The sequence below is a fragment of the Ranitomeya imitator genome, chromosome 6 (assembly GCF_032444005.1).
Source record: "Ranitomeya imitator isolate aRanImi1 chromosome 6, aRanImi1.pri, whole genome shotgun sequence".
NCBI classification, from domain to species: Eukaryota; Metazoa; Chordata; class Amphibia; order Anura; family Dendrobatidae; genus Ranitomeya; species Ranitomeya imitator.
The window spans coordinates 60,224,122-60,296,210 of record NC_091287.1 but is presented as its reverse complement, the minus strand read 5'-3'; the positions used below and the strand labels follow the sequence as shown (position 1 = coordinate 60,296,210).

The window sequence follows — 72,089 nt, the reverse complement described above, 5'->3', positions numbered from 1 at the left end:
CCTTTAATAAAAAGTTTACATATATTTCTGTTTGGCTATTCAAATATTGGATATTCATGTTTTCCTCTTTATTTTGTGATATATTGAGCCTAATTTTTATCATTTTTATGTTTGTATTTTTTCTATCTATTTTAATAGAAAAAAGGAAATAGCTGTATATACTCAAGTATAAGCCGACACGAGTATAAGCCGAGACCCCAAACTTTGCCACAAAAAACTGGGCAAACTTAATGACTCGAACATAAGCCTAGGGTGGAAAATGCAGCAGCTCCGGTAAATTTCAAAAATAAAAATAGGTACCAATAAAAGTAAAATTAATTGAGATACCTGTAGGTTAAGTGTTTTTGAATATCCATATTGAATCAGGTGCCCCATGTAATGCTCCATACAGTTCATGATGGGCCCCATAAGATGCTTCATACAAAATACGCCCCAAATAATGCTCCATAAAGTTTATGATGGGCCCCATAAGATGCTCCATATTAAAATATGCCCTATATAATGCTGCACAAAGTTTAATAATGGTCCCCTAAGATGCTCCAGAGATACAGTATTTGCCCCATATAATGCTGCACAAATGTTGATTATGGCCCCATAAGATGCTCCATAGAGATATTTGCCCCATATAATGCTGCACAAATGTTCATTATGACCCCATAAGATGCTCCATAGAGATATTTGCCCCATATGATGCTGCACAAATGTTGATTATGGCCCCATAAGATGCTCCATTGAGATATTTGCCCCATATGCTGTTGCTGCGATTAAAAAAAAAATGGCATACTCATCTCTCATCGCTCAGGCCCCCAGCACTTGCAATATTCACCTCTCCTCGTTCCACCGCCGGGCGCCGCTGTGTCTTCCACATCCTCTGCACTGACGTTGAGGCAGAGGGCGCGCACTAACCATGTCACCGCGCCCTCTGACCTGAGCGTCACAGTAGAGGATGTGGGAGATGGAGCGCCGCCCAGCAGTGGAATGGGGACAGGTGAATATCACGCAATGCTGCTCACCCTCCCCGTTATACTCACCTGCTTCTGGCGCGGTCCCTGGCAGCTTCCCTGATGGTCTTCTCCGGCGCCAGCAGCTTCTTCCAGCATTGAGCGGTCACTGGTACCACTCATTACAGTAATGAATATGCGGCTCCACCCCTATGGGAGGGGAGACGCGTCCATATTCATTACTGTAATGAGCGGTACCATGTGACCGCTCAACGCTGGAAGAAGCTGCCGGCGCCGGAGACCATCAGAGATGCAGGGACCACGCCAGGAGCAGGTGAGTATGTCACAGCCGCCGCTCCCCCTCCCGTGCCGACCCCCCCTAGGACAATGACTCAAGTATAAGCCGAGAGGGGCACTTTCAGCCTAAAAAAATCGGCTGAAAATCTCGGCTTATACTTGAGTATATACGGTACTTTCCTATTTTTCATACTTTTTTATGATCACAAAGAACCACTAATATGAATTTTAAATTGTGTTTCTGTCACTGGTTTCCCCTACTCCTGCATTGATTAGAAGCACTTTACCTTCATGTTAAATGGTGCTGGTTTCTTTTAGCATTGCAGGGTTTAATCTGCTCAGTTGAGAGCTCCTGGAAGCTTTCCTACTTTAAGCCTCTCAGCTGTGCACTGTTAGCCACTCCCATCTTCTATTAATCTGGGCCCTGGCTAGCACTCATTGTCAGAGTTAGCTTTTGCTGCATGGCTGGAAGTTGTTGTTGGTTGTTATTTGAGAAGGTGTTTGGTGGATTTATTTGTGAACGTTGCTAGGTTTTGGGTGTGTGATAATGCCCTAAGCTAGGTGCCGCTAGTCTTAGGGACAGGGAAGGAGCCCCTGTACCTGGAACACCCGACAACAGAGTCGTGACAGTTTCCCTTTCAACAACATATACTTTTTGGTATCTGAGATTAGAATAGCGATTTATACTGGAAGTGGGTTTTTTCTTCCATTTTTCTCCCTTTTTTATGTCTTTATTATTTTCATTTGTTTCACACATTCTGTCCCCATAGGGTCATAAAAGACTTTTAGGGGACATTTCAACATTTAAAGAGAACCTGTCACCAGGTTTGGCTGATATGAGATACGGCCACCACCTAAAACATAATGATACCTCCTGAATTCCCCCATCAAAAACAAAAATTCCTCCTTTGTTAAAAACATCTTACAAAATAATTACTCTCATTTCACATTGTGTTCTTGCCAACGTTCAGTAATCCCATCGGGGCTTGCATCCTAACTCACCTCCAAAACATGATTTGGACGTATGTGCTGTTAAGTAGTTACCAAAGACGTAGTTGATGGGAGGTGTGTATCACAGAGATGTAAACCTGGAGTACTGCTCTCATGCACATAGCACTTAAGAGGCTTGTTTTGTGCATCTGGGCCAGGTTTAAAGGCAGCCTGGGAGATGGGTGGGGCTGGCGGCCCATATACCCACCCATGGGTGTGGCTCACAAGGTAAAATGGAGTCTGTTTGTTTGACACATGGTCTGTATCTGGAGGTGAGAAGATCTCCTATGTGATGTATCCAGACTGAACTGGTAAACTAGACCCTGTCCAGCCTGTCTGTCCTGGACTGATTCTCATGGGACTTTGTTAAGAACTGTTTACTTAGTTTTGTCTGCACTGAAGGCCATTTATTTTCCTTTGCTTCTGGCATTGTTTATGAAGCAGCAATAAAACAGCATGGACGTTTAGATGGAAATGATTCCTGTATTACCTCACCATGCACCCAAGTGAGAAGCATTCCCACAGTGCCATTGACTATAATGGTGCTGACAGAGTCAGCGTGTGCTCAGATGTGCATCGATTTCAGGTGTATACGCTTACTGGAGGAGGACACTCAGATGTAGTAGACCCCCTCTGGGTATCCGCCTCCAGTAGGCATATACTCTCGAAAATGATACACGTCAAAGCACACGTTGACTCTGTCAGCATCGTTATGGTCTATAGCCTGTCAGCACACACAGAAAAATCCTGTTTTGCAGGGGTTCAAATGCAAGCCTCGACGGGACTACTTGGGCAAGAATGCAATGTGAATGCACACTAAGGTTTATACTCACTTAATCCGAGTGAGTGAGTCCCTGCACACAGAGCAGGCTGGCACAGGCGGCACAATGCAGTGACATCACTGCACCACAATGCTGACGTCTTGTAGGCTGCATGCAAAATGCAAACAGTGTCCTGTAGAATAGAGAGTGGATCAAAGTGGTGCTCACCCTGAACTCAGAACTCTAGGAAATGTGCACTGCCCCGGATCTTTGGCATTAGACAGAGCAGGCTCCAGCCTTTCATGGGCATCGGGCAAATTTGAGACTGGACAGTATAGTCTTCCATACAGTATTATGGGCACCACAAAGTCCTCCATTATGGGCCCCATATAATGCTCCATACAGTATAATGGCCCCATATATTGCTACATACATAAAAAAAATAATCAAATACTCACCTCTCCTCATTTTCTGCTGCTGCGGCTGCCTCAGCGTCTTCTGACTCTATGCACTGCTTGGCAGAGGGTGCATTGTAATGTCATCATTGCGCCTTCTGCCCTGAGACATCACAGAGAGTCAGAGGTATTTGAGGGGTCCGATGCTGAGCTCCTCCTTATAGGCATCTACGACATATCCACAGGAATAGGGGGGGTCCACTTTAAAGGCTTTAGCGTGTCCATGCATTATGTGATTAGACACCCAAAATGTGAAACATTTAGTCCCTGCGCTAGGAAAGCCTCCACAATCTGCAGGAATGCCTAAAAAATTCCACATTTAGACGTGATGTGGCTCTATTGGCAGGACAGTCCATGGAAAATCGTAGCTACTGTGTAATGCTAAGCAATGATGCCAGTATATACAGAAGGCACCAGAGCATCTGCATCAGTGGTGGACAACCCCTTTAAATAATGATAAATTTATAGAACCACTATAACCTAGACACAGTTTAATCTGCTATACACTGTTACGAGTGAATCCTGATGGGAGAAAATATTGGATCATTTAAAAAATATGGCAGTCTACACAACCATATTTGTCAACTTTGGTAAAATATTGCAGATCTAAACAATAAATATACCATATATACTCGAGTATAAGCCGACGCAAGTATAAGCCAACCCACCTAATTTTGCCACAAAAAAATGGGAAAGTTTAATGACTCGAGTATAAGCCTAGGGTGGAAAATGCAGCAGCTACCGGTAAATTTCAAAAATAAAAATAGATACCAATAAAAGTAAAATTACGGTAATTGAGATATGAGTAGGTGAAGTGTTTTTGAATATCCATATTGAATCAGGAGCCCCATATAATGCTCCATACAGTTCATGATGGGCTCCATAAGATGCTCCATATTAAAATATGCCGCATATGATGCTGCACAAAGGTTAATAATGGCCCCATAAGATGCTCCATAGATATTTGCCGGTGACCAGAAAAATGCCCACAGGAAAATTGCCCACAGGAAAATTGCCCACAGGAAAAATGCCCACAGGAAAATTCCCCACATGGAAAATTCCCCACACGGAAAATTCCCCACACGGAAAATTGCCAGTTGCATTATCACAAAGTTTCAGATCTATGATATTTCAGGTGCAAGGTGTTCACATGATATGTGAAAAGTGCCCACAGACATGAATACCCACAGGAAAACAGTAGAGAGTTATAAGTGAGATGCTCTGCAGAACAGAGAATAGCATAGAGCTATAGGCTAAATGCTCTGCAGGACAGAGGGATAGTATGCAGGTATATGTGAGATGCTCTGCAGGGCAGAAGAATAATATAGCATTATAGGTGAGATGCTCTGCAGATCAGGAGAATAATATAGAATTATAGGTGAGATGCTCTGCAGGGCAGGAGAACAATATAGAATTATAGGTTAGATACTCTGCAGGGCAGGAGAATAATATAGAATTATAGGTGAGATGCTCTGCAGATCAGGAGAATAATATAGAATTATAGGTGAGATGCTCTGCAGGGCAGGAGAATAATATAGAATTATAGGTGAGATACTCTGCAGGGCAGGAGAACAATATATAATTATTACAGGGGGTACAGGTGCCTGCTTCTGCTGGATCTGCGTCTTCACTGAAGATGCAGATCCAGATGACATGCATCATGTTGCAGAGACCTGTGGGGTCCCAGCACGGCGATACATGCTGCCGGCGCGTTGGCTGTGAGCTGACATCAGAGGTGCAGCCACAGGGAGCGGTGCATGAAATGGCGCACACTCTGATGTCAGCTGCCGGGCTGTGCGGTGGCTACAAAAGACACTGGGCGACGTGGGAGCAGAGGAAAGGTGAGTAGAATGTTATTGTTTTTAATTATGCATTAGGGTCAGAACGGGGACACATACACTAGCATACCTCCCAACCGTCCCGGATCCAGCAGGACTGTCCTGATTTTGACAGTCAGCCCCGCGATCCCGGGCGGGACATTAATTGTCCCGCACTGGTTGGGAGGTATGTAATATCATCCGGTCAGCTGAGAGCTCCCTGAGTCCCTGCACAGGCTGCACCCGCAGAGCAGCACACCACGTAATGGCTGCTCTGTGCGAACAGGACCTGTGATGAGGTCACAGGATGGGAGGAGTCAGGGATCACATGATAGATCGGGAGGACCTCCGTGTACAGGACTCTGCTGGTTGCCATGGCGCCAGAGGAGGGTAAGTGTATGTGTGAGGCCAGGAGGTGTTTACAGTGTGGATGTAGCTGAGCCGTGTGTGTACGAGGTGTATGGATCGGAGCAGCATGTGAAAGGTGTATAGAGCGGAGTCGTGTGTGTAAGACGTGTACGGAGCGGAGCCGTGAGCATGAGGTGTACGGAGCGCAGCCGTGTGTACGAGGTGTACGGAGTGCAGCCGTGTGTGTAAGACGTGTACGGAGCGTAGCCGTGTGCATGAGGTGTACGGAGCACAGCCGTCTGTGTATGAGGTGTACGGATGCGGAGCAGCATGTGAAAGGTGTACGGAGCGGAGTCGTGTGTAAGAGGTGTACGGAGCCATGTGTACGAGGTGTACGGAGCACAGCCGTGTGTGTATGAGGTGTATGGAGAGGAGCCGTATGTGTATGAGGTGTACGCAGCGGGGCCGTGTGTGTGCAAGGTATACAGAGCGGAGCAGCGTGTGCAATGTGTATGGAGCGGAGCGGTGTGTGTACGAGGTGTACGGAGTAGTGCTGTGTGTACGAGATGTATGGAGAGGAGCCGTGTGTGTATGAGGTGTACGGAGTGGTGCCATGTGTGTACGAGATGTATGGATAAGAGCCGTGTGTGTATGAGGTGTCATATCATAGATATGAAAGTTTTGTGATGCTGTAAGTGGCAATTTTCTGTGTGGGGAATTTTCCATGTGGGGAATTTTCCATGTGGGGAATTTTCCGTGTGGGGAATTTTCCTGTGGGCATTTTTCATGTGGGCAATTTTCCTGTGGGCAATTTTCCTGTGGGCAATTTTCCTATGGGCATTTTTCAGGGAACCATATTTGCCCCATATAATGCTGCACAAATGTTGATTATGCCCCATAAGATGCTCCATAAAGATATTTGCCCCATATAATGCTGCACAAACATTGATTATGGCCCCATAAGATGCTCCATAAAGATATTTGCCCCATATAATGCTGCACAAACGATGATTATGGCCCCATAAGATGCTCCATAAAGATATTTGCCCCATATAGTGCTGCACAAACGTTGAATATGGCCCCATAAGATGCTCCATAGAGATATTTGCCCCATATGCTGTTGCTGCGATAAAAAAAATGGCATACTCACGTCTCGTTGCTCAGGCCCTCGGCACTTGCAATACTCACCGGTCCTCGTTCTGGCGCCACACTAACGTTCAGGCAGAGGGCGTGCACTAACCACGTCATCGCACCCTCTGACCTGAGCGTCACTGCAGAGGACGCGGAAGACGGAGCGGCGGAACGAGGAAAGGTGAATATCGCTGTTGTGAATTCTGTTATCGAACTCCCTCCTGTGGTCATGAATGGTACTTCGGCGAGTTCTGTCCATGGACTCCCTCTGGTGGCTGTGAGTGGAGCTGCTGGTTCTGAGGTTCCTTCCACAGGTGGTCTAGTTTAGGCTTGGGCTGGCTGCTCTATTTAATTCCACTCTGATCGTTACTCCATGCCAGCTGTCAATGTTCTTGTACTGGTTCAGTTCGCTCTTGGATCTTTCTGGTGACCTGTCTACTCCAGCAGAAGCTAAGTCCCTGCTAGTTATTATTTGTTCATTGTTTCCTTGTCCAGCTGGCTATCATGATTTTGCCTTACTAGCTGGAAGCTCTGGGATGCAGAGTGGCACACTCTGCGTGGTCTTTTTGTAGTTTTTTGTGCTGACCGCAAAGTTACCTTTCCTATCCTCAGTCTGTTTAGTAAGTCTGGCCTCCCTTTGCTGAAACCTGTTTCATTTCTGTGTTTGTGACTTTCATCTTTACTCACAGTCAATATATGTGGGGGGCTGCCTTTTCCTTTGGGGAATTTCTCTGAGGCAAGGTAGGCTTTATTTTCTATCTCCAGGGCTAGTTAACTCTTAGGCTGTGAAGAGGCGTCTAGGTAGAGTTAGGTACGCTCCACGGCCATTTCTAGTTGTGTGATAGGATTAGGGGTTGCGGTCAGCAGAGCTCCCACTTCCCAGAGCTTGTCCTGTGTGAGTTTACCCATCAGGTCGTTCCCGGTGCTCCTAACCACTAGGTCCATAACATATCGCGCAGCGCTCCCCCTCCCCATCATACTCACCTGCTCCTGGTGTGGTCCCTGCAACTCTGGTCTCCGGGCGCTGACAGCTTCTTCCAGTGTAGAGCGGTCACCGTTACCGCTCATTACAATAATGAATATGCGGCTCCACCCCTATGGGAGTGGAGTCGGGTTCATATTCATTACTGTAATGAGTGGTACCACGTGACCGCTCAACGCTGGAAGAAGCTGTCAGCGCCTGGAGACCGGAGATCCAGGGACCTCGCCAGGAGCAGGTGAGTTTGTCACAGCCGCCGCTTCCGCTCCCCCGCTGGCCCCCCTGGGAGAATAACTCGAGTATAAGCCGAGAGGGGCACTTTCAGCCTAAAAAAATGGGCTAAAAATCATGGCTTATACTCGAGTATATACGGTATATACACTGCTCAAAAAAATAAAGGGAACACTTAAACAACAGAATATAACTACAAGTAAATCAAACTTCTGTGAAATCAAACTGTCCACTTAGGAAGCAGCACTGTTTGACAATCAATTTCACATGCTGTTGTGCAAATGGAATAGACAACAGATGGAAATTATTGGTAATTATCAAGACACACTCAATAAAGGAGTGGTTCTGCAGGTGGGGACCACAGACCATATCTCAGTACCAATGCTTTCTGGCTGATGTTTTGGTCACTTTTGAATGTTGGTATTGCTTTCACACTCGTGGTAGCATGAGACGGACTCTACAACCCACACAAGTGGCTCAGGTAGTGCAGCTCATCCAGGATGGCACATCAATGTGAGCTGTGGCAAGAAGGTTTGCTGTGTCTGTCAGCGTAGTGTCCAGAGGCTGGAGGCACTACCAGGAGACAGGCCAGTACACCAGGAGACATGGAAGGGCCGTAGGAGGGCAACAACCCAGCAGTAGGACCACTACCTCAGCCCGTGTGCAAGGAAGAACAGGAGGACCACTGCCAGAGCCCTGCAAAATGACCTCCAGCAATCCACATATGTGCATGTGTCTGCACAAACGGTTAGAAACCGACTCCATTAGGATGGTCTGAGTGCCCGACGTCCACAGATGGGGGGGTGCTCACAGCCCAACACCGTGCAGGACATTTGGCATTTGCCACAGAACACTTGGATTGGCAAATTCGCCACTGGTGCCCTGTGCTCTTCACAGATGAAAGCAGGTTCACACTGAGCACATGTGACAGACGTGACAGAGTCTGGAGACCCCGCGGAGAGCGATCTGCTGCCTGCAACATCCTTCAGCATGACCAGTTTGGCAATGGGTCAGTAATGGTGTGGGCTGGCATTTCTTTGAAGGGCTGCACAACCCTCCATGTGCTCGCCAGAGGTAGCCTGACTGCCATAAGGTACCGAGATGAGATCCTCAGACCCCTTGTGAGACCATATGCTGTTGCGGTTGGCCCTGGGTACCTCATAATGCAGGACAATGCCAGACCTCATGGGACTGGAGTATGTCAGCAGTTCCTGCAAGATGAAGGCATTGATGCTATGGACTGGCCCAGCCCAATCCCCAGACCTGAAGCCGATTGAACACATCTGGGACATCATGTCTCGCACCATTCACCAAAGTCATGTTGCACCACAGACTGTCCAGGAGTTGGCAGATGCTTTAGTCCAGGTCTGGGAGGAGACCATCTGCCACCTCATGAAAAGCATGCCCAGGCGTTGTAGGGAGATCATTCAGGCACACACTAATGATCATCATTTCCTTGTCTTGAGGCATTTCCATTGAAGTTGGATCAGCCTGTAACGTCATTTTCCACTTTGATTTTGAGCATCATTCCAACTCCAGACCTCCGTGAGATATTGTTGTGATTTACGTTGATCATTTTTAGGTTTTATTGTTTTCAACACTTTCCACTATGTAATGAATAAAGATTTACAACTGGAATATTTCATTCAGTGATATCTAGGGTGTGGGATTTTAGTGTTCTCTTTATTTTTTTGAGCAGTGTATATATATTGTGAGGTAGTGACTGGTGTTATAATTGGAGCGCCCCCAGACACAGGGCCGTGGGGTACTCGGTACTGGTCCTCTCTGTCTCGGTGCTGAGGTTGTCACGGTGGCTGGACCCGGTCCGTGACCCTGCTAAGGGGCGTCCAATGAAAGGGTGATGAAAGTTTGTCAAGGGTTCGTGACGCCGCCTGTGGTATTCGGTCAGGGTGATCGACGCTGCTTAGGGGTCCGCTGGGGTGATGGAATGGCAGCTAGATGGAATACCTTCCCACAGGTGAAGTATATCCCCAGGGCTTCCCAGTAGTTTAGGTGGTGATGATGTGGGGTGCGGTCAATAACGAGGACACAGGGTTGCAGTCTCTTTACCTTTTTACTGAAGACTTCGGGGTCCGCAATCCAGAGCACTGCTAACAGGGCTGGCTGAGTCCGGCCGGTCCGAAGGCACATCCAGAGTTCCCTTTGCAGGTGGAAATCAGTGCCTACCAACTAGCGCCTGTGTGTTGTTGTCCTTCCCTGCGGAGCATTCGGGATAGTCCTCACAACTTTTGTATTCGTTCGTTCTCTCTCTCTCCGTCCCCCAAGTTTATCTGGCTAGGACGCACCCGTTTGACGGGAAGGCCTGGAGTTATTCTGGGACCCTAGAGATGCCCCTCTCCCACAATTGCCCCCTATGTCTGCTTAGGTGATTTAAGGTAGACAGCCAACCTATAATCAACTGTCCTGCCGCTGTTTGAAGTAATGCTTGAAGTCTGTTATTTCCTCGGCGTTCCGGCCACCGGCTACGCGCCTCAGTAGGATGTTGCCGATCTCGGGGCACGACTCCTACTGGTTCTATCTCCTTGTGCTGTGATCTCGTTTCTCACTTCTCCACAATATCCTTCGCTTCGTGTCCTTCCTTAGGATGCCGCCGCAAGGTAGTGCAGGCGCGGCTCCCTAACGATCTGTCCTTTCTGCTAGATACCTGCCAGGAACCCACCCCTAACAGGTCCTCCCTGGAGCTCTTCCAGGCTGTGTTCTGTCTAACTTTCTATCCAACCCCCAGTTTTACCAGAGTGTGAGGAGTGGCCTAATACATAGTGCCCTTTGCTCCCCCTGGTGGCCGGAGTGTCACGTGTAATGTGTGACTGTGATACCTGGTCAGGTGAACTTCTTTAGTGCAATCAGACATAACATCACTCCCCTTAGTGGCAGAGCGACATTACTGCAACGACCAGGACTCTGGGGCGCTGCATATGCGAGGGTCGCTTTGTGTCCCCCTGGATGCGCACCGAAGCATATTGTGGCCGCGGGAGTGCATTGCAGTCACAGGTATAGCTGTGATTGCAATGCAAAATAAAAGTAAGTGTTGGTCTTGGGCAAGCTATTTGTCCAAGGCAGATTTAGGAAAACCTGCCATGGGCTTTTATTTTTTAAATGGACTGCAGGATGGTAGTGGGGCGGTCCGTTTCCTTCCCGGCCATGTTTTCCATGTGTCCTACGGCCACAGGTTCCTTGGCAAAAACCCTGCAGCAAAGAGTTGGGTGTGTCAGTTTGGTTTTGCAAGCATGCAGAGCAGAAGGCTCTGCAGAGCTCTACCTGTGTGAAGCAACACAGCCAAGCGGAGCCAAAAGGCCTGGCACCCCTCAGCGTACACGGTGGTGCAGTCGCCCATGGCAACCGGTCTCGGAGGTGGTCTTTCTTGTTTCCCGGCTGCGATCCAGAGGATATCGTGTTCTGTGTATTTCTGGGAGTTTGGACATTAAAATACGTTTTGTTTTGAACTTTGCTGGGCCACTGCCTCATCACTGCACACTGTGGACACCGCTGCACTAATATATATATATATATACATATATATATACATATATATATATATATATATATATATATATATAGTGACATAACGCTCACTAACACGTTGGGGAATACTCGCTTGGTAACGGGATACCCTCAGACAGGCACAGTTTTTCATTTAAACAGTCTATCCGGTTTATTTTATCAAACACAAAAGAGAACCACAGTATAAAGTGCCAATATATCATAAATTTTATTACATAATTTATAAAAAACAAACAAAAAGTACCCAATGTAACTGCTAAAAGCACGAGGCCCCCTGGCGAAGAAGCGAAATGTGCGAGGGGGCGGTGGGGACGCTACACATAAGATCTACCCCATGTAAGTGCTGCTAACTATAATCTTATTACATTGCCATCATTGATTCTGACAGGGCGCAATACCCCTACACTGTGTAGTTGATGTGCTTGTGACTTGGATTAGCATTAACTATTTATATGCAGGCACTGTTTTGGAACAACTTGTTGTATATATTATGGAAACAGGAACACATGGGCTACTTGCACAGTGAACAAGTCTGTATGATCATGTTCACACACCACCAAGAAACCTGAAGACACAAAAGAGAATAGTAAAACCAAAAACACTCAGTTTGAAAAAATGTTGCAGTAATCCGCAAGTGCTAGTAAAAGATGTAAAAAACAGGGTATTTGGTTGATACGTTTTTTGCAAAAAATGTATACTAAGCTGCTCTACCAATCTTCACGGTATACCCTTATCAGAGCAGTCCTAACTAATGTATGCAATCCCTATCTGATGTATTTAAAAACCTGATCATCTGTATATAACCTGTGTGAACAGGGTTCAGAGAGGAAAAATCCATGTGTGCATACAGGGTAGAACAGCTTTTGTGCAGATAGCCCAAGAGGAGTGGTGGAACTCCCCAGTCTTGTAGACACAAGAGAACAATTATGGAAACAGGAACACATGGGCTACTTGCACAGTGAACAAGTCTGTATGATCATGTTCACACACCACCAAGAAACCTGAAGACACAAAAGAGAATAGTAAAACCAAAAACACTCAGTTTGAAAAAATGTTGCAGTAATCCGCAAGTGCTAGTAAAAGATGTAAAAAACAGGGTATTTGGTTGATACGTTTTTTGCAAAAAATGTATACTAAGCTGCTCTACCAATCTTCACGGTATACCCTTATCAGAGCAGTCCTAACTAATGTATGCAATCCCTATCTGATGTATTTAAAAACCTGATCATCTGTATATAACCTGTGTGAACAGGGTTCAGAGAGGAAAAATCCATGTGTGCATACAGGGTAGAACAGCTTTTGTGCAGATAGCCCAAGAGGAGTGGTGGAACTCCCCAGTCTTGTAGACACAAGAGAACAATTATGGAAACAGGAACACATGGGCTACTTGCACAGTGAACAAGTCTGTATGATCATGTTCACACACCACCAAGAAACCTGAAGACACAAAAGAGAATAGTAAAACCAAAAACACTCAGTTTGAAAAAATGTTGCAGTAATCCGCAAGTGCTAGTAAAAGATGTAAAAAACAGGGTATTTGGTTGATACGTTTTTTGCAAAAAATGTATACTAAGCTGCTCTACCAATCTTCACGGTATACCCTTATCAGAGCAGTCCTAACTAATGTATGCAATCCCTATCTGATGTATTTAAAAACCTGATCATCTGTATATAACCTGTGTGAACAGGGTTCAGAGAGGAAAAATCCATGTGTGCATACAGGGTAGAACAGCTTTTGTGCAGATAGCCCAAGAGGAGTGGTGGAACTCCCCAGTCTTGTAGACACAAGAGAACAATTATGGAAACAGGAACACATGGGCTACTTGCACAGTGAACAAGTCTGTATGATCATGTTCACACACCACCAAGAAACCTGAAGACACAAAAGAGAATAGTAAAACCAAAAACACTCAGTTTGAAAAAATGTTGCAGTAATCCGCAAGTGCTAGTAAAAGATGTAAAAAACAGGGTATTTGGTTGATACGTTTTTTGCAAAAAATGTATACTAAGCTGCTCTACCAATCTTCACGGTATACCCTTATCAGAGCAGTCCTAACTAATGTATGCAATCCCTATCTGATGTATTTAAAAACCTGATCATCTGTATATAACCTGTGTGAACAGGGTTCAGAGAGGAAAAATCCATGTGTGCATACAGGGTAGAACAGCTTTTGTGCAGATAGCCCAAGAGGAGTGGTGGAACTCCCCAGTCTTGTAGACACAAGAGAACAATTATGGAAACAGGAACACATGGGCTACTTGCACAGTGAACAAGTCTGTATGATCATGTTCACACACCACCAAGAAACCTGAAGACACAAAAGAGAATAGTAAAACCAAAAACACTCAGTTTGAAAAAATGTTGCAGTAATCCGCAAGTGCTAGTAAAAGATGTAAAAAACAGGGTATTTGGTTGATACGTTTTTTGCAAAAAATGTATACTAAGCTGCTCTACCAATCTTCACGGTATACCCTTATCAGAGTAGTCCTAACTAATGTATGCAATCCCTATCTGATGTATTTAAAAACCTGATCATCTGTATATAACCTGTGCGAACAGGGTTCAGAGAGGAAAAATCCATGTGTGCATACAGGGTAGAACAGCTTTTGTGCAGATAGCCCAAGAGGAGTGGTGGAACTCCCCAGTCTTGTAGACACAAGAGAACAATTATGGAAACAGGAACACATGGGCTACTTGCACAGTGAACAAGTCTGTATGATCATGTTCACACACCACCAAGAAACCTGAAGACACAAAAGAGAATAGTAAAACCAAAAACACTCAGTTTGAAAAAATGTTGCAGTAATCCGCAAGTGCTAGTAAAAGATGTAAAAAACAGGGTATTTGGTTGATACGTTTTTTGCAAAAAATGTATACTAAGCTGCTCTACCAATCTTCACGGTATACCCTTATCAGAGCAGTCCTAACTAATGTATGCAATCCCTATCTGATGTATTTAAAAACCTGATCATCTGTATATAACCTGTGTGAACAGGGTTCAGAGAGGAAAAATCCATGTGTGCATACAGGGTAGAACAGATTTTGTGCAGATAGCCCAAGAGGAGTGGTGGAACTCCCCAGTCTTGTAGACACAAGAGAACAATTATGGAAACAGGAACACATGGGCTACTTGCACAGTGAACAAGTCTGTATGATCATGTTCACACACCACCAAGAAACCTGAAGACACAAAAGAGAATAGTAAAACCAAAAACACTCAGTTTGAAAAAATGTTGCAGTAATCCGCAAGTGCTAGTAAAAGATGTAAAAAACAGGGTATTTGGTTGATACGTTTTTTGCAAAAAATGTATACTAAGCTGCTCTACCAATCTTCACGGTATACCCTTATCAGAGCAGTCCTAACTAATGTATGCAATCCCTATCTGATGTATTTAAAAACCTGATCATCTGTATATAACCTGTGTGAACAGGGTTCAGAGAGGAAAAATCCATGTGTGCATACAGGGTAGAACAGCTTTTGTGCAGATAGCCCAAGAGGAGTGGTGGAACTCCCCAGTCTTGTAGACACAAGAGAACAATTATGGAAACAGGAACACATGGGCTACTTGCACAGTGAACAAGTCTGTATGATCATGTTCACACACCACCAAGAAACCTGAAGACACAAAAGAGAATAGTAAAACCAAAAACACTCAGTTTGAAAAAATGTTGCAGTAATCCGCAAGTGCTAGTAAAAGATGTAAAAAACAGGGTATTTGGTTGATACGTTTTTTGCAAAAAATGTATATTAAGCTGCTCTACCAATCTTCACGGTATACCCTTATCAGAGCAGTCCTAACTAATGTATGCAATCCCTATCTGATGTATTTAAAAACCTGATCATCTGTATATAACCTGTGTGAACAGGGTTCAGAGAGGAAAAATCCATGTGTGCATACAGGGTAGAACAGCTTTTGTGCAGATAGCCCAAGAGGAGTGGTGGAACTCCCCAGTCTTGTAGACACAAGAGAACAATTATGGAAACAGGAACACATGGGCTACTTGCACAGTGAACAAGTCTGTATGATCATGTTCACACACCACCAAGAAACCTGAAGACACAAAAGAGAATAGTAAAACCAAAAACACTCAGTTTGAAAAAATGTTGCAGTAATCCGCAAGTGCTAGTAAAAGATGTAAAAAACAGGGTATTTGGTTGATATGTTTTTTGCAAAAAATGTATACTAAGCTGCTCTACCAATCTTCACGGTATACCCTTATCAGAGCAGTCCTAACTAATGTATGCAATCCCTATCTGATGTATTTAAAAACCTGATCATCTGTATATAACCTGTGTGAACAGGGTTCAGAGAGGAAAAATCCATGTGTGCATACAGGGTAGAACAGCTTTTGTGCAGATAGCCCAAGAGGAGTGGTGGAACTCCCCAGTCTTGTAGACACAAGAGAACAATTATGGAAACAGGAACACATGGGCTACTTGCACAGTGAACAAGTCTGTATGATCATGTTCACACACCACCAAGAAACCTGAAGACACAAAAGAGAATAGTAAAACCAAAAACACTCAGTTTGAAAAAATGTTGCAGTAATCCGCAAGTGCTAGTAAAAGATGTAAAAAACAGGGTATTTGGTTGATACGTTTTTTGCAAAAAATGTATACTAAGCTGCTCTACCAATCTTCACGGTATACCCTTATCAGAGCAGTCCTAACTAATGTATGCAATCCCTATCTGATGTATTTAAAAACCTGATCATCTGTATATAACCTGTGTGAACAGGGTTCAGAGAGGAAAAATCCATGTGTGCATACAGGGTAGAACAGCTTTTGTGCAGATAGCCCAAGAGGAGTGGTGGAACTCCCCAGTCTTGTAGACACAAGAGAACAATTATGGAAACAGGAACACATGGGCTACTTGCACAGTGAACAAGTCTGTATGATCATGTTCACACACCACCAAGAAACCTGAAGACACAAAAAAGAATAGTAAAACCAAAAACACTCAGTTTGAAAAAATGTTGTATGCACACATGGATTTTTCCTCTCTGAACCCTGTTCACACAGGTTATATACAGATGATCAGGTTTTTAAATACATCAGATAGGGATTGCATACATTAGTTAGGACTGCTCTGATAAGGGTATACCGTGAAGATTGGTAGAGCAGCTTAGTATACATTTTTTGCAAAAAACGTATCAACCAAATACCCTGTTTTTTACATCTTTTACTAGCACTTGCGGATTACTGCAACATTTTTTCAAACTGAGTGTTTTTGGTTTTACTATTCTCTTTTGTGTCTTCTTGTTGTATATATTAGTAGTAGCTGTCCCTGCTTTTAGCAGTTACCTTGGGTACTTTTTGTTTGGTTTTTTATAAATTATGTAATAAAATTTATGATATATTGGCACTTTATACTGTGGTTCTCTTTTGTGTTTGATATATGATCCAGTTTTTTGTGCCCTTGAGACTTGATATGGGTTCAGAGATATAGTTATACCGGTTTATTTTATGCAGCGTAAACCGGGTTACGCACAGTTCATTGTATACATTTCATATACGGCTTCAACTCACAGACACTAAACATGCTGGACTTCTCACTTCATCCAGTTACCATGGGTGACCGTACGCTGAACAGTTCTCCTGCTCCACCTGCTGACTCCTTGTCAGTCCTCTCTCTCAGGGAAGCTGCCAAACTGGGATCACTGTCCCGGGCAATGCCTTGCTCACCAGGCCACCTGACAGTCCAGATCCTCAGACGGGCTGTAGCCCCCCAAACGTAGTGCCATCACGGACTCTGCACACATGGCCTCTCTGTGCGCTATTCAGGATGTCCGTCCCCATTTGGGACCGCCCAACACACAGGCCTCCAGGTCCATACTTGTAACCACTCCCATAGATGGGTGGTGTGTGTGTGTGTGTGGCCCAGCTCTCAGAAGTAGCCCTGCCATCCTCCCTCTAAAACAACACAATTACTTGTGGGACTACAGGTCCCAGAACATCCTTAGATCAGGCTAACAGTGCAGAGTATCTTCTGCTGCGACACACATAACGGCCATTCACAACAATGCCGGACTTTGTCTCATCACCACAGTTATGCCTGTAATTGCCATGCATTCCTATGGCCTCAATACGCCTCCATGCGTATTCTGGGGAGACCATGCAGCGCCCCCTACCTGTAACAGGGGTCACTGCATCACAATATATATATATATATATATATATATTCGGGTGAAATAATAATTTTTTTAAATAATAATTTTTTTAAATAATTATTGACCCAACAATGCAGACAAGCTGAAGGCTGCTGTCAAGACAACCTGGGCTTTCAAAACACCTCAGCAGTGCCACAGGCTGATCGCCTCCATGCCATGCCGCATTGATAGTTCCCACTAGGGTATATTTTAGAAAAAAACATAAAGAAAAAAAACCCTTAAAACATTCCTTTATTAAAAATTCTTTTAAAAAAATTGAAAAAAGTCCAAAGACAGATAAATACAAAAGCGCATCTCAATCCTTAGGACCAATATATATACATACATATATATACACGTATATATATATATATACATATATATATATATATTGTAAAGCTGCAGTAGCATCGTACGCAGTGACCCACAAAGTTTCAACACAAAAGTCTCTTTAATGTGTTTCCACACAGCACTAAAGTCCAATTCAAACAAATGCATATAACTTCAGTGTATATTATCAGTGTACTGTTCACACCAGTTCATAGCAATACATATCACATGGCTTTAGATTTGCAGTCCCTAAACAGGCCAGACATCCCTTGTCCTGTTTTCCTGGGCGACCGCACGCCATATTACAGTCTTTATATACACAGCCTCATATGTTGCAGACACTACACATGCCAGCCCCCTCCGACTAGTTCCCGTGGGTGTCCTGCATTGCTATATCAGGCCGGCGTCACACTAGCAGTATATGGGCAGCCAAAACCAGGAGTGGAACAATTAGAGGAAAAGTATAATAGAAACATATGCACCACTTCTGCATTTATCACCCACTCCTGGTTTTGGCTTACAAATACTGATGTAAAATACTGACCAAATACTGCTAGTGTGACGCCGGCCTCACAGTCTCTTTACTCACACGGCCGCACACGCCCAAGATATCTTCCGGACAGCAGCCGGGCACCATATCCACCTGTTTGCAATCGTTACACATGCTAGTCCTCTTTAGGGCACAGGACATCCACCTCCGGGCACAGGAATGTCCACATCCATCTCTTTCAGGCATAGGACATACACCTCCAGGCACAGGACTGTCCACATCCGACTTTTACGGGCACAGGACATCCACCTCCGGGCACAGGACTGTCCACATCCGAGACCAGTACCATGCACGACTTGCATTGCTGTACATGCTGCGGGTGCCAGGCTATTCAGCTGCCCTGGGTGCTGGCTCCACTGGCCTGTGCCTCCATGCACTCAGCCAGCGCTCTGCAGGCCTCTGCTCTGCACACCAGCACACATCAGATTGACTCTCAGGTTGCACCACACGCCTGACACACCCACACCCCTTTTAACACACACAAACCTGTGGCCTTCAGCCACATGGAAAACCCGGACCGGAAATTCGTGACTCCCATGCACACCTATGGACTTCATCCGTGTGCATGCACAACCTGGGGAGCACACACAGCGACCCCTCCCTGTGACATGACGCAATGCCACACATTGCAATCACAGCTACACCTGTGACTGCCATGCACACCTATGGCCTTAATAAGCCTCCGTGCGCATTCTGGGGAGCACAAACAGCGCCCCCTAGCTGTAACAGGGGTCACAGCCTCACTATGTATATATATATATACATATATATATATATATATATACACACATACATAGGGATTTTAGGAAAAAATGTTATTCCCGTCGTGTCCCTACTAGGACCCTAATAATCTGGTAGCCTTCCTGACAGCGGAGGTTGGCACCCTAAAGTTCGATATGGCGCCCCCACTCCACGTCGGCTGTTCCTTAAGTCCCTGTAAGCTCCTGGTCTAAGAGAATAAATATGTAGTCCAACATGCATACCAAACAAACTGTCTATGGCACTTGCTATGTTCAATGCTCTAACTTGCCTAAGATGTCATTACAGCTCTATTTATATGGATCTCTGTTAGTTTTCTTATTCAGAGTCAATATAGTAGATTTTAAGTAATGCAAATGGTATCTACATGTATTACCTCAATTAGGCAACAGACAAAAAGGAAATATCCACATCCACAATTGCTAAATGCCTGCCTAATAGGTCGCAAATATCAGCCGAATTCAACACACTTACAATGGAGGTATACTATATTCAGCAGGGTGCAGATGTTAGAGCTAATAGGTCTATTGTGAGTTCATATGGTCAACAGCAATAGACTAATAGTTTAAACATGGCATCTAATTAGACAAAACAAAAATAGCCCCATTTTAAAGTAAGTCAATGAGATCATAGTGGATCACTTAGCTTTGCTTAAATGTAGTGATAGTCCCATGTCCCTACGCGTTTCGCCCCCTCCTCATGTTGGGACTCGTCAGGGTCCAAGGAAAGGAGTTCGCCACAGTGGGGAGACAAAAGAATAATGGGGTTTTGATGTAGTAATTGATGCAAAAAGGAGCCCAGACCAAGTATTGAGTGCATTTGGAGGTGGGAACATCATGGCGTGGGGCTGTTTTTCAGCATATGGTACTGGCAAACTTAATGTAATTGAAGGAAGGAAGAATGGACAAATGTACTGAGACATACGTGATAAGAATCTGCTGCTATCTACCAGGATGATAAAGATGAAACAAGGGTGTACATTTCAGCAAGACAATAATCCCAAACACACAGCCAAGGAAACTCACAATTGGGTTCAGAGAAAGAAAATCACCTGATCAGCTAATCACCTGACCTGAATCCAATAGGAAGTGTATGAAAGGAACTAAAGCTCAGCGTTCATAGAAGGAGCCCACGGAATCTTCAAGATTTGAAGAGTGTGTAGAAGAATGGGCCAAAATCATACATGAGCAATGCATGCGACTAGTTTCTCCATACAGGAGGCATCTTGAAGCTGCCATCACCAACAGAGTGTCATGGATGTGCCAGGTGCGACAGTCATTTTGGATCCGGCTGTAGAAAGTCTTTGTGCTTGGCTTTGCAAGCACCTTCTTGATTTTCATCTCTGTTATTGAGTGATATACTTCTCCCTTTAGGACCAGGCAGCGACCTCCACCTTCTACTGCTTATTGACACACCTTTGTTGGATGCTTAAATACCCTGAGTCCCTTCAGCAAGGCACTGGTGTTAGCTCTATTTACCACTGACTGTTACAAGTGCTAGGAGTTGACAAGTTTTTTCTTGTTGCCTCTTGGAGGATTGCTGGCTTGAGCTCTCTTGTGTCATCTCAAGCTAAGTGTATTCCATCGTTTGTCTTCCTGCTTTGTCTTTTGTGGTGGTGGGGGCTGACTAGCGCTTCCCATGTCCCCTCCCTATCCAGGGCCTATCGCTAGGGGCAGTCAGGGATTAGATTCCTGCTCGGCGATCGGTGCGGAACTTATTTAGGGACCTTAGGGGAGACAGGGTGTTGTCATATCTGCCTAGGGGTCTCCACTCCCCTCTTTCCTAGTGTTTGGGCTCCCCCACCCTCTTCCCGTTGTTGTGCACCTAGCTTCTCCCTCACCTAGCGTGACGCAAAGGCTTTTATACAAAGTATTAAATGAGTTTCAGCAAGTGTGTTCAATACTTTTTCTGTGTCATTTCTCATTATTAGACATAACTTAATTTATGGACATCTATGGTTTGATTTCTTTGCCTGTATGGATTGGACTGGTTGTTACCAACATCTGGTGAGAATTTCATGTCAATAGCATCCTTAGAAATATATTTACTTATGAAATAGGTGATGTGTTCAATACTTACTCGCATTACACTGGCTTTATATACATCAAAAGGAAAGTGCTGGCTATGTTATATATCAGAAACTGGCCTCTAAGGCTATGTGCATACTGAATATTTTCTTTGAAGCAGTCAAAAAAAACGTTAAATTTTACAGAGAAAACAACTTCAAGAAACACTCCTTCTTTGTGGATTTTTTTTGTTTCCTGGAGCAGTTTGGAAGAGTTTTTTTTCCTTAACCCTTTTTTTTTTTAAACACTTTCTTAGGCTAGGTTCACATTGCGTTAGGGCAGTTAGGGCATAGCGCTACGGACTGCGCTAACGCAATGTCCCAAAAGGGATCGCGTTTGCCGATCCCGCTAGGGCAGATGCCCGATCTGCGCTAGCGAGGAATGGACCGCGAACGCTGCAAGCAGCGTTCGAGGTCCGTCACTCAAATGACGGCACATCGCTAGCACACGCCCAATTTGGGTGTGCGCTAGCGATGCGTTCGCCATTACAAGCAATGGCGGCGTTAACGGACTACGTTACACCGCGTTATGCCGTGGTGTAACGTAGTCCGTTTAACGGGTTCACACAACGCAGTGTGAACCTAGCCTTATTTCCCACCAGGCCTTTTTGAAAACTTGAAGTGAAAAAATGCTGAAAATGCTGAACAGATGAACAACAAAGTGGTTTTACCATAAAAATTAATAAGAAGAGTCTTACAAGTGCTTTTGAGCAATTTTTCAGGCATTATTAGGAGTGGCCATGCTCCAAAAATCTCTTTGTGCACATAGCCAAAAAAGGCATGTTCACATGTTCAATATTTGGTCAGTATTTTACATCAGTATTTGTAATCCTAAATCAGGATTGGAACAATCAAAGGAAAAGAATTAGGCCGGGGTCACGCTTGCGAGTATTGATGCGAGTCTCTCGCATTAATATCCGGCGCTGCCGCCGCTACTCGGGACCGAGTCAGGGGGGCCTGCCCGGTGATGCTAAAGAGAAATGAATATTCACGCTTCCCCATGCCCCCATGGGCGTGGAGAGGAGTGAATACTCATTTCACTTTAATAGTGGGCAGTGTTAGCCGCAGGCTGAGGCTAACACTGCCCGCATGTAAAGTCAGTGCGGCTGCATTGGGACCACAGATGTGGGCCCCTGCAGGGAAGCTAACTCTGAGGGCAATCGGTGGGCAGGGAGCGATCCCTGCAGCTTGGCAGCGGAGAAGAGCTGCAGGAATCCGATGCCGTCCTGCTTCCTGACAGCGTGGCTGGATGACGTCATCATTCAGCACACGGCTATTTTATAGAGAAAGCTGCCGGCGACGAAGATGCTGTCGGAATGTGCTGTGGGTAACGTGAGGAGAGGTGAGTGGTGCTGTGTGTCTGCGTGCGTATGTGGTGCGGTGCTTTGTGTGTGTGAGTGAGAGAGTGGTGTGGTGCTGTAAGAATTGGAGATGTGTGTATTGGAGATTGGCAATGATGTGGGTGATGGAGAGCAGTGAGGAGGTGGTGGGAGAGAAGGCAATGTTTTTGGTGATGGAAAGGATGATGGGGTGGTGGGGGTGGAGGCAATGATGGAGGTGGTGGAATGGGCAATGATGCGGTGGTGGGGCAGAAGACAATGATGGTTGTGGTGGAATGGGCAATGATGGTGGTGGTCGGGTGAAGCATTGATGGAGGTTTTGGAATGGGCATTGATGGGGTGGTGGGGGAGAAGGCAATGATGTTGTGGTGGAAAGAACAATGATGGTAGTGGTGGAAAGGACAATGGTGGTGGTGGAAAGGACGATGGTGGTGGTGGGGAGGAGGCAATGATGGAGGTGGTGGAATGGGCAATGATGGGGGTGGTGGGTGAGAAGGTAATGATGGAGGTGGTGATGAGGACAATGATGGGGTGGAAGGGGAGAACAATGATGGAGGTGGAAGAGAGCTGCATTATACTTTGAGGGGACTTCATTATGTTCTGTGGGGGTCTGCAATATATTCTGTATGGGGGCTGCATTATTCTCTCAGGGGGCTACATTATATTCTGGGGGGCTACATCATACTATATGAGGGGGGCTACATTATGCCCTATGAGGAGGCTACAGTTTATTCTATGGGGGGCTGCATTATTCCTTATGAGGGGGTTGCATTATACTGAGGGGGCTACATTATATTCTGTCAAGGGACTGCATTATAATGTGGCACCCCTAGGGGTATTTGCCACAAAAATAGTTACTGACAGTAAATGCAAATACTAAAATAGCAAGACTGCACTACCACCTCCGGCCAGAAGGGGGAGCTCCAGAGACTCCCCTTGATCCATTCTGGTCTGAGAGAAGAACTGGCAGTTGGGCTAAGGAGCTGAAAGTGAGAGGTCATACAGTTGAATCTCTAACAGCCCTGTGACTGTTACCAGGCCTAAATCACCGGCCTGAGGAGAAGAGGGATAGAGAAAAAGGACATTGTGAGAACCGGGTAGCATTAATCACTACCCAGAACAGGCGCAAAGACGGATACCGGATCCGTGGCTGTATTCATTACATATAATACAGCAACCGGAAAAACGTGAGGTGATATCAGCTTCACTAGGGTCGGACGCAGCAACAGACACAGAGTTCAGCGGTACTCCTGGAGGGGGTAAGCCGATAAAAGGACTCGGGTTGCCCGTCGAACCAGGACCCGGAGGGGACAGATTGGGCCGGCAGCCAGTTCACATACAGCAGCAGGGCCACACAGAAATTGCGCACAATAAGAGGCGAAGACCCCGGCAGGGTCAAAGTAACTCAGAGTTCCCATACAGACTCCGGTGACAGGACTGGTTGTAAATCCTTTTTTGTTAAAGTAAACTGGTTAAACGTTTCAGTGCCTCAGTCTTTCATTTGGACAATAGCCATCTATCCAGGATTGGGATCATCACCGCTGGGAGAACCTGCTGCTGATCAAGTAAGTGCCTGTTCCCTCACGATACCCCTTACACTGTGCATTGCCTGACGCCACAGCACCGGGTCAAGCCACCCGTGACACCCCCCTCAAGAGACAGACCCCATTGGTCCGGTGCTGGGTACCCCGGTCTCTTGGGCGTCACAATTGGCGTCATGAACAGGATCTAGCCAGCCCGTATACCGGGTATTGTGTGCCGTGATTGGAGCCCAAAACTGTGAAAACTGGGATGAAAAATCTTGAAAATTGACTTTATTAAAGAAAAATCCATTCCCCATTGAAAACTATTGAAAGTGACTTTTCCCCATTGGTTATAATGGAGTAAAGATGGCCGCCATCCCCTGAGGTAATCACTTCATAACCGTTAGGCACGAGACTGTTAATTGAGCTACGCCATCACCTGAGCCCCAGTCTAACTGAAAAACTTCAGAATCCGCCATTACAGAGCGCGGTGGGTGGGAGCAGCAGGGGGCGTGTCATTGTGGGCGGCACCAAGCTGAGCGCTCTGACATCAGAGCAAGGGAAAAATCGATCCTGCTGCACAGCGGAACGAATCTACACTATCCCGACGGAAGCGGAGGACCGGAAGGGTCCGGATTAACTAAGGGGGCACAGTATGTCGCAGCACGGAGACGCCGCAGCACCCGGCGACGCTAATGCAGCTGAAAGACAGAGTGTCGATAGAGAGTCCGGTAGCGCAGCGGTGCAAGGAGTGGCGCCCATCATGCCGGTGCTGATGCCATATACCCCGGGTGGCCCATGGCTTCCAATGTATGAAGGTGAGCCTAATACCCTTGACGATTTCAGAGAAAAGATGCTGGCCCATTTTGACATGTTCCCTGTGGGTGAAGTTCAGCGTGTTAGTCTCCTGATGACGCAGTTAAGTGGCCATGCTAAGCGAGAAGTCACAGCATGGGCAGCTGATCTAAAAGGCACTGTTGAACGCATATTTGCTGGATTAAAAGCTACATTTGAAACCACTGCCAGCAGCAAAGCTAAAGTACGATTCTTTAATTGCAAACAAAAAGTTAATGAGGGCGTGAGAGACTTTGCCTTAAACCTGCAGGAAGCCCTTAAATCACTTACACTGGCTGAACCCATTTTTAACACCGGAGCGGATAAACTGCTAAGAGATCAATTTATTGAGGGACTCTACACCCCTTCTCACCGGGGGCATGTGAGCATGCTTGTTTTTAAGAACCCTGAATTGACATTTGCCCAATTAAAGGAGAGCGTTATACGTCTCCAGCTGGCAGAGGCACCTCGGGATCAGGATCCTGCGCAACTCATGGCAGAGGCTCCTCAACAACATGGAGTACCAGTGACATCAGCTATGTCCGGGGCCATTGCTAATCCCCTGGGGCCCAGTACTAATGAGGCTCTTCAACAAAAGCTTGACTCTTTAACTGATGTTGTTGCTTCAATGGCTAAAACCATGCAGGAGATGAGAGGACCCAAGATGGAGTTGTCAAACCGTAGAGAAGGTGTTCCATGGATGAGACCCCGGAGATACCCGACATGGAGAGGACGACCCCGCGACCGCTACCAACCGGATGGACAGCCCATTTGCCGCCGTTGCCAGCAGCCAGGCCACTTTGCACGAGATTGTGATTTAAACGGGAATCCCCTGGGAATGCGGGCCGCTTCGCAGGAATGAACTTTCAAGGCCCAACACCCTGGCACGACAGGTACATCGGAGGACGACCCATTATCCCTATCGTGCTGGACGGAATGCCCCTCAACGCTTTGCTGGACACAGGTTCCCAGATTTCATCTATACCGTATATCCTTTATAAGAGGTACTGGGCTGATGCAGACATTGATAAAGGGCCCTCTGATGTTGAACTAGATATATGGGCCAGTAATGGTAAGTTGGTACCGAAACTAGGATTCAGGGAGATGACCATAAAGATTGGTAAAGTAGAACTGAAGAAACAGGGTATAATTGTTGTTGATGTTGACCGGCGGAACTGTGAACCAACTGTATTGATAGGAATGAATGTGTTAGAGAACTGCTTTTCCGAAGTCATTTCTGTCTTACAGCAAATTGCTGAAACTGCCCAATCCTGCCAGCAGAGAGTTCTCCGGAGGGAAATAAAAGTATTGATGTTAAGGCAACAGGTAGAAGTTGCAGGTGGAGAAATCGGCAGTGTGAGGGTAAGTGATCCAACGTCTATTGTAATCCCACCAAAAACAGAAATGCTGGTATGGTGTAGAGCAGCCATTGGTACTAAGGGACGAGATTATCAAGCCTTAATAGAACCAGTGTACACCGACAGCAGGCCCACTATACTCACAGCACGAGGGATAGTCGAGGTACACCGGGGACGAGTGCCGGTACGACTTTTGATCTGTGGAGAGGAAGAGGTCACTTTGCCAAGGTATGCTACAATGGCAAAGCTATATACTATATAGCTATAAGCGTTTGATACCGTGCCGCACAAGAGGTTGGTACACAAAATGAGAATGCTTGGTCTGCGGGAAAATGTGTGTAAATGGGTTAGTAACTGGCTTAGTGATAGAAAGCAGAGGGTGGTTATAAATGGTATAGTCTCTAACTGGGTCGCTGTGACCAGTGGGGTACCGCAGGGGTCAGTATTGGGACCTGTTCTCTTCAACATATTCATTAATGATCTGGTAGAAGGTTTACACAGTAAAATATCGATATTTGCAGATGATACAAAACTATGTAAAGCAGTTAATACAAGAGAAGATAGTATTCTGCTACAGATGGATCTGGATAAGTTGGAAACTTTGGCTGAAAGGTGGCAGATGAGGTTTAACAATGATAAATGTAAGGTTATACACATGGGAAGAGGGAATCAATATCACCATTACACACTGAACGGGAAACCACTGGGTAAATCTGACAGGGAGAAGGACTTGGGGATCCTAGTTAATGATAAACTTACCTGGAGCAGCCAGTGCCAGGCAGCAGCTGCCAAGGCAAACAGGATCATGGGGTGCATTAAAAGAGGTCTGGATACACATGATGAGAGCATTATACTGCCTCTGTACAAATCCCTAGTTAGACCGCACATGGAGTACTGTGTCCAGTTTTGGGCACCGGTGCTCAGGAAGGATATAATGGAACTAGAGAGAGTACAAAGGAGGGCAACAAAATTAATAAAGGGGATGGGAGAACTACAATACCCAGATAGATTAGCGAAATTAGGATTATTTAGTCTAGAAAAAAGACGACTGAGGGGCGATCTAATAACCATGTATAAGTATATAAGGGGACAATACAAATATCTCGCTGAGGATCTGTTTATACCAAGGAAGGTGACGGGCACAAGGGGGCATTCTTTGCGTCTGGAGGAGAGAAGGTTTTTCCACCAACATAGAAGAGGATTCTTTACTGTTAGGGCAGTGAGAATCTGGAATTGCTTGCCTGAGGAGGTGGTGATGGCGAACTCAGTCGAGGGGTTCAAGAGAGGCCTGGATGTCTTCCTGGAGCAGAACAATATTGTATCATACAGTTATTAGGTTCTGTAGAAGGACGTAGATCTGGGTATTTATTATGATGGAATATAGGCTGAACTGGATGGACAAATGTCTTTTTTCGGCCTTACTAACTATGTTACTATGTTACTATGTTACTATGTTATACTGTTGACAATAATGCCATCACAACCATTGAGCCCTTAGAACCAACCTGTCAGGTGGAAGGCAATGGCTCAGATGGAGAAATGGAGGATTGGTGCCAACAGCTACACGTGGGCATAAATTCAACACCTACCCATCAAAAACAAGGGGTGTATAAGCTAGTGACGGAATATGAACAAGTCTTCAGTAAACACCCATTGGACTTCGGACGGATAGAAGGGGTAGAACACACAATCCCCACAGGTGACCATCCCCCAATAAAAGAAAGATATAGACCCATACCGCCCGCTCACTATCAATGTGCAAAAGATATGCTGAGGGAAATGAAACAGGCCGGGGTAATAAGAGACAGCTGTAGCCCCTGGGCGGCCCCTCTAGTGATTGTCAAAAAAAAGGACGGAACCATGAGAATGTGTGTAGACTACCGGAAGATTAATAACATCACCCATAAAGACGCCTACCCCTTGCCTAGGATAGAAGAGTCCTTAACTGCTTTGAAATCTGCTAATTATTTTTCCACCTTAGACTTAACAAGCGGGTATTGGCAAGTCCCTGTGGCTGAGCGAGATAAGGAAAAGACGGCATTCACCACACCAATGGGTCTATGTGAATTTAATCGCATGCCGTTCGGACTCTGCAACGCATCCGGTACCTTCCAGCGGCTGATGGAATGCTGCCTCGGACACAAGAACTTCGAGACCGTCCTCCTGTACCTAGATGATGTGATCGTCTACTCAAAGACTTACGAACAACACTTAATAGACCTGGCAGAAGTGTTCGAAGCCTTATCCAGGTATGGCATGAAAGTCAAGCCATCCAAATGTCACCTTCTCAAGCCAAAGGTACAGTACCTGGGACACATCGTGAGTTCGGAGGGAGTAGCACCAGATCCCGAGAAAATAAGCGCCATAAGGGATTGGCCAAGACCTACCAGCGCAAAAGAAGTGAGACAATTCCTGGGATTGGTGGGTTACTATCGCAGATTTATAAAAGGATTTACCAAGTTGGCAGCACCCTTGCAAGACACCTTGGTAGGGCAGACGAAGAAACCTTCAAACCGAAACCCTCCTTTTCAGTGGAACGACGAAAGGGAAGACTCCTTTGAACAACTAAAGAAGGCACTAACCGGAGAAGAGGTTCTGGCATACCCAGATTACCATCAACCTTTCATCCTCTACACCGATGCCAGTAATGTGGGACTAGGAGCGGTGCTGTCACAAAAGCAAGAAGGTCGGGAGAAAGTCATCGCCTTTGCAAGTAGAAAGCTCCGGCATACTGAAAGAAATTCAGAAAATTACAGCTCCTTCAAATTGGAACTACTGGCAGTAGTTTGGGCTGTGACTGAACGTTTCAAACACTATCTGGCCGCTGCAGAATTTATTGTCTATACTGACAACAATCCGTTGACCCACCTGGACACAGCCAAATTAGGTGCGTTAGAACAGCGATGGATAGCCCGGTTATCTAATTACAACTTCAAGATCAAGTATCGAGCAGGTCGCAAGAATGGAAATGCCGATGCCCTATCCCGGATGCCACACTTGAGAGATGTAGAAGAAGAAATGGGGGAGCTTGAAGAAATTGAACTACCAGCCTTCCATCATCCCAAGGCAAAACATCATCAGTCAAGTACCTATCAGAAACAACAAGAGGTGAATTTAAATCCGTTAGCACACCATAGATGGGCTGACACCCAAGACAGCAATCCGGCTGTGAAGTTGGTGAAGGAACTGTTAACTGAGCAAAGTGCATATCCCGATGAGGATGCCCCAGAAGAGACGCATCAACTCTGGAAAGAGAGAGGCAAAATGTTCCTGTATCAAGGGAAGCTCTGTAGAAGGTACACCAATCCGAAAACACATGAATTGGTTTGGCAGATTATCGTGCCTAAACAAGATGTCAAGATGGTCCTCGAAGCTTACCATAATGGTGCTGGTCACTTCGGTTGGAAAAAGTTAGAAGTACTTCTAAGAGAAAGATTTTATTGGGTCGGGATGAGAAAATCAATCGAACAGTGGTGCAGAAATTGTGGCCCGTGCAACCTCAGAAGAAACGATCAAAAGAACCAAAGAGCACCACTGCAGCCCATAATCACCAAACAACCACTTGAACTTGTAGCCATGGACCACGTGAAGTTGACACCAAGCCGGTCTGGCTATGTCTATGCCTTGACCATCGTGGACCATTATTCACGCTTCTTGGTAGTAGTACCCGTAAAAGATCTGACAGCAAAAACAGCAGCCAAAGCGTTCCAAACGTACTTTTGTAGACCCCATGGATATCCGGAACAGGTTCTCACCGACCAAGGTACAGCCTTTGAATCAGAGATCTTCAGAGAATTCTGTAATATGTATGGTTGCAAAAAGATCCGGACGATGGCCTATCATCCACAAACAAACGGCTTATGCGAGAAGATGAACCATATTGTAATAGAACTACTAAAGACTTTACCTGAGGCAGAAAGGAATCAATGGCCAGAGAAATTGCCTGACTTGGTGGATCTGTATAATCATGTCCCGGTGAGTTCCACCAATTGCACCCCAGCTTACCTTATGCGTGCAAGACCCGGCCAATTACCAATCGATCTAGAAATGGGAATTCTGAAACCAGACGCAGAAGTCCAAGACTCCAATTGGGATATCATACGGCAAAAGCAGTATCGCCAAGTGCAAGAGAGTGTGGAAAGAAGCCTTCAGCAAACTAGAGAAAGACAAGAGCGAACTTTCAACCAGAATGCTCTAGCGACCCCATTAAGACCAGGTGACCAAGTGCTCAAGAGAAATCGTCGAACCAATAAACTGGACAATCAGTGGGAAGCCGTACCCTACACAGTTTTACCAACAAGAGTGGATAATCCTAAAATGTGTCTCATTAGCAAAAACGGAGGCTTAACATCTGTACTAGTGTCAAGAGACAATCTTAAATTATGTCCGGAAGCATTGAAAGAGCCAGACGTTGTCCAGCCAGAACCAGAAGTTATTCAACCCATACAGGTTCAACCAGTAAAGGAAAAAGAAGAGGAAGTGTATCACACCTGTATAGGAGACTTTCCCAAAACCCTACTAACATACCATGGTGCAGTAGTGGTTCCCATGGTGGCCTTTTACCCAACACCAAACCCAATACCAGAAGTCCCAAGACAGGAAGAGGCTGACCCCGTACTACGGGAGGTTCCAGGCCAGGAAGAACAGATTCCTGGTCAGAGTAATCCCATTCACGGTGGACTTGCCAACTCCATAGTCGTGGAATTATCTTTAGCAGAGCGGGCAGATACTACATCCGCAGTAGACAGTAGTACACCACATGAAGAGACACCGCTATTACGTAGATCACAGCGTAGTACCCAGGGTCAATTACCGGCCAGGTATGCAGATTACCAACTATAAAGCTCATAATGTGAATTGTATATATGTTATGCCGTATATAGTTAAACAGAAAATGTAGTATAGTCATTGTTATCAGTCTGCAATGTTTAAGCCCAGTGCCTACAGAGACTTGTCTGTATGAACTTCTTGCATATTCTTGAACTTTTTATCAGCCCGGAGGCACTAAATCAAAGCTCCGGAAAGACTGCTTTTTGAACTTTGCTCCTCGCTCTTTTTGAACTTTCTTTAGACTTTATATTGATAACTCCGTTGGAAAAATGGAACTAAATTCCTGGACACTAAGTACAGTGCCTTTCCTAATACCTTCAAGGATAGAACTGTATTAATGGACGCTATTTGAAGTGACCTTGTACAGAACTATATTTTTGTTTCCTTGAGTGGTTTTTGTAACTTTTCATTTTTAAGACTCTGTACATATTAATTGTTATTTCAAAATGTTATTGTCCCACAGTCCCGGAGTACTGTTCTTAACTAAGGGGGAATGTGGCACCCCTAGGGGTATTTGCCACAAAAATAGTTACTGACAGTAAATGCAAATACTAAAATAGCAAGACTGCACTACCACCTCCGGCCAGAAGGGGGAGCTCCAGAGACTCCCCTTGATCCATTCTGGTCTGAGAGAAGAACTGGCAGTTGGGCTAAGGAGCTGAAAGTGAGAGGTCATACAGTTGAATCTCTAACAGCCCTGTGACTGTTACCAGGCCTAAATCACCGGCCTGAGGAGAAGAGGGATAGAGAAAAAGGACATTGTGAGAACCGGGTAGCATTAATCACTACCCAGAACAGGCGCAAAGACGGATACCGGATCCGTGGCTGTATTCATTACATATAATACAGCAACCGGAAAAACGTGAGGTGATATCAGCTTCACTAGGGTCGGACGCAGCAACAGACACAGAGTTCAGCGGTACTCCTGGAGGGGGTAAGCCGATAAAAGGACTCGGGTTGCCCGTCGAACCAGGACCCGGAGGGGACAGATTGGGCCGGCAGCCAGTTCACATACAGCAGCAGGGCCACACAGATATTGCGTACAATAAGAGGCGAAGACCCCGGCAGGGTCAAAGTAACTCAGAGTTCCCATACAGACTCCGGTGACAGGACTGGTTGTAAATCCTTTTTTGTTAAAGTAAACTGGTTAAACGTTTCAGTGCCTCAGTCTTTCATTTGGACAATAGCCATCTATCCAGGATTGGGATCATCACCGCTGGGAGAACCTGCTGCTGATCAAGTAAGTGCCTGTTCCCTCACGATACCCCTTACACTGTGCATTGCCTGACGCCACAGCACCGGGTCAAGCCACCCGTGACACCCCCCTCAAGAGACAGACCCCATTGGTCCGGTGCTGGGTACCCCGGTCTCTTGGGCGTCACAATACTATATGAGGGGGGCTGCATTATACCCTATGAGGGTGCTACATTATATTCTATGGGGAAGCTGCATTATACCTTAAGAGGGGGTTGCATTATATTTTGTGGGGGGCTGCATTATATTCTATGAGGGGGGCTACATTATATTGTATGAGGGGGCTACCCCAACCCCTGCTACATAATTAAGATGTGTATGTGGCACCCCTAGGGGTATTTGCCACAAAAATAGTTACTGACACTAAATACAAATACTAAAATAGCAAGACTGCACTACCACCTCCGGCCAGAAGGGGGAGCTCCAGAGACTCCCCTTGATCCATTCTGGTCTGAGTAAAGAACTGGCAGTTGGGCTAAGGAGCTGAAAGTGAGAGGTCATACAGCTGAATTTCTAACAGCCCTATGACGGTTTCCAGGCCCAAATCACCGGCCTGAGGAGAAGAGGGACAGAGAAAAAGGACATTGTGAGAACCGGGTAGCATTAATCACTACCCAGAACAGGCGCAAAGACGGATACCGGATCCGCGGCTGTATTCATTATATATAATACAGCAACCGGAAAAACGTGAGGTGATATCAGCTTCACTAGGGCCGGACGCAGCAACAGACACAGTTCAGCGGTACTCCCGGAGGGGGTAAGCCGATAAAAGGACTCGGGTTGCCTGTCGAACCAGGGCCCGGAGGGGACAGATTGGGCCGGCAGCCAGTTCACATACAGCAGCAGGGCCACACAGAAATTGCGCACAATAAGAGGCGAAGACCCCAGCAGGGTCAAAGTAACTCAGAGTTCCCATACAGACTCCGGTGACAGGACTGGTTGTAAATCCCTTTATGTTGAAGTAAACTGGTTAAATGTTTCAGTGCCTCAGTCTTTCATTTGGACAATAGCCATCTATCCAGGATCGGGATCATCACCGCTGGGAGAACATGCTGCTGATCGAGTAAGTGCCTGTTCCCTCACGATACCCCTTACACTGTGCATTGCCTGACGCCACAGCACCGGGTCAAGCCACCCGTGACATCCCCCTCAAGAGACAGACCCCATTGGTCCGGTGCTGGGTACCCCGGTCTCCTGGGCGTCACAATTACTACCTTATATTATACCCTGATATTAGTGTGTTTTACCACACAATTGGTAGTCTTGTATTTATTTCTATGTAGCTACATAGTGGGCACCAAGAATAATTTTCTCTGGTGGGCCCAAGGTGCTCCAGTCCAACGCTGGCAATAAAAGCTATCAAAACACAGTATATATCCAAAACAGAACGAATAAAAGCTGTGGCCATAATGTCCTGGCCAGGAGGTCTGTACCGGCGGCTTATTTTTACCACACAGCGACCACTGTAAAAAACAAAACCCAAAATACAATGATGCAATTCTATTTTTTCACATTTTCCACGCACATCGGATTTTTTTTTCCAGTTTTTGAGTACATTCTAGGATAAAATGAATGGTATCATTCAAAACGACAATTCATGTCATAAAATAAAAGCCCTTGCACGGCCAAGTAGATGGAGTAAAAAAGTTATGGCTCTTGGACTAAAGGGAGGAAAAAATTAAAGTACGGGTTGTAAAATGTCTGCTCCTAAAGGGTAGCAAGCAGGTTGGAAAACAAACTTTCATTGCTCCCCCTCCCCGGGTCCATTCCAGAGATTCCTCTACTGCTCTGTGTGGCTATTGTCTGAAGTGCTGACATCAAGCGAACAGCGCTGCAGCCAGTCAGTCAGCGCTGCAGCCAGTCAGTCAGCGCAGCCGCTCTCAACAGCTTGTGAAGTGTACTCTGAGGTGACTGACTGCAGCGCTGTCCACATGTCAGCACTGCAGACAAACAGATACTGAGGGCAGCAGAGGAAACAGTGCTGGACCTGGGGAGGAGGAGTAAAGAGTTTTGTTTGATTTTACAATTGCAGCTCTTCTAGGGCTGATTTTTTTTAACAGAATCTCTTCAAGGAGTTTAGATTGAAAACGTTCTGCTCCCCTCACCAAAAAAACTTAAGTGTGAATTGTGAACACCAAGTGGCTAATAGACAGATCCCGAGTGACTGGACCAGGGCACAGGCTGCTGCTGACCTACAAGCACGTGCACCCATGACGTCACTCCATATCGACTATGGGCAAAGTTGCCCTCATCCATGATGGCGGCCAAGGATTTCCGCTTCCGTCCCTTCCCACGTGCTCGCTTCCTGTCTTTTCCACTCTGTCCGGACCGGGACAGGACGGGCCGCAGACATGGCGCTCTATAACTTCAAGAAGATCACGGTGGTGCCGACCGCCAAGGTACGTGAGCTGGGGCCGGGCGGGCGGTGTGTACAGCCGGCGTTATGTTAGGGGGCTGCGGCCCGACCGGTGGGGAGTGACCCCGGAGAGACACGTGGAGGGCGGCCGCATGGAGCACAGTCCTGGCCGTGCAGCTGTGTGTCCCATCAGCGGTGCCCCCAGTCTCACAGTTCTCCTCATTCCCCCCTCCCTGCTGTCCACAGTGCCATCTCCAGCCTATGGTGCCAGCTGACCTGCCACCATTCCCCCCCCATTGCTGCTCTCCCCCATATCTGTAGAATCCAGTGATGCTGCCCCTCTATATAAACCCTCACCCCTCGCCTCCTGCTGCCAGCGACATCAGTGGAGGTGACCATCGTCTTTCTCAGCCCCTGAGCCCCAATCATCGAACCTTCACACCGGTGTCCTAATAAAAAAAACTTCAAAAAGTTTCAATACATTGTGTCTGCCGCCGTGCAGTTTTTGCGCCTTTTTCTGTTCTCGCGCCTTGTACTCACTTCACCGTTAATCTTGCCTCGGATCAGACGCTGCGCCCTCCCCCTGTCAGGCACTGACCCTCCTCTGTGATTCTGTCGGACCCCGTGCTCCTCTCCAGGAGCCTCACACTCTGCCTCCTCGCCAATGTGAGGGTCGCCCGTCTTGATGACTCAGGATCAAAGTTTTTATGACCGGCACAAAAATGTAAAAATGTTGTGGGAACCCATTTTGGGGTGACGTGTGACATTTCTGCCGCCATTTCTTCACATCCCAAAAAGGTGGTTTTGCACCAGTTATCGCTTTTTTTTTTTTTTAAAGGAGCAAAACAACTTGTCACAACCATTTTCATGGTGTATAGAAAGTGACAATTTGCTCCAAATTCTCCACTAACGGGCGACGTTTGTCACCCTCAAGTGTTCCAGTGAAAAGTCACAGCGTTCAGTGACTGTCGTCCCCGTTGGTGTCGGGCCCTCCAGTACCATTAGGGAGGTGTTATACTTCCACAGGCGCGTCGTCAGGATGTGCACCACATTCCATAAATACGGGGTGGTCGGAGGAGGAGGAGGGTACACCAAGGATTCGCGCATGTTCTGCCATATTTGGTAAATGAGGGCATTATCTGATGATTGTATCCTGGTCGCCATGGCAATGTATGACAGGAAATCGGCCATTTTTACTTGTTTTTTTTATGCGATGTGTGTGTTTGTATGTGACGGGAGTTAATGTCATACGATTAACCCTTTGTGCCCGTGTCTTGCAGGACTTCATAGACCTCACGTTGTCCAAGACCCAAAGAAAGACGCCGACGGTTGTCCACAAACATTATCAGATCAACCGGATCCGGCATTTTTATATGAGAAAAGTGAAGTTCACCCAGCAAAATTACCACGACCGCCTCTCTCAGATTCTCACAGATTTCCCAAAATTGGATGTAAGTCTATGTTTTAGGGGGTTTTCCATCTGTGGGTTAGTGAGAGGGCACACAGGGCCCGTATACAGGACAGTATGATGTGCGCGTAACGGTGCACCGCTCAGCAATGATTGGCTGAGGGGGGACACGTGACCAGAGCTCGCGGACCTTCACCAGCTGGTGTGTGCAGGGTATGATATCAGTGTCCTGGACGCACAAATTGTGACCCTTTATGAGATCTGTCGAGATCTAACGCTCATGGTCTCCATCCCGTCTCCGCACAGCGTCACATTGATACTCCTGTGATGTCCAGCCTATGGTGGGCTGCAAAAGAAAGAGATTGACGTTTTTACTGCGATCATTAATTATTACAGTATATACCACAAACGATCTAACAGTCTCAAATTCAAGTTCCTCCAGGGGCAACTAAAAAAAAAAAAATATGTAAGCCTGAAACGCCCTTTTTCACAATTCAAAAATTAAAATAAATGAATATTGGGCATTAATGCATCCATAAAAGTCCAATTTATAAAATATAAAATGGTTTAACCCATATGATAAATGCTGTAAGGAGGTAATAAAACAAAATATCTCAATTCCGTTTTTCGCTCATTTTTGCATCCTTCCCTTTCTACCACAGATCTGACTTTTTTTTTTTTTTTTCCCTTGAAAACTACTAAAATAATATACTAAGTTTGGTATAGCCATAATCGTTCTGACCAGAAGAATCGTGTTGCCGGGTAATTTTCACCGCTGAACGAGCATTGTAAGAAAACCAACCGCCCCCCAAAAAATGATGGAATTGCGTGTTTTGTTTTTTCATTTTTAACCCCAGTACGTAGTAAAATGGATTTTGCCATTTAAAACCACTCGTTCCACAAGAAACAAGCCGTCATATGGCCATGGTGGCAATAAAACATAAAGCATTTTGTCTCTTGGAAAAAGGGAGTAAAAAAAATCTAAAGGGGTTAATGGAATGGTGGACGGCTGTGCTTGGTGCTGCTCCATTTAAAATCAATGAGGATCAGGACATGACCCCCTAATGTCCCCTGTGTTGCGGCTGCAGAAGAGGTGAACACTTGATTAGTTTGTTCCCCATAATTTGCAGTTATTCGCTCAGGGTCCCACAATAAGAGGTCGTCTGATCACCGGAACTATAACTAATGGGAGGCTCCTAAGCGGAGCAAGTCAATGAAGCTAGATCTGGGGACAGCATGGATTCATTTATTATGCCCCCATCTTCCATACACATGCATGCTCGGTTCCATGTTCTTGTTAGGAAGACCAGATTCCTGCAGCTTGTGAGGACCCCGTTCTGTTGTTCCGTACCTAAGCTAAAGGGAGTGAGGAGGTTGATGTGTTTGCCGATGTCCTGAATGCATCACTGTCTTTCTCCCCAGGACGTACATCCGTTCTATGCAGATTTAATGAACGTCCTTTACGATAAGGATCACTACAAGCTGGCACTGGGGCAGATAAACATCGCCAAGAACCTGGTGGACAAGTAAGGCTACTCACTGCATGGACACTTGCATCCTGCGTTGTATTCCTTGAGCTCTTGTGACTTTATGTTGTGTCTTAGTGTGGCCAAGGATTACGTGAGGCTGATGAAATATGGAGACTCCTTGTACCGCTGTAAACAGCTGAAGCGGGCGGCCCTGGGGCGCATGTGCACCATCATCAAGAGGCAGAAGCAGAGCTTGGAATACCTGGAGCAAGGTAACACCACCATGCAGATGTTTCTGGAGACGCAAGATGATTATTTCGGTCTCTTCCATACAGAGAAGTCATTTTGACTCGTAACCTTTTTTTTCACTCTTTACAGTGCGTCAACATCTCTCCCGTTTGCCAAGCATTGACCCCAACACTCGTACCCTGCTTCTCTGCGGCTACCCAAATGTCGGGAAATCCAGCTTCATCAATAAGGTTGTGAAAATCTCTCCTTCTTTTTTATTTTTTTTTTATTTTTTTTAATTTGGGGATTATTTGATTTTGAAGCTGGTAAAAATACTTACCGCAAATGATTTTATTGACTGCTTTGCTTTTACATACAGCAAAGCTATATGTGCCTCCTTCAGGTGTATTGTCCTAGAAGACCACAGTACTGTCATATAGCATGCCACAGTTAAAGGGATTTTATCACCTTTCTTGTATTTTACATATGGACCAAGCGATCTATAAAAATATTAAGTACCAGATACATATCATTCCCCCATCGCTGCATAATTCTACAGGACTGGTCCCCCCCCCCCCATCCACAGGTCTCCTCGTACTCTTCCAGCAATGTCGGTGTAAGACCACTGTAGATAATCAGTGGCTTTACAGCAGAAGAGTAGGAGTGGAGACCAGGCGAGCGGTTCAGTGGTCTGGATCGATAGTGTAGCATCTGCTATTTAAAGAGTAGCTGCACTTTTCAATAACACAAAGCGGCTTCAAAATAATTATTCTTGGCAGCACGTTGTCCTGTGTAAACAGGCTGCTGAGAACAATGATATTCTATGTGCACAGAACCATCGTACTGGCGATCGTTCTGTGCGGTCGGCTTGTGTAAACAGGCTAGTAGACGACAGTCTTCATGTAGCTGAACCCCGGCTGTTCACTCGTATCCCCTCGCTGGAATCGTCATGTCTCACTACGTCATCATGCCCTCCGATATGGGAACACAAACTTGGCTACATACAAGTGACTGTTAAGAGAAAACGTCTTAGTGATTGATTTGTGTTTTTCAGGTGACGAGGGCAGATGTAGAGGTCCAGCCATACGCCTTTACAACCAAGTCCTTGTTTGTTGGGCACATGGATTACAAGTACCTCCGCTGGCAGGTAAGATCGGTGTGGGCAGAATGTCATATTTCCATTTACCATCTCCACTTTCCACGATCTTTGGAGTAAATTGATCATTTTAATGAAACTGGCCAAGCAATCTTTCCACCAGGTGATTTGTCTTACAATGCAGCTAATGTCCGTAGTGAATTTATAGCTGAGGTCTCCATCCTGCTGCTGGGAGTTATAGTATAACAGTCTTAGCGCATAGAGCAGCTTTAACCCCTTTATGGCTAGCTGGGAGCTGTGTGATCATGATTGACAAATCGGATCAGTGGTATGATAGAGCCGCTGGCTTCATCTGTCGTTTCTGATGTTGCAAGTGGAGGTCGGCTTTACCTTTTGCAGCATTGGAGGAGAACAGGAGGCCTGAAACTGGATGTATCCAGCTATATTACAGTGGCGCTTACAAGCTCCTCTCCACCCACGGCTGTTAGACGCACATGATGGCTGTCTAAATGTCATCATGTGGGAGGAACACGACATATAATGTAAGTGTCATGTCGTGAAGGGGTTAACATGCTGCTTCCAGAACAGATATAGTTTTCAACATGACAGGCTCCCTTTAAATGTCACTCCCTTTAAATGCTTTAGAGAGCGCCATATAAACGGGAGCAATCAATCTAGCTAGTACAGCACAGCGGGCACCTACCCTATATTGAACCTGTGCCATACACCTGCACCCAGTGATAGGCATATCCTCACATTTCAGGAAGGCATTAATTTAAAGGTATAAATGATCCACTTTCCATAAAATGTCTTTTATTTTTAGATGTTGATTAGTATCAGTACATTTATAGCCTAGTTTACATGCGGCTTTCTGGAAGCTATCTTGTTACTGTGAAATGACTTGTCATGGGGCACATTGCAGGTAGTGGACACCCCTGGGATTCTGGATCATCCCCTGGAGGACAGGAACACCATCGAGATGCAGGCGATCACTGCCCTGGCTCACCTCCGGGCCGCCGTCCTGTACGTCATGGATGTGTCGGAGCAATGCGGACACACTATAGAGCAGCAGCTGGAGCTCTTCAGCAACATCCGTCCTCTGTTCTCCAATAAGGTGAGTCCCGCCATCAGATGCTGGAGACTTGACAGTAACACGGGAAAGTAAAACTTATCAGCTTTATTTTTCCCTCATAGCCTCTCATTATCGTTCTGAATAAGTGTGACGTGAAGCGCGTCTCTGAGCTCGAAGAACAACAACAGGTAAGAATGTGACGCCTCGAAAACCTACTGTGTTGCAAAACTGAGGACCACCGTAAACATAGCTATGATGGTCTGGAATGAAAAGAATCTGTGAGGTGGATCATAAAGAAATGACATCACTGACGAATCGCGTCTGTGTCAAATCTGCAAATATTTTGAAACAAGCTGTCGAGACGAGAGATCTGGTCTGTGTAAACGTTTTCCCTGAGCAAACGTTCATTTGTGGCTTGTTCTCATCTTTTAGGCAGTCATTAAAGATCTTACCCGTTTTCGGGGATCATTTTATATATTTTTTTTATACACATCTATTTTTTTTAACCCAAAAGCATGTAATTGAGACTAAAAATCAATTTTGTAATTTGATTTAATGTTGCATCGTTTGCCTTCTATAATCCTCCGTATTGCACTGTCTAGTGCTGCGGAATGAGCTACCTGTGAACCCATCGGTCGGCCGGGGAGTTTGTACATATTACCTGTCTGTACGTTTCAGAACTGGTAGTGCTGTAGCATTTCTAGATGTCTTATTTCTTGAAATCCCAGCAGATTTTCTGCAGTTTCAGTAAGGCTATACATAAATGAATCTTGAGAAATAAGCAATAACAAGGAACTTCATGAGGTCTGTGCTTGTGTATAATCCATTGCCTGCACTTTATGGAAAGTAACACGTTGGTGTTTTTTCCAGAAAATCTTTAAGGACTTTGAAAATGAGGGCCTGCCGATAATCGAGACCAGCACCCTCACAGAGGAAGGCGTCATCCAAGTGAAGACTGAGGTTCGCTGACCTTGTAATGGTGGCTACGAGCCGTCTTCCCAGGGCCGTGGAATGTAATGTCTGTTTTCCTCTCTTCTGATCGCAGGCGTGTGACAGACTGCTGGCTTATAGAGTGGAAACCAAGATGAAGGGGAACAAAGTAAATGATGTCCTAAACCGGCTGCACCTGGCGGTACCAAATAAGCGGGATGAGAAGGTGAGGCAGAAAATGTCCTCCAAAGCTGTCATCTGCGCTAACTAGATGCAATAAGTTTATATTAAAGGGGTTCTCCGGTGAAAACACGTCACCTCCTATTCCCACAGGATGGGTGATAACTTACCGTCTGACCGCTCTGCAGAACACAGAGCTTTTAGTTTCTAGAATGGAGAGGCAGTGCGAATTGGGCTCTGTTCGTTCCTTATGGGCCTGCCAGGTTCTTCACTCCATAAGGAAAGATTGGAGTGGCGTTCAGAACATCTAAGCTGTTGCACCATTTTCTAATGGGATCCAAAGTTCCCCATTTTAGCTGAAGGTCCCTGCTAGGACATCCACCAATCAGCAAGTTGTCACCTATCGAGCTGATAACTTTTTTTTTTTTTTTAACCAGACCCTTTGTCTGAGGGTGTAATGATTGACTGATTTATTACTACACTGACCATACAGATATACAGAGTGAGGAGTTTTGTATACGGTCCTCTTTCAATTAACCCTTTTTGATCTCCCACTTGTTGCACTGCAAATGAGCAGAAAAATATGTAAACTTGGCTCACCATGAAGAGTAAGGGTGGATTTGCAATTGGTATATTTGCCCAGCGTGTTCATCAAAGTATCTATGGAGCCCGTTCACCCGAAAACAGCCAAAACAGGATTTTAAGTAAGAACGAACACAAAGACATCTGTCAGGAAATCCTCCTCCGAGAACGCACCTATTAATTGTGTTACCTGCGGGACATGAATAGTGGCCCTTTCTTCCTCTTGGGAATGTATCAGGATTCTTCTGACTTTTGACATCTGCCAAACGGGAAGATTGTTCTGTTCAGGAGCGCTACCCGAATGTAATGTACTTACCACTAATTTTGTTTCAGGAAAGACCGCCTTTCATACCAGAGGGAGTGGCATTAAGAAAGAAACGGATGGATACTGAAGCTCCTAAGAAAAGATTGGTTAGTGGTTTTCCCATTCTCCTCAGTGTTTGTGTAGCATGCTGAGGCTGTTTTCACACAGCAGAGATGTTGCCATAGGCCATATCCATTATTTGCTGTTTTTTTCTTTAGAAATAGAGATCTAAGACTAAAAGACAGCATATGTGCATTCATATTTTACCCCATTTTGAAGGTGTGCACAGAACGGCTATTGTCACCCCTCGCTATACAGTTAGTGGCGGCTGTATACACACCCCGACACTGTGACAACCATCTCTGCGGTGTATCTGTGCAGAACGAGCGGTCAGTGCTGGGGTGTGTATACAGCCGCCACTAACTGTATAGTGAGAGGTGACTGTATCGGCTTCTTCTATGCCCCCCATGATAGTTGGCGGCTCCTTGGAGGAAACATTCAGTTTCTCCCAGTACCTTCACTTTCAGTACGGTGTTCAGGCAGCATTGTAACACTATGTACATGCAGATTAACCCTACACCTGCAGGTAACTTGGGTTTGCCAAAATGACAGGTTCCCTTTAATTCAGTGGATCATATCTGTGGATGTATCATGCAGAATCTGAAACCGTACTTAATATGAACTTAACAATCCATGCCATTTCCATTTTTTGCAATGAGGCATAAAGTATTTCATTAGCTGCAGAATGTCAGTAGATTCTGTCAGGACTTCGTTGCTGGATCTGACAGAATCTTGAAGAGGTTTCCTAATGTGCTAATGTGTTTTTTTTTTTTTTTTTGTGACTTTTAGGAGAAAGACCTTGAAATGGAGTTGGGCGATGACTATATCCTGGATCTGCAGAGTAAGTATCGCGCAGAGATGATCTAGTCTCAAGCAGAACTTTGAATCTATTGGATGTTTGTAGTTCTCTGTATTCACAAATTGGAAATGGTTTTAACATTTAATTTTGCTTCACTTTCAAGAATACTGGGATCTAATGAACCCAACGGAGAAATACGACCGGATCCCAGAAGTGTGGCAAGGACATAACATTGCTGATTACATAGATCCTGTAATTATGAAGGTAAGTTTAGGTGAATAGTCATGTCAGTAGTCGCAGCTGCTATTGCTTTTTCTAGTTACCAATTGGTAGTAGAAACCTTTTACCTTCGGTAAAGGAGAATTCTGGTCTAGCCACATGTCTTCTGGATAAGTGATAACTGTTGGGGACCACTGCTGGGACCTCCATCCAACTCCTCCAGGCTACAGCCTTGGGTCCAGGGGAGCTGTTAGACACAAGTTCTGGAGATTGTGATCTCAGAGGGGTTACCCATAATGATCAACTAGAGTTTGGTGATAGGATCCAGTCCAGCGTCTGGGTCGGGGTCGTGATTGTCGGACACAAGCCCTGAGAATCACCACCTACCTGACGGCATCTGCGGCTCTTCTGTTTATTACCTCCTTGCCTGGCGCAACTCCACATGCACCATGTGCCACAACAATGACTTTGCGCTAGGCTGGCTATTCAAAAGAAAAGCTGTGTATTTCGGGAGGTCAGAAGCAGTCCTCAAGGCTCCTGTCCTGACCGCCACAGATTATTGACCTGGCTGCTGGATCAAGTCCTCTGAATCGGATTGCACAAACTCGAATGATCTCCTATCCTTTGGAAATAAAATCAGTGATTCAGTGCAAGGATCCTGCAAACTGAAGCATAGAATGGCGTGGACTATTTTCTGCATGATTTGGGAGTAAAGGTAGATTTTAAGGATGTAAGTGGAACTTTGCTTTACAGGAAAGTTAATGATCTGGCGCCAAGTCTTGTAGTAGTGAGCTAGTGAACCTCTACAGATGCATTAACACTTAGGTTTTTTTTTTCTTTTTTAAAAAGTGGTTGAACAGTTTAGGAAAAGGGTTAGCTTTTTTTCTCCATAGAAACAGACCCACTACTTCCCATGGGCTTTCTGCATTACTGCAGTTCACCCACATTGACTTCAATGGAGCAGTGTGGTTCCTGGACATGGTGAGAATTGTTAGGGGTCTTGCCATCTCTGTGACAATATCCGCTTTTAGTTATTTCCATGATTGGGTTTGGGAATCTTAAAACCAGCATGATTAGAGGTGAGCAAGTGATGTTTGTTCATTAACTAATTGTCCCATATCCATCATATGTTTTTGTTTTTATTGGCAGAAACTAGAAGAGTTGGAAAAAGAGGAAGAGCTGAAGGAAAGAGCTGGTGAATATGACAGTGACATTGAAAGCGAGGATGAAGAAATGGCAGAAATTCGCCAACTTGCCAAGCAAATTCGTAACAAGAAAAAACTAAAAGTTCTGGAGTCAAGAGAAAAAGATATTCACGGGCCACGACTGCCAAGAACTGCGAAAAAAGTAAGTGCTTCCTCATCGAGGTTTGCTCAGTCATTATAAGGATGAAATCATGCGCAGGTTCTTTGCCTCCGGATATTCTTCTATCCGCTCTGAAACTGTTGACAGAATGTGAATGATGTATATATTATATGGAAATTACGCTGCACCGCACAGGCCTCAGGTTTTATTTCTGTAAATGAGCAAAACCAAAAACATTGCTGGCTATAAATATTCAATTACATGGAACAAATACAGACTGGAAAAAATCTAGAATCTGCCGCAGAAATCTGGGTTATGGCATTTATGCTAAATAAACGTGATAATTTTTATTTTCAGGTGCAGCGCAAGACATTAGAGAAGGAGATGAGTGATCTCGGGCTCGATATGACCGAGAAAGATGAGGTAAGAAAACATAATGAATCCCAGTATCAAGACTTGAATAATGCTTAAGTCTATCATTCCTTGGAGTCCTATATGGAGCGAACGCCACGAGATCTCCCCTCTCTAACCAGGAATAGTGCTGAGAAGAGTCACAAGATCACCGTGACACCTTGCGGCTTGCACGCTGCCGATCGGGGATAGTTTGTCCTATTTTCGATCAGATACATCACTGCGGATTATAGCGTGGTATATAAATGGAGACCCATTACATTTCACACATAGGACTGCTACGGTTTCCTGTCCCATTGTAGCTTCGGGATTGTTGGGACGTGCTAGGTTTATACAGTGGTGATAAATTCGTTGAAAAGATTTGTGCTGCAAATATTATAAATCTTTTAGAAAAGCTGTAAAAATAAATCTCTGTAAATCCTATTACCACTAATGGGATTATTTATGGTGTTACTTGTTACTTTCAGACCCATTATGCAACACAAGCAAGATCCAGGAGTGTGCAGAGGAAACGAAAGCGCGACGAGTCTGAACCGCCAACGTCTGTCACCCGCAGCAGGAGCAACTCAAAACCCCCACGAGATCAGTCCGGGGTTCGTGATGCAAAGGTGGGTGTCCCCCTTATTTCTACTGATTGTTACAAGTTGCCCCCAGACCGTCACAGCATCTCAGCAGTATATGGACTTAGTGAGGATCTGTCATTTGCCAAAAATGTTGAGTGCTTCCTGCTGTTCTCCTCAATCTGCGCCCATATTTTCTTTATTTATTTTTTTTGCTCCTTGTTAGTGATGAGCGAGTATACTCGTTGCTCAGGTTTTCCCGAGCACGCTCGGGTGGTTTCCGAGTATTTTTTAGTGCTTGGAGACTTAGTTTTCATCACCTCAGCTGAATGATTTACAGCTGTTAGCCAGCTCAATGACATGTGGGGATTCCCTAGCAACCAGGCAACCCCCACATGTACTCAGGCCGGCTAGTAGCTGTAAATCATTCATCTGCCCCGATGAAAACTAAATCTCCGAGCACTAACAAATACTCGGAGGTCACCCGAGCGTGCTCGTGAAAACCTGAGCAACGAGTATACTCGCTCATCACTACTCCTTGTATATAAATCTAGTTTTATTAGCCAAGGAGTATGATCCTATTGTCGTCTTTTGGAATCTTCTTGAGGATCATGCCATCTTGTATATTTACATAGAAGAAGGGGGGGGGGGGGGGGTCATATTAAAGGAACAGAAGAAAAACATTCCAGATTCAGAATATGTTTATAGAAAGTGATTAGTGATGAGCGAACATGCTCGAATAAGTCGTCAACTGAGCGTGCTCGTGTACTAACCAAGTGTCTTCTGCATGCTCGAAAAATTTGCTAAAAAGCAATCACCACATGTGTTGAGGTTGCGACTAGAACATTTTATTTCTTCAATCATGCCGAAAATACTTGATTAGGACATGAGCATGCTCGGGTAAGACCTTATCCGAGCACGCTCGCTCATCACTAGTCTTGGAGCATCTTTTTTTTTGTGATGGTTGGGCTCCTGGTAATATTACGTGACTTTTTATGCTGGGTGTCTCGTGTACCTTGAGTCATGTTCTGGTCACAACATCTTGAAATGAAATCATACATTTTGTATTTACCCTTTTGTTTCTCAGATGGCCAAGAAAGCAAAGACTATCATGAAGAAATCTCAGAGGAAAATGAATAGAATGGGCAAGAAAGGAGAATCTGACAGACACGTGTATGATCTGAAGCCCAAACACTTATTGGTTGGCAAGAGGAAATCTGGTTCCACAGACCGAAGATAATGGTGTTGACATGTGCGGCCTCCATCGTGGTCTGCTGCAGAAAGGACATTGTACAAGGAGCGAGCGCCATCCTTATAGACCTCCTACCACAATGTGTCTGCCCTACAGACCATCAGCACATTGTCTTCACGGATCAGACTCTGTTCTGGACTTCACCACCCTTCAGATTGGGCCTTGTATTTCTTTAGTTTGATGCCTTCAGATGTAAAAAAATGAAGTCTGGAACATCTGATATTTATTCATTAAAAATAACTCTGGAAGAAAAACTAAGCGGTATCTGGAAAACACAATTTGCAGCCTTATTTTCCATAAGTAGAGAATATTCCAGCATCTCTTTGCTCAGACGGTGAAATAAAACTTTATTGTGCCAGCTTGTGGGCTTCTATACGTTTGTCTGCTTTATTATAGGACTGATATAAAGGTTTAATCAAAGAAAAGATCCTTTCAGAGAAAAGTTGGTAAACCTTTGCCAATAGAGATTTATGTTTTCCTCTATTGGGACCATCACAATCTTTTGTAACAAATTTCATCCTTCTGCTATAAGTGCCCTTTAGTAAGTGAGGTGTAAAGCAGCTCTTGCAGGAGTATAATACAGCGGCTTGTGAAAGTATTCAACCCCCGCCCCTGGCTTTTTTACACATTTTGTTACATTAACCCCTGGAATTTTTTGTTTGGTGTTTTCGTTTTTCGCTCCCCTCCTTCCCAGAGCCATAACGTTTTTTTATTTTTCTGTCAATATGGCCATGTGAGGGTTTATTTTTTGCGGGGCAAGTTGTACTTTTCAACGACACCATTGGTTTTACCATGTCGTGTACTAGAAAACGGGAAAAAAAATCCAAGCGCGTTGAAATTGCAAGAAAAGTGCAATCCCACACTTGCTTTCTGTTTGGCTTTTTTTACTACGTTCACTAAATGCTAAAACTGACCTGCCATTATGATTCTCCAGGTCATTACGAGTTCAGAGGCACCAAACATGTCTAGTTTCTTTTTTATCTAAGTGGTAAAAAAAAAATTACAAACTTTGCTAAAAAAAAAAAAAAAAAATTGCGCAATTTTCAGATACCCATAGCGTCTCCATTTTTCGTGATCTGGGGTCGGTTGAGGGCTTATTTTTTGCGTGCTGAACTGGCGTTTTTAATGATACAATTTTGGAGCAGATACATTCTTTTGAGCGCCTGTTATTGCATTTTAATAGCAACCATGGGAGGCTAGAAGCTGGCATAGCCTGATCGGCTCTACTACATAGGGGCGATGCTCAGATCGCCCCTATGTAGCTGAATTAAAGCATTGCTATGCGCGCCGACCACAGGGTGGTGCTCACAGCAATCTGGCATCAACAACCATAGAGGTCTCCAGGAGACCTCTGGTTGTCATGCCGACGCACATGATCAGGGGGGTCAGTGGTGTGCGCATTTCCAGCCGGATGGCCGGAAGCGCTTGTTAAATGCCGCTGTCAAGAGTTTGACAGCGGCATTTAACTAGTTAATAGGTGTGGGCGGATTGTGATTCCACTTGCGCCTATTGCGGGCACATGTCAGCTGTTCAAAACAGCTGACATGTCCAGGCTTTGATGCGGGCTCACCGTCGGAGCCCGCATCAAAGCTGGGGTTTTGCCACCGGACGTACTATTCTGTCCAATGGCAGAAAGGGGTTAAAACATGTTTAAATATTTTTGTAATCCGATTGGTGTGTGAAGCATCCGCACTAAATAGTCTTAAGTTGGTGGTGAGAAATATAGGCATAAATTAAATTTATGGGATCAAATAATTAAAAATTGGCATAAGCATTAGTATTCAACCCCCTCTCCCCCTCCTAAAGTCAGTACTTTGTAGATCCTCCTTTTGTGGCAATTTTAGCTGCAAGTCGCTTTGGTTAAGTCTCTGAGCTTTCCACATCTTGCCACTGGGATTTTTGCCCATTCCTCAAGCCAAAACTCCTCCAGCTCCTTCAAGTTAAGGCCCCTTCACACTAAGCGACGCTGCAGCGATACCGACAACGATCCGGATCGCTGCAGCGTCGCTGTTTGGTCGCTGGAGAGCTGTCACACAGACCGCTCTCCAGCGACCAACGATCCTGAAGTCCCTGGGTAACCAGGGTAAACATCGGGTAACTAAGCGCAGGGCCGCTGAGCACATGTGGTGTCCTCGGCGCTCTGCTTCTCTGGTCTGGCTGTGAGCGCTGGTCAGCCGGAAAGCAGAGAGGTGACGTCACCGCTCTGCTTTCCGGCCGCTGTGCTCACAGGCAGACCAGAGAAGCAGAGCGCCGAGGACAGACAGCGGTAGGTAAGTATGTAGTGTTTGTTTTTTTTACTTTTAGGATGGTAACCAGGGTAAACATCGAGTTACTAAGCGCGGCCCTGCGCTTAGTAACCCGATGTTTACCCTGGTTACCAGCGAAGACATCGCTGAATCGGTGTCACACACGCCGATTCAGCGATGTCTACGGGGAGTCCAGCGACGAAACAAAGTTCTGGACTTTCTTCCCCGACCAGCGACAGCACAGCAGGGGCCTGATCGCTGCTGCCTGTCACACTGGACGATATCGCTAGCGAGGACGCTGCAACGTCACGGATCGCTAGCGATATCGTCTAGTGTGACGGTACCTTTAGATGGTTTCATCTGGTGAACAGTAATCTTCAAGTCTGACCTCAGATTCTCAATTGGATTAAGGTCTGGGCTTTGACGTGGCGACTCAAACAGTTACACATTTCCCCTTAAACCTCTAGAGTGTTGCTTTAACAGTATGCTTTGGGTCATTGTCTTGTTTGAAGGTGAACCTCCGTCCCAGTCTCAAATCACTGACAAAACAAACTGGTTTTGCTCAGGCATTTTTCCCTGTATTTTGCACTACCCATCTTCCCCTCGACTTGGACCATTTTCCCTGTCGCTGAAAAAATCCCCACTGCATAATGCTGCCACGTTTCACTGATGAGATGTTCTTGCGATGATCTGTGTTGGTTTGATGCCAGACAGTGTTTACCTAGGTGGCCAAAAAGTTAAATTTTAGTCTCATCTGGGGAGTCTCCCACATGTCTTTTGACAAACTCAAAACGAGTCATGCAATTTTTGTGTGCAAGTAAAGACTTTTGTCTCGCTTCACTGGGGACACAGGAACCATGGGTGTATGCTGCTTCCACTAGGAGGCTGACGCTATGCACAGAAAGTTAGCTCCTCCTCTGCAGTGTACACCCCACCGACTGGCACTAGGGTAATCAGTTTTAGCTTATTGTCAGTAGGAGGTGGACACGGGTCTTTCACTAGACCCATATCTACCTAATGTGCGCCGTTACTTTTCAAGTACTGGAGGGATACAGTGTGAACAGTCACTACTGTACTGCCACGAAGAGACTGAGTACGGCATGTACTGCCACCCCGTATCCTCATACATCTAGCTGGCGGGACAACAATCCCTAAGGCTGGTTTCACATGTCAGTGGCTCCGGTACGTGTGGTGACCGTTTCCTCACGTACTGGAGACACGTAGACACATTAAAATAAATGTGTCTCTGCAGATGTCAGCGTGTTTTCATGGATCGTGTGTCCGTGTGCAAAAAACGGAGACGTCATTGTTCGTGGGAGCGCGCGGATCACATGGACCCATTAAAGTCAATGGGTGCGTGTAAACACTTACCGCACACGGATGCCGTCTGTGCTTTTTTATTTAAAGTCATAGGGTTAAAATTGAAACATTGTTTCAATACACGGACACACTGATGGCCTAAGTGCACACACGTATAGCTCCGGGACCGTTTCTTCCTGTACTGGAAATATCTGGACGTGTGAGACTGGCCTAACACATAAGCATGTTTATGTGATCCGATCATCGGTCCTGCCTCCGTCTCCCACCCACTCGCCCACTAGAGCCTGTCGGTTTGAGGAGACGCGGATGTCCCACAACGCAGGATTATCGGAAGTCCCATCTTTTTTGGATGGGGAGGTACTTTTCTCTCCCCCCAGGTGCGGCGAAGGAGGAAAGAAGATAAGAATGAAGACCAAAGGAAAATAAAAAAAAGATTTTTCCTTATATTTTAATAGTGGGCCCCCTGTACTTCAGGCATACCTTTCCAGCGGTTTAGGGCCCTCCACGCCACTCCCCCATGTTCCAGCAGTCACCAGCTGTAATCTAGGTTCTGGCTTCTATTGGGCCTAGCTGCAGAGTTGGCCATTAGGGGCCTGTCCCCTTTAATTCCAGGGGTATTGGGGGCACCAGACATTCCTTTACGGTGTTTTAGGGCCCTCTGCGCCGCTCTGGCGGTCCCCAGCTGTAATCTAGGTCCCGGCTTCATTCTGGCCTAGCTGCAGCGTTGGTTCAACTCCTCTTCCTGTTTTTCGGGAGGGTTATTCTCCTGCCTGGTGCTTAGCTCTGGCCCCCTCAGCTTCATCTCTCTGTCCGAAGCTGGCGCCATCTCTGCATTCGGTGTTTAGCTCCGCCCCTCTCCCTGTCTTAGAGCTGGCTTTTCAGCCTGCGCCCCTGCAGCATGTGCTTTTTCCCTCCTGGACCTGGGAATCCTCTTGCGACCGCCATTTGCCCGGATTGTGGATCCACATAGTACCTTCTTCCTGTGGATCCTTCTCTTCCTAACACAGCCTGGAAGCTGAATACAGGATGACTGTACGTACTGTGAGTAGCTGCTCTGCAGACTGACACTCTCCTCTGCATCTCTCTGTCCCCTAACCTTTTTGGCATCAGTTAATGGGTCTGCTCATCATGCCTAATTCTAAGGGCAAGTGCTCTTGTCCTCCCACCCCCTCTTCTTCCTCTACTCTTGTCCCTTTGTGTGCTCTTCGTGCAAATGCAAGCTTCCTTCAGGTCAGTCCTCTCCCCTCTGTCAGGACTGCAGCAACCCCACTGTGCCCACCGCCCAGGAGTCCCCTTCTGCACCAGGTGGGAGTGAGGCCCCTATTCCAGGATAGGCTTCCTCTCTGTCACAGTCCGTGGTGGACCTCACCAACGTGCCGCAGACCCTGGTGTCCGTACTTGACAGGTCGACCCTTCTGACTCCCATAGTTGCTAGTGAGTCACAGGAATCCCCGTCTGGGCCTTCCAACACAGGCTGCAGAAGAGATCCAGGCAGGAGCGCCGTTCTAGGTCCTCCTCCCGCTCCATCTCGACCCCCGTCCTTTCCTAGTGGTCTGCCTCTTCCCGATCCACCTCTCCCGAGTCAGGCAAGGTGTTTTCGATCGCACCATCAGAGGATGATTCGGACCAAACCTCCAACATGAGGGATATGGTCCAGAGCCTAATTGTGGCGGTCAATCAGACCTTTAGCATGAAGGACACCTCTTTGGAACCCGCAGATCAGGCAGTTTTGTTTAGATGGTCTAAACCACCTTCCAAGGTCTTTGCTCAAAGAGAATTTGAAGAGGTGCTTGGCTTGCCAGGGAAAGGGAGAACCCGACAAGACGCTTTCAAAGAGGGAAGCGCCTTGGCGTCCTATATCCCTTTTCTCCCGAGCTAACCGCCAGTTTCCAGACTGTCCACCAACACGGTCCTCCCGTTTATTAATGGAGCATCCATCAAGGATTCCAATGACAGAATTATAGAATCCTTTGCAAAGTCGGCCTTCGAAGTGGCCGCTTCTACATTATGTCCGGCTTTTGCCTCTACTTGGGTCTTGAAATCTATAGCCAGATAGGCCAAACAACAACAACAACGTCTGGGATTTCTTGCTGAAGCTTGACCGGAAGACCAGATTTCTCATGCAGGGAAGTACTTTGTATCTGCCTCTCTGGATGCCGCGTCTTGCGCAGCTCAGGCGTCCAGCAATATCGTGGCTACTCGACGGACTATTTGGCTTAAGGCCTGGCAGGCAGACTTGTCAAAAAAAGTCCCTTACCAGCCTGCCTTTCCAGGGGTCATGTCTCTTCGGCTCCATGTTGGACCAAATTATTAAGGATGCCACCGGGGGCACGAGTTACCTTCTCCCCCAGTACAAACCTCGCCAACCTCCTCTGAAGCGGCAGTTTCGGTCCGCAGGCTCGCCAAGATAGGAAGGTTTCCTCAAAGCCACCCTTTCCTGGCATTCTCACAACGTTCAAGGTAGATCTACCAGTACTAGACCTGGCAGATCTTCCTCGGCATGACTCACCCCGAGACCCCAGCATATCTCCCAAGCTTGGCTCGCCTCGGAGGGGGACGCATGGGTCAGGGAAGTTGTATCCTCAGGATACAAAATAGTTCGCTTCAGAACCCCGAGATCGATTCTTCGAATCCCATCCCCCAAGAGATCCCTCTCTGGCTCGGGTGTCTTTGCGTCCATCACCTCCCTACTCAGTTCGAGGGTAATCGTTCTCGTCCCAGACAGGGAACGTTTCACAGGTTTCTATTCAAACCTGTTTGTGGTGCCGAAAAAAGACAGAGCGGTTTGGCCCATCCTGGATCTCAAGTTACTGAACAAAAGGGTCCGACTGCGTCATTTCAGGATGGAGTCCCTTCATTCAATAATTGCCTCCATGGAGGTGCAGGAAATCCTGTGCTCCATAGACATCCAAGACGCTCATCTCCATGTCCCTATTTTTCCAGGGCATCAGATACCTGCGTTTTGAGGTACAGCATGACCATTTCCTGTTTGTTGCCCTTCCATTCAGACTTGCATCCACTCACAGGGTTTTCACAAAAATTATGGCAGCATTGATGACCATTTTGAGGATCAAAGGTCTAGTGCTCATGCCGTATCTCGACAATATCCTCATCAAGGCTCCGTCTTTTTCTCAGGCCCAGGAAAGCCTGGCCATCGTTCTCGACACCCTGTCCCGTTTAGGGTGGCTTGTCAACAGGAAAAAGTCCTGTCTTGTTCCAACTCAGCGCCTGATTTTTCTAGGCATGCTGTTCGACACCCGTCAGACAAGGGTTTTTCTTCCCAAAGAGAAGAGAGCAATCCTCCAGCAGGGAGTTCGCTCTCTACAGGGCCCTCTGCTTACTTCCTTCCGCTCAGCCATGAAGGTCCTAGGGAGGATGGTTGCAACGTCGGAGGCGATTCCTTTTGCCCAATTCCAGTCAAGACCACTTCAGCAGGCCATCCTTTTGCAGTGGGACAGGTCTGTTCTCTTTCTGGATTGTCCGATTTGTCTCTCTTTCCAAGTCAAACGGTCTTTCAGTTGGTGGCTGGTCCTTCCTTCCCGTTCACTGGCAGGTGTTGATGACGGACGCCAGCCATCTCGGCTGGGGTGCGGTATTTCACCACCTGATGGTCCATGGACGTTGGTCGGCACAAGAATCTTCTCTGCCGATCAACATCCTCGAAATAAGGGTCATTCCTCTGTCCCTCCTTCACTGGGAAAGGCTTCCCAGCGGTCTGCCAATCCGAGTTCAGATGGATAATGCCACGGCTGTGGCATATGTCAATGACCAGGGAGTTACTCGCGGCAGGAGAGTGGTCTCTGTAACAGGTCTTCTATCAGATTTGCCTTCGATGGGGAACTCCAGATGTGGACCTCATGGTGTCCTGGCAAAACAGGTAGGTTCCACGGTTTGTCTCCAGGTCCCGTGATCCTCTCGCAGGGGGCGCCGACGCTCTGGCCATTCCCTGGTCGTGCTTCCCTATCTGTTTCCTCCCCTTCTTCCCAGGTTATTGAAGATCAAGGCGGAACGGGTGCCGATCATATTGATCGCATCGGATTGGCCCAGAAGGTCTTGGTTTGCAGAGATCGTCAATCTTCTCATGGACGCCCCCTGGAGGCTTCCAGACAGACCAGATCTGCTGTCCTAAGGACAGGTCTGCCACCGAATTCTCGGTCGCTTAATTTAACGGCGTGGCTGTTGAAACCGTGGTTCTGAGAATGTCCAGTTTTTCAGATCTGGTGATTCACACCATGATCCAGTCTAGAAAACCGTCGTCTTCCAGGGTCTATTATCGAACCTGGAAAGCCAATTTCAGCTGGTGTGAGTCCAATCTCTTTCCACCTATATCCTTTTCTCTCCCTTTTATTTTGGCGTTTCTGGACGCTGGTCTGGCCCTTAGTTCACTAAAGGGCCAGGTGTGAGCGCATTCCTTTCTTTTCCAGAGTTTATCCTCCCGCTCTCAGGTCAGAATCTTTCTTCAAGGGCTAGTGCATGCGGCTCCTCCGTATCGGACTCCCGTGGATCCCTGGGACCTCAATCTAGTCCTGGAAGCCCTAAGGAATTCTCCTTTTGAACCTCTCCAAGAGTTTTCTCTGTCCTTACTATCCTGGAAGGTGGCATTTTATTGTGGCCATCACCTCCATCAGGTGCGTCTCGGAGTTGGCGACTCTTTCTTGTCGCCCCCCTTTCTTGATTCTTCACCAGGAAAAGGTGGTTTTGAAGCCCCCGCCTTCCTTCCTTCCCAAGGTGGTGTCTGCTTTTCATCTAAATGAGGACATTGTTCTCCCTTTTGTCCAGCTCTGACTCACCCTCTGGACCGTTCGTTGAACAAGCTAGACCTGGTCAGGGCAGTGAGGGTCAATCTGGCTAGGACCGCCCCCTTTAGGAAGATGGACTCTCTTTTCGTTATTCCAGATGGTGTGCGAAGAGGCCTGCCGGCCTCCAAGGCTACGATTGCTCGCTGGATCAAAATGGCAAATTTGGAGGCTTACCGGGTCCGAGTGCCTCCCCCTGGGATTAAGGCTCACTCTACCCGGGCAGTGGGTGCCTCCTGAGCGGTGCACCATAGGGCATCCTCCCTACAACCCTGCAAGGCGGCAACTTGATCTTCCGTCCAAACATTTGCAAAATTTTATAGGGTCCATACCTACGCTTCAGCGGACGCCAGCTTAGGCAGAAGGATCTTGCAGGCGGCAGTGGCGAGTTCAACGACCTAAACAGAGTTTTTCTGATGTTCCCTCCCCCGGGACTGCTTTGGGACATCCCATGGTTCCTGTGTCCTCCAATGAAGTGATGGACAAAACAGGATTTTTGGTTGCTTACCGTAAAATCTGTTTCTCGAAGCCTTCATTGGGGGACACAGCACCCTCCCATGTTTATCAGCTCTTCTTTCTGTGTTGTATTGTTACAGTTGAGTTGTCTGTTTTTCTTCTTATACTGTTGATTCTCCTACTACTTTCTCACTAACTGATTAACCTAGTGCCAATCGGTGGGGTATATGCTGCAGAGGAGGAGCTAACTTTTTATGTGCATAGTGTCAGCCTCAGTGGCAGCAGCATACACCCATGGTTCCGGTGTCCCTCAATGAAGGCTTCGAGAAACAGATTTTACGGTAAGCAACCAAAAATCATGTTTTTTCTTGCCACTAGTGATAAGCGAACGTGCTCTGATATCGTGTTATCCGAGCATGCTCAAATAATATGTTTGAGTCCCCGCAGCTGCGACAGCGGCCACACAAGTGGAGATTGCTTAAAGGGACACTGTCACCTGAATTTGGAGGGAACAATCTTCAGCCATGGAGGCGGGGTTTTGGTGTTTTTGATTCACCCTTTACTTACCCGCTGGCTGCATGCTGGCTGCAATATTGGATTGAAGTTCATTCTCTGTCCTCCATAGTACACGCCTGCGCAAGGCAAGATTGCCTTGTGCAGGCATGTACTACGGAGGACAGAGAATGAACTTCAATCCAATATTGCAGCCAGCGGGTAGGGAAAGGGTGAATCAAAAACCCCAAAACCCCTCCTCCATGGCTGAAGATTGTTCCCTCCAAATTCAGGTGACAGTGTCCCTTTAACAGATGCAAAACATGCAGCCGTGGAGACTCGCCTATCCGTGCACGTTCACTCATCACTACTGCCAATTCTTCCATAATAACCACTAGGGTTGAGCGACCTTTACTTTTTTAGGGTCGAGTCGGGTTTTGCGAAACCCGACTATCTCAAAAGTCGAGTCGAGTGAAATCGGCCGATTATCGCAAAAAGTCGGGGATCGACCGAAACACGAAACCCAATGCAAAGTCAGTGAGTTTTATTTATTTATTTTTTCTCTCTCTCCCGTCCCTACACAGAAAAGCTGGGTTTACACATTGCAAATCGCTACAGCGCACAAGCAAAAAAAATGCCGATAGATGTGCACGCCCCTGACACCTATGTCATCTCTCTGCCCACGCTCCTTCATTGGCTGAAAAAATGGCGCTAAACACGTCATACGAAACGCGACTTTGGCGCCAAGATCGCCGACCGCATGGCCAACCCCAGACAGGGATCGGGTCGGGTTTCATGAAACCCGACTTTGCCAAAAGTCGGCGACTTATGAAAATGAACGACCCGTTTCGCTCAACCCTAATAACCACCTCTATGGAGTGTACGGCTTATTGTGGTTGTATGAACGGACATTCCTGACTCTGCTTGGGAACTCTTCAGCTGCCTAGTGGAAAGGTTGATATCCTGGAAGATAAGAGAAATTTGTGTTGAGAGCACCTTTTCATGCAGATGTACAGTAGGTATGGAAAGCATTCAGACCCCTTTAAATTTTTTACTTTGTTTCATTGCAGCCATTTGGTAAATTCAAAAAGTCCATTTTTTTCACATTAATGTACACCCTGCACCCCATCTTGACTGAAAAAAAAAAACAAATGTAGAAATTTTTGCACATTTATTGAAAAAGAAAAACCGAAATATCACATGGTCATAACTATTCAGACCCTTTGCACACACTCATATTTAAAGTGAACCTGTCACCCCCAAAATCGAGGGTGAGCTAAGCCCACCAGCATCAGGGGCTTATCTACAGCATTCTGCAATGCTGTAGATAAGCCCTCGATGTATCCTAAAAGATAAGAAAAAGAGGTTAGATTATACTCACCCAGGGGCGATCCCGGTCCGATGGGTGTCGTGGTCCGGCGCCTCCCATCTTCATCAGATTATTATTAATTTATATAGCACCATTAATTCCATGGTGCTGTACATGAGAAAGGGGTTACATACAGGGTTATAGATATCGATTACAGTAAGCAGGTTTACAGTGACAGACTGATACAGTGGGGAGAGGACCCTGTCCTTGCGGACTTACATTCTGTGGGGAAGAGACAGAAGGTAGGGGCGAGGCGGCAGGTCTGGCGATGGCAAGGCGGCAGCCTAGCGATGGTGAGGCGGCAGAATGGTTATTGCAGGCTGTAGGCTTTCTTGAAGAGATGGGTTTTCAGGTTCCGTCTGAAGGAGCCGAGGGTGGTGGATAGTCGGATGTGTTGAGGCATGGAATTCCAGAGGATGGGGGATATTCGGGAGAAATCTAGGACGTCCTCTTCTGGTCTTCACGCTGTGGCTCCGGCGAAGGTGTGCTTTGTATGCCCTGTTGAGGGCAGAGTAAAGTACTGCAGTGTGCAGGCGCCGGACCTCTCTGACCTTTCCTGGCGCCTGCGCACTGCAGTACTTTGCTCTGCCCTCAACAGGGCAAAGTACGCTTGCGCCGGAGCCGCAGCGTGAAGACCAGAAGAGGATGTCATCCTATAAAGATGGGAGGCCCTGTACCGCGACGCCCACCGGCTTGGACCACCCACCCAGGTGAGTATAATCTAACCTCTTTTTCTTATCTTTCAGGATACATCGGGTGCTTATCTACAGCATTATAGAATGCTGTAGATAAGCCCCTGATGCCGGTGGGCTTAGCTCACCCTAGATTTTGTGGGTGACAGGTTCCCTTTAAGTCCATTTCCTTATGATCCTCCTTGAGATGGTTCTACTCCTTCATTGGAGTCCAGCTGTGTTTATTAAACTGATAGGACTTGATTTGGAAATGCAAACACCTGTCTATATAAGAGCTCACAGTGCATGTCAGACCAAATGAGAATGATGAGGTCAAAAGAACTGGCCAAGGAGCTCAGAGACAGAACTGTGGCAAGGCAAAGATCTGGCCAAGGTTACAAAAGAATTTCTGCAGTACTCAAGGCTCCTAAGAACATCGTGGCCTCCATAATCCTTAAAGGGAACCTGTCACCCCCGTTTTTTGAGATTGAGCTATAAATACTGTTAAATAGGGCCTGCGCTGTGTGTTCCTATAGTGTATGTAGTGTACCCCGATTCCCCATGTATGCTGAGAAATAACTTACCAAAGTCGCCGTTTTCGCCTGTCAATCAGGCTGGTCAGGTCGGGAGGGCGTGGTGACATCGCTGGTTCTTCCTCAGCTTTACGTTGGTGGCGTAGTGGCGTAGTGGTGAAGACACAGCGCGCGATCTGCGCGGTCATCCCTTTCGTCGGTGGGGGCGGCCATCTTCCTGGGGCCGCGCGTGCGCAGATCGAGTGCTCTGCTGCACGGGGCTTCAGGAAAATGGCCGCGGGATGCCGCGCGTGCGCATTAGAGATCGCGGCGGCCATTTTCCCAAAGCCGAGATGCAAACTCGGCTTTGGGAAAATGGCCGCCGCGATCTCTAATGCGCACGCGCGGCATCCCGCGGCCATTTTCCTGAAGCCCCGTGCAGCAGAGCACTCGATCTGCGCACGCGCGGCCCCAGGAAGATGGCCGCCCCCACCGACGAAAGGGATGACAGCGCAGATCGCGCGCTGTGTCTTCACCACTACGCCACCAACGTAAAGCTGAGGAAGAACCAGCGATGTCACCACGCCCTCCCGACCTGACCAGCCTGATTGACAGGCGAAAACGGCGACTTTGGTAAGTTATTTCTCAGCATACATGGGGAATCGGGGTACACTACATACACTATAGGAACACACAGCGCAGGCCCTATTTAACAGTATTTATAGCTCAATCTCAAAAAACGGGGGTGACAGGTTCCCTTTAAATGGAAGAAGTTTGGGACCACCAAAAGTCTTCCTAGACCTTGCTGTCCCGCCAAACTGAGCACTCGAGGGAGAAGAGCCTTGATGAGAGAGGTAAAGAATAACCCCAAGATCACTGTGGCTGAGCTCCACAGATGCAATAGGGAGATCGGAGGAAGTTCCACAAAGTCAACTATCACTGCAGCCCTCCAACAGTCGGGCCTTTATGGCAGAGTGGCCCGACGGAAGCCTCTCCTCAGTGCAAGACATATGAAAGCCCATATAGTTTGCTAAAAACAAAACAAAAACACATGAAGGACTCCCAGACTATGAGAAATAAGATTCTCTGGTCTGATGAGACGAAGATAAACCTTTTTGGTGATCATTCTAAGCGGTATGTTTGGAGAAAACCAGGCATTGCTTATCACGTGCCCAATACAATCCCAACAGTGAAACATGGTGGTGGCAGCATCATGCTATGAGGTGGTTTTTTTGGCTGCAGCGACAGGAAGACTGGTTGTCATTGAAGGAAACATGAATGTGGCCAAGTACAGAGATATCCTGGATGAAAACCTCTTCCAGAGTGCTCTGGACCTCAGACTTGGCCGAAGGTTCACCTTCCAACAAGACAATGACCCTAAGCACACAGCTAAAACAAAGGAGTGGCTTCAGAAGAACTCTGTGACCATTCTTGACTGGCCCAGCCAAAGCTCTGACCTAAAACCAATTGAGCATCTCTAGGGAGACCTGAAAACGGCTGTCCACCAACATTCACCATCCAACCTGACGGAACTGGAGAGGATCTGCAAGGAAGAATGGCAGAGGATCCCCAAATCCTGGTGTGAAAACTTGTTGCATCATTCCCAAGGAGACTCATGGCTGTACTAGCTCAAAAGGGTGCTTCTACTCAATACTGAGCAAAGGGTCTGAATACTTATGACCATGTGATATTTCAGTTTTTCTTTAATAAATTTTGAAAAATTTCTACATTTCTGTTTTTTTTCCAGTCAAATGGGGTGCAGAATGTACATTAATGAGAAAAAAAATAGGGATTTTTGTGTACTCACCGTAAAATCCTTTTCTCCGAGCCATTTATTGGGGGACACAGACCGTGGGTGTATGCTGCTGCCACTAGGTGGCTGTCACTAAGTGATACAAAGAAAGTTAGCTCCTCCTCTGCAGTATAGCTCCTCCCCTGCAGTATACACCCTCCTGCTTGCTCTCAGCTAACCAGTTCGGTGCAAAAGCAGTAGGAGATCAATAACAACATATGAGAGTATAGTATGTCAAATTATAAAAACAAGCACAAGCTAATAACAGGGTGGGAGCGGTGTCCCCAATGAATGGCTCGGAGAAAAGGATTTTACGGTGAGTACACAAAAATCCCTATCTCTCCTTCGCCTCATTGGGGGACACAGACCGTGGGACGTCCCAAAGCAGTCCCTGGGTGGGGACAACATCAGATCAGGCCCTGTGTAACGCTACTTACAAGTGCGCCACCTCGGCCTGCATAGTCCACCTGCCCAGACTCACGTCTGTGGAAGTCTGGGAATTATAGTGCTTCAAAGATGCATGCCGACTGGATGAACCCGCAAAGCTGACAGACGTGCTTTGCTTTCGCCTGGGGTCTAGAACCCAAGAAACCTCGATTGATCGAGTGGAGTGAAAATAGGCTGACGTCTAACATGGAAGGACTTCTGGATGTGAAAAGAATCCACCAGGCTAACATGGCCGAAGAAACGGCTAAGCCCTTCCTGAAAAAACGCCAGGAAGCCCAAATGAGGTGTCCATCCTCACGAAGGACGCTGTCCTCGACACGTACCTACTCAGGGCACTCACATTGTCCAGGGTATGGGGAACCCATTCCGTTTTGTGGACTGGAGCTGAAAGAGAAGAGGGAAGAACGATGCCGTCGTAACAGCGGAAGTACGATACCACCTTGGTAACAAGGGACAGGGACGGCCTAAGGACAAGCTTGCCTTGATGGTAATAAGGAAAAAAGGTCTGAAGGAACTGAGCAGCCAGCTCCGAAGACTCATTTGAGTTGACTTGGACAGTGCAGATCTCCCAGGATCACTGGGGCCTTGCTGCTTCCTAATGACCCTCGAAACTAGGGGAAGAGGCGTGATGGAGCTGGTATCATAGAAGAACCAGAGCATGCACTGCGATGGCTTTTGGATCTCGAGGCCGAACCATGAACTTGAGTACATTGGCGTTGAGTCTGGACGCCATCCGATCTACATCTGGAGTGCTCCAGTGAACGCAGATATATTGAAAGACTTCCAGATGAAGTTCCTACTCACTTGAGGCGAGACTCTTGCGGCTGAGGAAAAACTGCCGCCCAGAGTTCTACTCCTGGGATGAGTACTGCCGAGATCACCGAATGATAGATCTCGGCCCATCAGAGTGTGAGGTACGTAGGTTAAGGTGCCTGACCGCGGGTACCTGCTAGATGATAGACGTATTGCACAGCTGTGATAATATCCAACTGAATTTGGATGGGGAGACCTGCCAGAGGGCATTGGGCCTGCTGTAGGAGCAGAGGTACCGTTGGGATCCCCAGAAAAACTGATCGGGAGACTGGATTCCCGAGATAACCAGAGGCCTTGAGCAGTGTGGTGATGCTCCGTAGTCACTAGCAACCATTGAACCGGGAGAAAGGATCTCCCCCGGATGAGAAAGACGCTCAGAGATTACCCTCTGGAAACCTGTTTGAGCTGCAGAAAAAAAAAAACAAGCAGAGCGAAGGGAACTGCCTCCATTGCTATTATTCCACCCAAGGATCCTCATAGCAAAACGGATGGAATGAGGGCAGGTCTTGAGAACCTGCTTCCTTTAATGACGTAGCAGAAGAGATAGCCCATGACCAGACAGGCCGTTCTGGCATTTGCCAGAATTGCCGGATGGTCATTCTGGCCCGGAATGAGAGGATCACGGCCTTGTCTCAAGGGAGGATTCCAACCCTCTGGAGGTGTCCAGGATCATCCTTAAAAAGGATATCTGCTGGGCTGGAAGTGAGGAAGACCTGTCTAAGTTTATCCGCCAGCCCAGGTAAGGAAGGGTATCGTAAGGTATATATAGACGGGCTCAGTGTAATCATGGAAGAATGGCTGGAAGTCGATCAGATAGAGGACAGCCACACACCCAGAGTGCCAGAGGGACATGACAGCCGCCATGATAATGGCAAACACTCTGGGATCGGTAGCAAAGCTGAAGGGCATCGGTAGCAAAGCTGAAGGTAAGCATCCCGAATGTCGATGGATGCCAGAAAACTCCACCTTTTCCCATTGAGGTGATGGCCGAGTGGAGGAACTCCATCCAAAGGAGGACCTTTTTAAGCTTGTTAGAAGTTAGAGATCCAGTCTTACCTTTCGGTTCCCTTTTTGGAACCAAAATCCCTTAGATCTAGACTGTCCTGGACAACCCTTCCACTGTTGGTTGGATCTATAGGACACCTGCGATCCTTTGTTCCTACGTGGGGAACACCCCCATCTACTCACCGAATAAGCAACCACTTTGTAAGGGAGTGATGTCAGAGGTTTTTTTGAACGCAGAGTATGCTTCCGCTCTCTGGTTCATAAAGCCCTTCTGAATGAAATGGCATTCGCTGCAGACAGTGCCGCGCAACTAGCCGCATTCAAAGAGGCGTGCACAACAAAGACTCCCGCTCAAGAGATTGATTGGTCAGCTGTACTGTCACCGGAAAGAGAACTGTTCTGAATCAAACAAATATAGACCAACACTGGAACCGTCAGTAACAAATGCTACATAGACCAAACACCATGTGGTGAGGTGTATAGCCATTTACATAGGACACTTCTATGTGTTGCGGACACTACGCCAATATTTTGTTATTGTGAACCAAAGTAGCTAAGGTTTTCGGCCAGTAGACCGTTGGTCTGGCAACCGCTGCGGGGCTAAGGAAAGGTAAAGCGCTGAACTTGAGGCCGCAAGACGGAACGAGTCATTGTCTGACAGTCCATGGTATTTTTAAAAGATGATCCATCGGGCAGGGATACTGGTAGGTATACCACAGGAGTTAAGCTGCCAGGTAGCAATGTGCGCGGCTGCATCCGCCAGGTGAGGAAAAAAACCCATCTCTTGAGTTGCTGCCGTCATTGAACATGCAGGGATAAAAGGATGAACTCTCAATCAACCATCCTCTTAACAGGGAGGTGGAGAGGAATCGTCCGCCTCCTCGCATCATCCGTTAAATAATGGCGATGCAGAGGGAAGCTGCTCGGACATCAAAAGGAGGGCATCTGTACATCCACGGAATTCAAGTCCCCGAGTGGACCGGGTTGGCATTAGGCCCAGCTGTAGAAGAGTATACGTGGATGTGACACTCCATGTGCTCATTTGATGATGGTGTGAGGAGATCGGTGTCCTTTGAAGGACCCGTCACCCAGAGTATACGTGGAGGTGACACTCCATGTGCTCATTTGATGATGGTGTGAGATCGGTGTCCTTTGAAGGACCCGTCGCCCTTAAAAACAGTTAGACCAGGCATGGCATCTGGTGTCGCTTGAAGAGGTGTCTGTTTCTAGAGCAAGTCTATTTGCAATTGTTCATCGTGGTGCCGGAACCCTGGACTCCTATGCTGTAAAAAACACCAGTGTTTACCACTGCGCTACCATGGTGCTCGTCAGTGAATCGCTTATCCGGACGCTCGCTGTCCAGGACAATGGCAAATGCACTACTAAGGAGTTTATCTCCATTTGGAGTCCTTGTCAATCCACAGAGATTGGATGATGGTCTAAATAGGCGAATTCAGTTTGTGTTGAGGCTTTGGAGAGTCCAGATCCAAGGTCGCCTCCGATTCAGATGCGGAGTCTAGTTCTCAGCAAATCATTGGCGAGGGAGATTAAGAAATGAAGCTCCCGTTTTCTAGACGCCTGTACGTTTCAAGAATACTTGTGACCCTTGCTAGCCGACGGCCCCCATGTAAGTGAGGATTCATCTGTATTGGTCCTGCGAGCACTCCGAACCACAGTGGGTTCACATAGGGATACAATCTCTTGGTCAGAGAAGCCATGGATTGCGGCAGTGACAAGGCCCACTCGGGGGAACTAGGTATTCTGGGAAAAAAACTGGGATCGGTGGCAGCGGAAGGCTCCTGCACTCATTTGAACTAGGTACTCTGGGAAAGGTGACCGGCTTTGGGCTGGTTATGTGCCTTTCAGGCCAGGATATGCTGGTCATGTACATTTAAGACCAGGGAATACTGGTCCTGTGCCTTTCAGACCAGTGAATGCTGGTCATGTACCTTTAAAACCAGTGAATACTCGACATGTGCTTTAAAGACCAGGGAATGCTGGTCATATACCTTCAAGACCAGGGATTGCTGGTCGGGAGACTTTAAGACTAGCTTAAGGACCAGGGAATACTGGAGATAGCGTTTTTGCTGGTCGTGCGTTTTATGCTGGTCGTGTGCCTTTTAAGACCAGCTTTAGGACCAGGGGATACTGGACATAGTTTTCCAATCCATTATCCCCCTCTGCATGCTGCCGGAGGTGTGTGGGGAAAGGAGAACGGGGAGGGGGAGGGGGATGGAGCGGCGTCTCCCTACCCAGTTCCCGAGTCCCCTATCAGCGATGGAGTAGTCTCTCCAGCACGGAATACCGCTGGGTCCGATTTAGCAGCCACTTCCGGATGTACACAGCCCGTGTCATCACCACTCAAGCCATGATTTTTTTTTTCTACCACAAGAAAAATTTCAAACACTCAAGAGCCATCACTTCAGCGACACAGAAAGATAGCAATCTGGCATTGCAGACGAGTCTTGGGTTGCATGATTTCATCCATGGAAGCGAGAAGCGCTTCCATAGATGACTTTCATACTCGCCCTCTCCATTGAGCTATGCTGACAAGGTGGAACAAATCTATAGAACAGAAAATACTTCATTAAGAGCCCGTCAGTTCCTTCGGCAGCATCTCCACCACTCCTCTCTTGGAATTGCCTTTCTTACTACTTTAATAGCTAGCCATCATATCAGATGTTAATCTGCACAGCTTGGCAGGAATTCTTCAAGATCAAACAAGGCAAAGTATTTGATCCTCACAACATGCTGGAACTACGTTTCATACAGATTGGCCTGAAACACTGGACATGGCCCTAATCAAGGCACCCAGAGTATAGACGAACACTGACAGTGGTCACCTCCTTGAATTAAGGAAAGAACCAGGAGCCCAGCTGCTAAGTTGGAGAAGGTATGATTTTATACTGGGACGAAGAACTAAGACAATTATTGCCCATCAGATCTAATCATCCATCATATGTTTTTCAATACAAGGCCTCAGCTCTCTGAGCATGTAAAGTGGACATTGAGGGTATGTGCACACGTCAGGATTTTTTCCTGACAAAATCCTGAGAATTCTGCCAGAAATCCGCGTGCTTTTTTTGCACGGATTTCTCGCGGAATTTGCACGGATTTTTTGCGTTTTTTTTTTTTCCGGAATTTCCTTTTTGATAGGAAATCCGCAGAAAATCTTGAAAAAGATAGAGCATGTCCGGATTTTTTGCGGTATGCGTTCTTTTTGTGGAAAAAAACGCTAACATATGCACAAAAAATGCGGAATGCATTCTAAAAGATAGGATGCATAATGTTAGCGTCTTTTTTTACCGGATTTAAAGCGTTTTTATGGCGAAATTCCGCAAAAAAAACCGCTAAAAATCCGGACGTGTGCACATACCCTGAGGGTATGTGCACACTTCAGGATTTCTTACAGAAATTTTCCTGACAAAAACCGGAAATTTCTGCCAGAAATCCGTATGGGTTTTTTTTTGTGTTTTTTCCCAAATGCCTAGAATAGCGGGAAAAACGCAGAAAATCCGCAAAATTAATGAACATGCTGCTTTTTTTTTACCGCGATGCTTTTTTTTTTCGCGGAAAAAAACGCATCATGTGCACAAAAATTGCAGAATGCATTCTAAATGATAGAATGCATATGTCTGCGGTTTCTAATGCGGTTTTATCGCGAAAAAACCTGAACGTGTGCACATACCCTGAGTCATTGCTTCACACATCTGACACATTTTACAAGGCTTTCCCTGCTGATGCTTCCTTAAAACGTAGATTCCTGTAGACATTAGCTCAATAGATAAACCACCACATCCATTATTGCCTGACCCCTAAGGACAGCTTTGAAATGTCCTTTGCCCCACAATGGCACAAATAAAATTGACTTCTTGTCCTTACGTGTAACAGCCTTTTCTCAGACCATCCATTAGGTGAGTCACACTTTCCCCAGTCATGTAGAGTAAAGGTAACTTCACACTAAACGACGCTGCAGCGATCCAGATCGCTGCAGCGTCGCCGTTTGGTCGCTGGAGAGCTGTCACACAGACCGCTCTCCAGCGACCAACGATGCCGGTAACCAGGGTAAACATCGGGTTACTAAGCGCAGGGCCGCGCTTAGTAACCCGATGTTTACCCTGGTTACCATCCTAAAAGTAAAAAAAACAAACACTTCATACTTACCTTCGCTGTCTGTCCCCGGCGCTCTGCTTCTCTGCACTGGCTGTGAGCACAGCGGCCGGAAAGCAGAGCGGTGACGTCACAAACTTATCATCCCTGAAAGCCAAAGAATACCTCAGGCCTTCTCTTCCCTGACAGTCGAGCCCCCCACCCTCTCTACACATCAGATCATTGTCCAATCCACGTTTCGGTCAACTTTATTTTAAGACTACAATCATGACTAAGCGGCTTTGATTTACGTACCATCATATTTACCCAAAGGGGGGAAAAAACGCCCTCCATTATAGTTAGTGGTGTCTATCCGGCATCATTCTGAGCCAGCTTGAGATGAGAGTGTTCTGTTTTTATGCTCTTCTAACAAAATTAAGGCAGAGAAAAAAGGTACTCCGCACTGGAGTGTGAACCATTTTGTCAGTATTTTTAAGCAAAAACCTGAAGAGGGTGAGAAATGCAGAAGTAGTGTACTTGTTTCTATTATATTTATAGCGCTTTTGGCCTGACAAATACTGATGTAAATTACTACCCAAATATTGAACGTGTGAACATGGCCATAATCAGTAGACATTTCCATGTCTTGAACACTGTGTGTATTTTGCTTTTAATTTATTATTAATTTCTAAAATAATGGTTCAATTCCAGAAAATGAAAGTTATTTTACTTCCGCTAGTGTTTGTTTAGCTAGATGGACAGCAAATCAGAAGCTATTTTTTCCCTTTCTATTTTGCACTGAATTTCAGTAGTCACCTCCATGTGCATAATTAATAAACCACAGCACCGTCGGCACCGCACCCATCACATGGACCGTCACACGATTAGTTTCATCCTTGTTCCGTTCACATTCTATGGATTTTATCATGATCCTCAAACGATTTTAGATTCTCCAGGTTGTCCCACCATTTATATAGAAAAGTGTCTGCGATGAGCTGGAACCAAGGGGTGATCTTCACCTCGCCCCGCTTGGCCCTCTTTAATAACTGGGTCAACTCTTCTTTTGACACGTAGCAATGGCTTTGGATTTCATTGGGATCAGGATCGACTTTGACTTCCTTCTGTATGAACAGGATGTAATCGATCTCATGTTCTCCCCAGATGCCATCTGACTGAGCTTTGTAGTGAATCCTGGTTAGATACCGAAGTTCATCGGGTTTTACCTGCAAGTAAATAAGGTAAATCACCATCAATGTGCAACCAACAATCAAGTCAACTGGAAAATATAATGACTACAGAGCTAAAAGGGGTTGTCCATAGACATAAGTAATCATAAATCCCACGACTAGGGTCACCCATTGCTGCACGGAGTAGAAGAAAAAGGTTTGTAGGACCTTGGTTGTCTGTGACCGCTTTCGCAGAGCACTAAGAATTTGATAGCTGAAGGATCCCCGGCATTTCTTATAATATTAGACCCCTGCAAAGCCATGCGTGGGTCCACAACATAAGAAGAGAAGTCGGAGATGCCGCAAATAGAAGGAAGTCCACAGCGCTCTGGTCTGGTGACTACCGGCGTGGCCACTGGTCCAGGGTCCTGCTAATCTTTTTGCTCAAGTCTAGGTAGCAGTTACATTGTCACTCATAATGTCTTCTCCTTGCTCCATCTCTTTCTGTAAGAAATCAGTGCACTCAAAAGGAAACTCAACAGAAGCTCCAGAGAAAACCATGGTGAGTGCCATAAATGTAAAAACTGAAAAGCAGTCTACATCTGTGGGCAGGAAGGGGCAAGCACAGGTGGAGGCGATCGCTGATGAATATGCACAACACAGACACGTGGCCAGGACGTGGTCACCCTTAAACTGTTTACTGGGAAATCATGAGAATTCTGACTAAAGGTACCGTCACATTAAGCGACGCTGCAGCGATATAGACAACGATGCCGATCGCTGTTTGGTCGCTGGAGAGCTGTCACACAGACAGCTCTCCAGCAACCAACGATGCCGAAGTCCCCGAGTAACCAGGGTAAACATCGGGTTACTAAGCGCAGGGCCACGCTTAGTAACCCGATGTTTACCCTGGTTACCATCGTAAATGTAAAAAAAAAACCAAAAAGACACTACATACTTATATTCCGGTGTCTGTCGCGTCCCCCGGCGTCAGCTTCCCTGCACTGTGTAAGTGCCGGCCATAAAGCAGAGCGGTGACGTCACCGCTGTGCTCTGCTTTACGGCTGGCCGGCGCTGACAGTGCAGGGAAGCTGACGCCGGGGGACGCGACAGACACCGGAATGTGAGTATGTAGTGTTTTTTTGTTTTTTTTTTACATTTACAATGGTAACCAGGGTAAATATCGGGTTACTAAGCGCGGCCCTGCGCTTAGTAACCCGATGTTTACCCTGGTTACCAGTGAAGACATCGCTGGATCGGCGTCACACACGCCGATCCAGCGATGACGGCGGGTGATCCAGCGACGAATACGGTAGTTACTTACCGATAACGGTATTTCTCAGAGCCCATGACAGCACTACCAGAGAGAGGGAATCCGCCCTTCAGGACAGGAAACCTACAGGATAAAAAGGGCGGTACCTCTCTCCTGCGTCAGTTTGGTTTACATAGCATCAGAGGTCCTCCAGGTTAGTGACAACAGGAAAATATACAATTTTAACAAAATACTTATCAGGATTACATAGTAACATAGTTAGTAAGGCCGAAAAAAGACATTTGTCCATCCAGTTCAGCCTATATTCCATCATAATAAATACCCAGATCTACGTCCTTCTACAGAACCTAATAATTGTATGATACAATATTGTTCTGCTCCAGGAAGACATCCAGGCCTCTCTTGAACCCCTCGACTGAGTTCGCCATCACCACCTCCTCAGGCAAGCAATTCCAGATTCTCACTGCCCTAACAGTAAAGAATCCTCTTCTATGTTGGTGGAAAAACCTTCTCTCCTCCAGACGCAAAGAATGCCCCCTTGTGCCCATCACCTTCCTTGGTATAAACAGATCCTCAGCGAGATATTTGTATTGTCCCCTTATATACTTATACATGGTTATTAGATCGCCCCTCAGTCGTCTTTTTTCTAGACTAAATAATCCTAATTTCGCTAACCTATCTGGGTATTGTAGTTCTCCCATCCCCTTTATTAATTTTGTTGCCCTCCTTTGTACTCTCTCTAGTTCCATTATATCCTTCCTGAGCACCGGTGCCCAAAACTGGACACAGTACTCCATGTGCGGTCTAACTAGGGATTTGTACAGAGGCAGTATAATGCTCTCATCATGTGTATCCAGACCTCTTTTAATGCACCCCATGATCCTGTTTGCCTTGGCAGCTGCTGCCTGGCACTGGCTGCTCCAGGTAAGTTTATCATTAACTAGGATCCCCAAGTCCTTCTCCCTGTCAGATTTACCCAGTGGTTTCCCGTTCAGTGTGTAATGGTGATATTGATTCCCTCTTCCCATGTGTATAACCTTACATTTATCATTGTTAAACCTCATCTGCCACCTTTCAGCCCAAGTTTCCAACTTATCCAGATCCATCTGTAGCAGAATACTATCTTCTCTTGTATTAACTGCTTTACATAGTTTTGTATCATCTGCAAATATCGATATTTTACTGTGTAAACCTTCTACCAGATCATTAATGAATATGTTGAAGAGAACAGGTCCCAATACTGACCCCTGCGGTACCCCACTGGTCACAGCGACCCAGTTAGAGACTATACCATTTATAACCACCCTCTGCTTTCTATCACTAAGCCAGTTACTAACCCATTTACACACATTTTCCCCCAGACCAAGCATTCTCATTTTGTGTACCAACCTCTTGTGCGGCACGGTATCAAACGCTTTGGAAAAATCGAGATATACCACGTCCAATGACTCACCGTGGTCCAGTCTATAGCTTACCTCTTCATAAAAACTGATTAGATTGGTTTGACAGGAGCGATTTCTCATAAACCCATGCTGATATGGAGTTAAACAGTTATTCTCATTGAGATAATCCAGAATAACATCCCTCAGAAACCCTTCAAATATTTTACCAACAATAGAGGTTAGACTTACTGGCCTATAATTTCCAGGTTCACTTTTAGAGCCCTTTTTGAATATTGGCACCACATTTGCTATGCGCCAGTCCTGCGGAACAGACCCTGTCGCTATAGAGTCACTAAAAATAAGAAATAATGGTTTATCTATTACATTACTTAGTTCTCTTAGTACTCGTGGGTGTATGCCATCCGGACCCGGAGATTTATCTATTTTAATCTTATTTAGCCGGTTTCGCACCTCTTCTTGGGTTAGATTGGTGACCCTTAATATAGGGTTTTCATTGTTTCTTGGGATTTCACCTAGCATTTCATTTTCCACCGTGAATACCGTGGAGAAGAAGGTGTTTAATATGTTAGCTTTTTCCTCGTCATCTACAACCATTCTTTCCTCATTATTTTTTAAGGGGCCTACATTTTCAGTTTTTATTCTTTTACTATTGATATAGTTGAAGAACAGTTTGGGATTAGTTTTACTCTCCTTAGCAATGTGCTTCTCTGTTTCCTTTTTGGCAGCTTTAATTAGTTTTTTAGATAAAGTATTTTTCTCCCTATAGTTTTTTAGAGCTTCAATGGTGCCATCCTGCTTTAGTAGTGCAAATGCTTTCTTTTTACTGTTAATTGCCTGTCTTACTTCTTTGTTTAGCCACATTGGGTTTTTCCTATTTCTAGTCCTTTTATTCCCACAAGGTATAAACCGCTTACACTGCCTATTTAGGATGTTCTTAAACATTTCCCATTTATTATCTGTATTCTCATTTCTGAGGATATTGTCCCAGTCTACCAGATTACGGGCATCTCTAAGCTGTTCAAACTTTGCCTTCCTAAAGTTCAATGTTTTTGTGACTCCCTGACAAGTCCCCCTAGTGAAAGACAGGTGAAACTGCACAATATTGTGGTCGCTATTTCCTAGATGCCCGACCACCTGCAGATTTGTTATTCTGTCAGGTCTATTAGATAGTATTAGGTCTAAAAGTGCTGCTCCTCTGGTTGGATTCTGCACCAATTGTGAAAGATAATTTTTCTTGGTTATTAGCAGAAACCTGTTGCCTTTATGGGTTTCACAGGTTTCTGTTTCCCAGTTAATATCCGGGTAGTTAAAGTCCCCCATAACCAGGACCTCATTATGGGTTGCAGCTTCATCTATCTGCTTTAGAAGTAGACTTTCCATGCTTTCTGTTATATTTGGGGGTTTGTAACAGACCCCAATGAGAATTTTGTTACCATTTTTCCCTCCATGAATTTCAACCCATATGGACTCGACATCCTCATTCCCTTCGCTAATATCCTCCCTTAAAGTGGACTTTAGACAAGACTTTACATAGAGACAAAC

The 72,089-nt window shown here is 46.2% G+C and overlaps 2 protein-coding genes across 3 annotated transcripts in view; one reads left to right on the top strand and one right to left on the bottom strand.

Moving 5' to 3' along the window:
• Nucleotides 1-34,748: 34,748 nt before the first annotated feature.
• On the top strand, nucleotides 34,749-47,070 carry GTPBP4 (GTP binding protein 4). Its single transcript, XM_069729703.1, has 17 exons — nucleotides 34,749-34,865; nucleotides 36,103-36,273; nucleotides 37,653-37,756; nucleotides 37,835-37,971; nucleotides 38,078-38,178; nucleotides 38,982-39,074; nucleotides 39,946-40,137; nucleotides 40,218-40,283; nucleotides 40,966-41,055; nucleotides 41,141-41,251; nucleotides 42,121-42,198; nucleotides 42,941-42,992; nucleotides 43,114-43,214; nucleotides 44,319-44,516; nucleotides 44,832-44,897; nucleotides 45,353-45,493; nucleotides 46,533-47,070. The coding sequence occupies exons 1-17, from the start codon at nucleotides 34,818-34,820 to the stop codon at nucleotides 46,683-46,685; spliced, it is 1,902 nt and encodes a 633-aa protein (XP_069585804.1). The 5' UTR covers nucleotides 34,749-34,817; the 3' UTR covers nucleotides 46,686-47,070.
• Nucleotides 47,071-66,958: 19,888 nt separating this feature from the next.
• Nucleotides 66,959-72,089, bottom strand: part of IDI1 (isopentenyl-diphosphate delta isomerase 1) — a 15,891-nt gene continuing 10,760 nt past the window's right edge. For both annotated transcript variants that reach the window (XM_069729701.1, XM_069729702.1), the window contains exon 5: nucleotides 66,959-67,928. In XM_069729701.1, coding sequence (XP_069585802.1) covers nucleotides 67,611-67,928 — 318 coding nt within the window. In that variant the 3' untranslated portion in view covers nucleotides 66,959-67,610. The remainder of the gene's footprint in view (nucleotides 67,929-72,089) is intronic.

What these genes read in the sequence shown, in the direction of transcription:
- GTPBP4 (XM_069729703.1), top strand. Translation starts at nt 34,818, where the DNA reads ATGGCGCTCTATAACTTCAAGAAGATCACGGTGGTGCCGACCGCCAAG. An exon ending in AATCCAGCTTCATCAATAAG is followed by an intron (nt 38,179 to 38,981) that starts GTTGTGAAAATC and finishes TGTGTTTTTCAG; the next exon opens with GTGACGAGGGCAGATGTAGA. An exon ending in CCGGGGTTCGTGATGCAAAG is followed by an intron (nt 45,494 to 46,532) that starts GTGGGTGTCCCC and finishes TTTGTTTCTCAG; the next exon opens with ATGGCCAAGAAAGCAAAGAC.